We start from the raw sequence: 72,089 nt of genomic DNA on the forward strand, positions 1-72,089 counted from the left end.
TTTACGTGAAAAAGTTTGAGAACCACTGCTCTTAATGTACATGCAGTCCATGTGTACAGTAACAAGGAAGCTTTGTCACCCCATAAAAATGATCCCTTTTCTAGGAGAATTTGCGCTTTCTGAGGCATTTGGCTCTGGGCCGTCTCTCTCTCTGTGGCCTTATCCCACTCTTCCCTGGGTGGCCTCAGTGTAGTTCAACATGGTTCCTCACTCACTGTGGGCACTTTGTTCCCCCCTCTGAGATGCAAATAGAAATATGCATTTCACCAGCGAGGTTAGTTTTGCAAATGGAGCAATACACCCAAACAAGCATGGACACATCGGCTGTTATGTGGATCTGGTGACAGTCTCGGGTGGTCTCCAACCACACACCGCTACTCTGCCCCACCATGCAGCTATGCAAATACTGTCAGTATGCAGGCTAGTCAGCTTGGAACTAGCACTCTTTCTATCTCTCACTCACTCGTCACACACAAACACTAATGCTCTTTGAGGCAACATTTTGGGCTTTAATAGTATACATGTAGTAAAGCTGTTTACTGACCTGATAGTCTGTATCTGGGAATATGAAATGTATAGCTATCACAGATTTAACTAGATCTTACCTACTACTACAAGTTTAACTAGATCTTACCTATCATAGATTTAACTAGATCTTACCTAGTACTACAAGTTTAACTAGATCTTACCTATCATAGATTTAAAGGAGAATTTCCTGGCATTAATTATGATTTGACCACTCACCCAGCGATGTCCGCGGCGTTTCTGGCCGTCCTAGCGTTGTTTTGAGATCAATAGCGTCCAAGTCAGTTGTAAAATGGAGCTGATTTGGGGCCAAGTGTGAGCCTGTCTTTCCTGCATCTAAATAGCTATTTTTATTCCCGTTTTCCCCAAATATCGTCATAATGTGATCCCTCAACATCCACCAGAGTTATATTTCGCCCCAGGCCATTTCCTGGAGTCGCACAGGGATCAAATTACCTCAAACGTGATCTCGGTCACCAAGTCTCGTGAAGTCCCGCGATACTTTCCTGCCGACTGGCCAACTAACAGGTAGGACGCTTTGCGGTGGTGGTTTTAGCGTAACCTATGTGGGGTTTGGCGTAACCTATGTGGGATTCGAAATAACGAAGGTTATGCCAAACCCCACATAGGTTACGCTAAAACCACCACCGCAAAGCGTCCTGCCAGCCCTGCCACTCGGCAGGAAAGTATCGCTGGACTTCACGAGACTTGGTGACCGAGATCACGTTTGAGGTAATTTGATCCCTGTGCGACTCCAGGAAATGGCCTGGGGCGAAATATAACTCTGGTGGATGTTGAGGGATCACATTATGACGATATTTGTGGAAAACGGGAATACAAATAGCTATTTAGATGCAGGAAAGACAGGCTCACACTTGGCCCCAAATCAGCTCCATTTTACAACTGACTTGGACGCTATTGATCTCAAAACAAAGCTAGGACGGCCAGAAACGCCGCGGACATCGCTGGGTGAGTGGTCAAATCATAATTAATGGTTAAAAAAATGGTTAAAAAAAAACGAAATTCTCCTTTAACTAGATCTTAGCTACTACTACAAGTTTAACTAGATCTTACCTATCACAGATTTAACTAGATCTTACCTACTACTACAAGTTTAACTAGATCTTACCTATCTCAGATTTAACTAGATCTTACCTACTACTACAAGTTTAACTAGATCTTACCTATCTCAGATTTAACTAGATCTTACCTACTACTACAAGTTTAACTAGATCTTACCTATCTCAGATTTCACTAGATCTTACCTACAGTACTACTACAAGTTTAACTAGATCTTACCTATCTCAGATTTAACTAGATCTTACCTACTACTACAAGTTTAACTAGATCTTACCTATCATAGATTGAACTAGATCTTACCTACTACTACAAGTTTAACTAGATCTTACCTATAACAGATTTAACTAGATCTTGCCTATCACAAATGTAACTACATGTAGATCGTACCTACACTGTATCACACATTTTCTTGGTTCATGACCAGGGACCTCACTGTTGTCATGCTGGGATGCAGCTGATTTATTTTTCAAATGGTGTTAGCAAAACAGGGGAAAAGTAACTTGAATGGATTAGAAGAGCATGCCACTGATTAATAGATATAATTTTTAAAACACAGATTGTTTGTTTGGTTCAGTAGATTCCTGCACACTGCCTTGCTGCTCAGGCTTGCTCATCCCATTTTTTAACAGTGATTTAAGACATTTAAATATAATAATAATAATAATAATAATAATTTTCATATTGCCAAACCATTTTATAAAAGCAATAGATCACTTCAGACCATGATATAGCTTATTATACCACAGCTAAGGGTGTTTTCAAAGCACAACCCTTGGGTGTGGTATAATAAGCATATACCACAGCCTGTCATGATCTATTGCTTAAATATACCACTTTGTCCAGTTCCTCCTACTGTACAGTGTACACGCCACGGTAGTGCAAAGATCACCTTTTACAAACACAGATTGTTTAAAATCGTCCTTCTGCCTGGGGTACCCGCAGACCCCATAGTTTTAGTCATATCTCACAGGTGCTTTATTCTATCATTCCAATGTTTCATGACTTTGTCAATCAATTTATTCCTAATGACTTCATGTCGTTGTTTTCTGTTTGTTTTAATTAGTGCTTCTTTAAAATACCAATATATTGGGGTCCTGGGGGACCCCAGTCAAAAGCACCCAATTCCACCTATGCAGTTTAATGTAATAGATTCAACTATTGATTGGGTTCATGTTTGCCATGGGTCCTAATTTAAAGTATATGGGTGGTCAGTCATTTTGAAGGAGACAGACACAAATGCAGCAGACAGAATACATTGTGTGCTCTGTTGACGACCCTTATTTACATCCTCAATCCTGGTCCTCGGGACCAAGAGTACCGGCTTTCTGTCCTCCCAGATACTTAAATGCATTCCCCTTGCATTCCAGATGTAATTCAGTCCCTGATGGCTAGAATGAAAGCCAGAAGAGCCGAGTTCTGACAACTGGTATTGACCACCGAGGATCTCTAGAGTTAGGTCAGAGTGCTGCTACGAACCCTATAGGTGTGATAACAGGGTCTATGAAGGCACATTATCCCATAGTCTTGCTTTGCACAAAATGAAGGAACCGTATTTTCAGCAGCATAAAAAACATCACTGGGACGCTTGCCATGTAACTCAAATATGAGCATGGGGTTTGTGCATTAAAATAGAGCTGTGGCTAAATTAATGTTGTACAGTAAAAGGAGTTGTGCAGTGAACATGCAATTACTCTGTTCACTTATTTATTTTATTCACAGAATACTAAACTGATTTAATTTCCAATTCCCCGCCTCTCTGTCACTGTCACTCATTCACACCCAGAACGGTTCAGCACAATCTGACACTTTGTATCCTTAAGAGCATAAGGAGACCACATCAAAACAGAGAGAGATAATCAGCAATCATATATACACCCTGCCTGCATCAGCCATCCTCTCAACAAGGTGATGTGCTTTCTCTCTCTTCCCTCCTTTACGAGAGCAGAAAATTGCACATCTAATGAAATCCAATTTTATATTTCATTCTGAGAACGACAATAAACACAAAACAAGCAGTAAATAAGCTTTTCAAAAAGCTGATTACCAAAGCAATTTATTGCCAAGTCCAGGACTGTGTTAAAGCTGAACAGCGCTAGGAAGTGGATGGGGGGATTTGGGGGGGGGGGGGGGGGGGGCACATTCCAAATCTTCTTTCCCTCAAGCTTTTTGCTTGCCATGCTATTAGCTGGGCTGCTTGGTGAGGAGCCAATCTGATCAACTTATTTGACTATATAATGCTGCATCTCCCAGTGAAACCGGTTGGAAAAAAGGATTGTGATCGAGGTCATCCTTTCATCCATTACTGTGGTAAATGCTGCTACATTACCAAGGCCTGTTTCATTCTTTTGGCCGGTTTGCCGCACAACAGAGGGCCACAACTCAACACACAGTCACACTAATGACTTTTTCCCATCAAAACAGAGCTGATGCACTTCTCTGAATTATATACTGTCGGCGCTCCAGTGTGCAACCATGAATAACACTCAGCTGTCCATGGGCCCAATTGGTCCTGGGTCCCACTGTTGTTCCCTGTGAGGCTTAATTTGGACAAAGTCTAAACAGGCTCTCAAACTGAATTTTATTATAACACTCTGAGAGATGTTAATTTTCACAAACGCTGATCACACAGGAAGAATGTGAGCGATGTTTTAGGGTCTCTGTAGCTGTCACTGCCATTGTACTAGATGTGTCAAAATGAGCTCCAAATGTAGGTAGGGATTGAAAGTAAGCAGTCTGCATACTATTTTTTTTAAATAAATTGAGTCACTGATGGCATGGCAGAAAATGCATATGTGGGGATTATTCACAGTTATATAATGTTTGGGGAGAAAACCAGGCGCTTCTCATTTTGGTCACTTATCCCTCATTGTAAAGGTCTGTATATTTCATTGCTGGTGCAGCAGCTTAGGGGATACATTTCAAAGCAGCAAATAAAAATTGGCTAAACTTCCAAAATTAGCACTTCAAAGTCAAACATGATTTGCGGCGAGGGAAGGGGTTGACGCAGTGTGACTGTGTGTGTGTGTTTGTCAAAGCTAATAGTGTGTGTGCGTGTGTGTGTGTGTGTGTGTGTGTGTGTGTGTCTGTGCGTGCCTGTGTGTGTGTGTGTGGTGGAGCTGATGTACAGAGCTCTCTGCATTAGGCCTTAGAACCAATTTCTAGGCAAATTGGTTTCATTTAAGAATGAGATCACAGAGTAAGCAAACCTCTTTCAGGGCAAGTTCCTGCATCTGTAGCCATTTATTTCACTTTTATATGCATTTCTTGGCACTGGCTGTTTGTAGGTAGAAATATGCATAATCTTAGCCATAGGCACCATACTATAGTTAACATGTTCACATTTACCTCTCATTACCATGGAGTTAAGTACCGTCGTTTCTTCCATTTTATTGCATTCTGTCAAAAGAGCTTCAATGGTTGCTGATGATAATTTACTATTTTGTTTTCTATATTCATTTTGGCACAGGTGGAATCAGTACAAATCAAAGCCACGTGTGACTAATTGCCCTCTCCAGTCCCTTTTCTATGGCACCAGCAGGCCCATTAGGTGTCAATGGAACATGTTGAGTTTGAGTTGGTGTGAAAATGAGTTTAGCATCAAGGGGAATGGTCACTGATGATGTCACTGTTGACATGATGATGTCACAGATGATGGCACTGTGTTGACATAATAATGTCACACATTATGTCACTGTTGACATTATGATGTCACTGGTGATGTCGCTGTTGTCAACATCACTGTCATAAAGGTGAGGCTCTATATAACTGGTGGTGGGAGTGTACAGAAGGAGGCGGTAATGCACCAAACAGGAGAAGAAGTGGTGGGAGTATAAGTAGGACTCCAATCCCATATAATGCAGGTAATAAGACGTGGTCTCCCCCAGAAGCCTGCTCCAAAGTCCAAACACCTCGGTCCCATCATCCCCTTTGTCTGCCACTGTACCTGGATCTTCAGCTTTACCAAGTTCAATAGAGCAGAGCCTTCTTTTGGCCGTGGCAGAGGTTTTCTGAAGTAGATCCCCATGATGGCACCCAACAATTTTCAAACCTCTCCAGTAAAAATGGTGCCTATCGCAAGCCTCAACCCCTTACCATTGCAAAGTGTTGACAGCCTCACACTGTGGGGAGAGGAGGCGGAGAAGTTCGATGGCTCTAATCTGCCTGTGGTCGCCATCAAAGGACCTCGCCTGTGTGATTTTGGGGGCACATGTCTGCTTTGTTCAGCTCAACAGTCATGACTGACCCAGACATACCTGACAGAGACAAAGTCAGCGGGGCAAAGGGGCAACTGGAGAAACACTGAGCGACGTTAAGGACGATGTCATAACCACTGATGATGTCATGTCATGCCCCCACAATCGTCAAGTGTCGTACCCACTGATGATGTGGATGATGTCGCATGAGTTGACATGAGTTTGGTCACAACCAAAAAATGCGCCCATGGCACATAATCTCCAGAGTCTCCACCATAGAGACACTGCGGAGCGCGTCATCATTCAGAAACCACGCCCAAAACGGGGGAAAACACAAACTCCCGTCCAATCCTGGCGTTCTCCTATGTCGCGTGCATGGTCGGGTGTGGCACAAAAAGATTATACGGAAGATGAACACTCCAACTTACTTCATTGACAGCAACATCCACATTTTTCTTCTCGCCAATTCTCAATGCCTTCCTTGTTTTCCTCGTGAGTACAAAAAAACTTTAACTGGTGATTTTTTACATTTGTTGTCTGTGCAGCCCACCACACAACAGCTTTTAGCTATGTTTAATTCACGGAAAATGATGCTGGTGTGTGGTAATGAACGGAGCTTTTCCCCCGTGATGGGCGTGGCCTATTTCATGCAGTGTCTCTATAGAGACAGTCCGCATGTCTGGGAACGCCCACAAAATGTTAAATGGCTGGCGCGCGAGTGGGGTAAAACCGCCGATATATCTCATGGGCTGACTCACCAAAAGACGGTGCTGCGGCTCTAAACTACAGGTTTGGGGGTTCTAGAGCAGAACACAAGACGTCTGCTCAGATGTGCGTTTACTGCGGTGGTTAAATCCCCGATCGTGTCTGCCTGGGCTGGGCTATCAGCTAAATTCTAACTTTGCTGAATGGATAGAACGCGGGTTTTTACCCCACCCTGACCACGCCCCCAGCCAGGCTGAGCCAGCTAACCCAGCGTCTATGACGAGACATCGCCTCAACCTATAGAAGATTTCTTGTCAAAGTAATTGAAACAAACAAAGAATAAGTGACCAGTGACCTTTATTTCAGGCATAGTTTTGGTCTACATCTTCAACACTGTTGCTAATCACAGCTAATTGAACATCTGTGAGTGATCATCTGGCCTTCCATCTTTGTGATGCCATTGAAAAGCACCATCCCAGAATGTTGTTTCTAACCCATTGATACCTGATGCAGCATTTGCGTGTATATCCCTCATTTGTGTGTGTAGCCCTTTAAGACGGCGAACCGCGTGACACGGTTCGCGGTCTTAAAGGGATACACACACAAATGCTGCATCAGGTATCAATGGGCTAATTGGGATCATATCTGGCTACTGAGAAGACCTTGGTGAACTGCTTACATCACTGTCATGTTTTTTGGAGCTCACTTGGTTTGTGCAGAAGGGACAATCTAAAAACTCCCATCACGAATGGGCATCATGGGACGAAGGTGATCATCTAGAATTGTCGAATTTGCCTAAACCACATAATAATGATAATAACCCACATAGCAATAATGATAATGACCCACATAATGAGGTCGATTCCTTCCCCCCCAAAAAAGGACACTCGCAGGCAGTGGCGGACTGCATAATCGGGCACATCGGGCAAATGCCCGGTGGCCTGGCCTGGCCTGCCAATTTTTTTTTTTTTTTTTTTTTTTTTTTGCAGGCCAGGCCAGGCCACTCACTGAACAGCAGGCCAGGCGCCGCCTACTGGTTTACTAGTGGTTTTATTACTTTATTCAGGTTTAAAGTGGGTGCATCTCATTGTAAAATTGGACTTGGCCCAAATTGGGCTTCAAACGGCCCAAATTGGGCTTCAAACAGCCCAAATCTGGCTTTAAACGACCCAAATCTGTCTTCAAACGGCCCAAATTGAGCTTCAAACGGCCCAAATTGAGCTTCAAACGCCCCAAATTTTTGCGCGCGCCGGCCCGTATCGACCTGGCCTGCTTGGTATCTAATGCCCGGCCTGAATTATGATCCCAGTCCGCCCCTGCTCGCAGGACTTGACGTTGCACATTACCGACTGCCGAAATCAAAATACATTTCCTGCTATAAGTTTCATTTCCCAAATGATTCTCAGCCGTCAAATCAAGTTCTGTATAATTAGAAATGTTGCCGTGTCGATAGATGCGAAATGAAAAACACAATCGCTCGTTTCACTTGGAATTCACTTGGAATGTTGGCAGTCTTTCCCACTCATCTGTCTTCCTTGTGGTTTTTTCATTCTATGTGCGCCCTTTGTAAGAATGCTTTGCTGACAGCTGTCCCTGTGTCAATAGGAATGTCTGTCAGGAGAGATTATACATCACATGAATCCAGGCAGATAATGAGCAAGAGGGAAGGGCACTTTTTAACACCCCCTCGTGTGCAACATATGACACGAGCCAAGCTAATTAAGCAGATGCCATAATGCAGTAATCAGGAACACAGCGGAGGCTGGAGAATTCACAAACTTCAGTCATAACCGCGCAGCATTTGCTGCTTAAGAACTTCTCCAGCAACACAGGCAGATGGTCATGCCAAGCTGTGCGTGAGCGTGTGTGTGAGTTGGTCTTGACTTATAAGTGTGCGTGACTGTGTGAGTGAGTGTGTGTGTGTGTGTGTGTGTGTGTCTACAGTATCTGTGTGTGTTCCTTGGAAATACATGTGGCAGTGTTATAAATGTGTTTGTGGGCATGTAGTTGTGTGTTTCTTGCATGTAATGTAACAGCACACAATGTGTGTGTGTGTGTGTATGTGTGTGTATGTGCGTGTGTGTGTGTGTGTACGGGTTTGCAGCTGGGGACACCGTGTTGCCTGGTGAGGTGGTTTCCTCATTATTTTTCCAGAAAATGAGCAATCAGCCATATTGCATGGATCCTGATTGTCTCCCTCGTCTTTAAATCAATCCAGGAATTGCAATTAAAATGTACTCTTATGTGGTATAATTGATGTCTACCTAATCCTTTATTTGCACACCTGCCGGGGAGTCTGCATTTTTAATGAATTTCTAATGAATGCTCTTTGCACACTTGATTTATTTGTTAGCAAATTATATCGCTGCTCTGCCTCCTGCTGGTAGAAGTTCTTACAGAATGCCACAGCTTATTGGTTCAAATCTCAAGTTTGCCTGTTTTGGCCAAAAAGGAAGTTGAATAAGAATAAATAATAAGAAATGGTTAGAGATGCACAATCCACATTTTTTTCAGTTCCGATCTGATTCCGATACCTGAATTTGGATATCCACCGATACTGATTCCGATACCCGAGCTCTTGGCAACTCTCCCAAGGAGCTGCAGCCTCCATAGTAGCTGGCTCCTACTGTGACATCAGTCTTTGGTTTGGTAATCAATTATCTCATAGCATTAGTTACCTGGCTCATAATATTCCACAATATCCAATTAAACAATAAAGGTCATTAGATATTTACAAAACAATTGATCCACTCAAAATTATTAAGATAACATTTCAACAAATACAAATAAGCGACAATGAAACACCCCTGCGACTAAAATATCTCCAAAACGAAGAAGGACATGTTGTTGAGTTAGCTAACCACTACTGTTACTACCTCACTTCTACTACTACTTACTAGCACTGTTTCATGTTATGTTATACTGGTTAATCGTCCAGTGCAGGCTATGAATGGAGTCTGGATCGGAATGTGGATCAGCGACATTAGTCCGATATCCGATATGTGAATTACTTCACCCGATACCGATATCCCGATACCGGTATCCAATCCCTAAAAATGTTACGGCTTTAGTGGAAGTTTATTTTCGGGTTGTTTTGTTGTTGTTGTAGGCCTTTCCCCTGACAGGCACAGTAATGCATACCTCAGCTGGACTACATGCAGCAGGGCTGGAGCACCTGTGTAAACTGTGACACACTCCCCCCCCTCATACCTTGCCTCTTTTATGATGATTGCTCTGGCTCATTTGGGGTTCTTGCACCAGGCAGAGCTCCATAAGCCAGCTTTATAGAGGTTTTTAGTATGTGGGCAAGACATGCAACTCCTTATTGTGTTTGTTTTTTAGCTTAGGTTTGGTCTAAACTTTTAAGGGTTGAGCTGATCTGAGAAGTTCTATACAGTGTGTGTGTATTGGCAATGGAAGGATATAAAATGTTCTAGACAACATTTTGGTCTTACGTCATTCATTGGTCACTCATGACTAGGGGTGTCACAATATATCGTCCCACGAAATTTCGCGATAGTAAAACGTCACGATATGTATCGTTGAGATGAAATCTCATATCGCAAAAAAAAAAAAAATTTTTTTTTTTTTTTTTTTTTTCAAAAAATAGAATAAGAAACGTCTTTGTTTGTTGAAGTTCAATGTGTGGAAAGTAGTTCAGTTGAACAAGTCTCTGAAGAGACACATGAGAAGTTATACAGGAGAGAAACCATTCAATTGAGTTTCTGGCAAAACTGTTTACTTGACAGGAAAAACTGAAGATGCATAAAAAATAGATTAAGAAAAGTCTTGTTGTTTGAGTTTGAAGAAAAACTGAAGATGCATAATGAGAATTTATACTGCTGAGAAACCTTTTAGTTCAAAGTAAATCTAAGTGACGGTGTAACTCATTCTATTTCAAGATAAGCCTTATCTCCAATCTCATGTTTTTTCTAGTTGTTATTGTAATAACAATTTCCCACAACAGCATGTTTTGTAGGGCTGTGCCGATTCACTTATCTCCCGATTCGATACTATCACGATACTTGGGTGCCGATTCGATATATATTGCGATTCTTAAGTATTGCGATTCTACGATTATTGCGATTCGATATTACGATTTATTGCGATTTTTGTTTCTTTTTTTCTTTTCTTTTTTCAGTTTGTTTGCTTTTTACACTAGATTAGAACATGGGAAAAGTTGAATCATACACTAGAGACTGTATATTATATATCATGAGTAGGGCTGGGCGATATAGTTAAAAACAGGGGCGGACTGGGATCATAATTCAGGCCGGGCATTAGATACCAAGCAGGCCAGGCCGATATGGGCCGACGTTTGAAGCCCAAAGATGCACCCACTTTAACCCTGAAGTGTAATTATTACTTCAGACTAACTAATAAAGTAATAAAACCACTAGTAAACCAGTAGGCGGCGCCTGGCCTGCTGTTCAGTGAGTGGCCTGACTGCGGGCACAAAAAAAAAAAAAAAAAAAAAAAAAAATTTTTTTTTTTTTTTGCTTTTGCGATTATCGATTCTGGAATAAAAGATCGATTAAAAAAATCGTGACATTAAAAATCGCGATACTTAGGTGAATCGATTTTTTCTCCCACCCCTAATGTTTTGTATTTGTGCATTTCAAATAAAATACTACTTTTCCAGTCATATATTGTCATTATTCAAGTTTTAAAAAATATTGTTAAAATCGTATCGTATCGTATCGTTATCGTGAACCCAGTATCGTGATACGTATCGTATCGTGAACTGAGTGTATCGTGACACCCCTACTCATGACCAGTGAGGTAAGATCTGAGGTCTGACATGTTTTGTTTTTCTGGGGTCTGATAACATGATATGCAATAGAGAGCCAAAGTGAACGTCACTTCCTGCCTTTCTCTGGGCACCAGCGTCTGAAGGAATATGAATGGTGGTTAACGGCGAGAGACGATGCTTTTTTGATCCTGTTTGAATTGTGCCACCGGGTACACACGTTATATTTTGTCAATTTAAAAGATAACATGTGGATGTCAAGAAAGTCGCAGTTGGTCCTGAAACTGAAAGGTAAGGTTTAGTTTTGTCAATGGACTACATCTCGTGTCGCACATAACACGTCACACCATCAACAACAATGGACTGGCGGGAGAGACGTCACTTACGCGACTGGTTGTGCGTATAGTCTTCCTGATTTATAACTTATAGTGCCACAGTTTTACCACAAACTGCGACATTCTCGACTTGCAGTTATTTTTTACATTGACAAACATGACGTGTGTTACTCCCATGGCACAATTCACACGGGATCAAAAAGGTGGCGTATTGCTCCGTTTTTTCGGACGCTGGTGCCCAGAGAAAGGCGTCGAAGCAACGTTCACTTTGGCTCTCTATAGGTCATGGCAACATGCGATGTCATCATAGCAGAGTGAACTGAAAGGCTAGTGACCTCTCAGGGTTAATGTATCGTTTTAGAGCTAGGACCATTTTCCATGTTGAAAACGTTTAGCCGTGTTGTTGAGCTACGCCCAAAACATTGCCTAATGTTCCATAAGGCTGAATGGCCGTGCCACTGCGTCGTCGTGGGCTTCGAGGTAGAACATTTGCGAAATGTGCACTTGCTTCTAAAGCTTTGATGAAGCATTCTGTCCATCTATTGATCTAAAAGACTGATGTTTGTTCTCTGTCATTACTGTGTAGTTTCAACCTGTAAATACATGGTTATACTGTCAAAGCTTTCTTGATAACATGATGACAGCAAATATACCAGTGTTTCCCATTAATTACCTAGAGTCTAGGTCTAGGACCTAGACTGGTGGCCTAGGCCCACCATAGTCAAGTGTCAAGTGTCAAAATCAAGAAGTGTCAAAATTAAGACAAAGAATGCGACGGAAGAACCGTCACATTCTTTCACTCATGAACCCGTACAGTGTAGTTGCATTTTCTATGTCTGTATGTATGAAAAGCCAATAAGATATGTGGCAATTTGCCAATTCATTACAACATTTTATTTTTTAATTAAAGTTAAGAGTAGTTGATGAAATATTTAAATAATATATTAGGTCGTGGTAATCTGCATAGTCAGTCACATAAATTGTCACTTAACTGATCTGTTGAACATTTGACAGCTCGACCTGGCGCGGTAATATTGTTGTTGCCATTTGCTTCTCAGTCTGTGTATCAGATGTAACCTCGTCAGATAAATGTGTCACACGGCTCCATTAGCAACCCTCATCTGGGGTAAAGGGAGTTTTTAATAGAGCTCCACACCTCTGTTGCATTTGAATGAGCTCAAACTCAATGAGCATTTATTCTCTCTAATTTATTTGGTGTTGCGTTTAATTTCCAGGCCAATCCACCCTCATAATCTGATTGCAATTATTGAAGCATGAATCACATAGCTCTTACTCACACTACCTTCCACGACATCTGCACGTTCACAACAACACAGTTTGGAGAAGCATTCTTTTTATTTTATTCCAAATAAAATCTGACTTAGTTCATTTTAAACAGCATTTCTAATTCCGTCAGAACTCTGTAAAATGTCATAAAACTTGTTTTTGTTCCATCATGTTTTTAAAAAGGACTTCAAATATATTTTTTCCCCTTTGCAAGGCTTTTTTACAGCATTGCGGTTTTGGAGACATGATTACATATCAACACGTGGGCCAACCTCCTCCAACAACTTTGGTTTTGGTACAAGAGGGGAAGAAAAAAAACTCACTATGAACATTTAAGAATCTTTAATTCACACTAGTAATAAAATTGCATTACATTTCATAAAATAAATGTTCCAGTTTATATATACAGAGAAAACAGACTGTACATACCCTCCGAGGAACCATTTCCAAAAGGAAAATCAAAATAAAACAAACCTGAAACAAATGTCACAAAACATACAAGCAATACAGTGCTCAGCTAAGCAGGCACAACTGTACATCAAAACTTGTAACTTGCTCAGTGTTGGGGTGCGGGAGGGGCGAAAAGTAGTACATTTACAATAGAGTCCTTAGGGACTGATAAAGGGGTCTTAAAAAGTATTGCAGGCAAGCAGACAGACGCTTGTCTCTTTCCAAGTGCAGCAGAACATCCATCCTGTGTGTACGCGTGGAGCCGATTGTTGCTGCCAACCAGGCCCGACTATTGAACCTGTGTCTCAAAGCTGCCATTCAGCTGGCCCTCCTCATAGTCCATTTGACACAAAATCATGTTGTTTTTTAGGAAAAACTTGTCCCCCACGCAAAACCTGTTGGCAGAGAGAGAGAGAGAGAGACAAACAAACAAAGACAGAAAAGCTTGTTAAAAAGACAAAAGGAGATTACCGCTGGCGTCATGACAAAGTGATCTGTGGCGTCTGGCTGATAATGACCACTCTGCTCCGGCGGTGGACATGCTGCATGTTAAGATCAGCAGGTCATTCTGCTTTTGCTCGATTGCACAAATTTGGCGCGGAATTTCTTTTATAACCTGATGTACAATCATGACATCGTACCTCGCTGGTGAGTCAAAGCCTGTGTTGATGGCCATCATAAAAGGTGTGGCTTCAAATCAAAGATTCAAGCCCTATCATTTCAAAGCGTGCAGACAAGAGCAGTGGCACCCAGAGAGAAAGGCAGGTCAACTCTCCTCCTAGGCCTGGCAAAAGGCAATGCCACCACAAGAGTTTCCAAGGAAACTCAGCCACAGGGTGAGTGAGAGCTTTTCACACACCACTTCAGTGCCTTTTCCCTCTAAAGCCTCTGAGTCAACTGAAGAGGGGAAATAACACAGCAGACTGGTCTACTGATGTTCCTCTCTGTATGTATGTGACTGAAGGGACAGTGGAGACAGCCCTGTCATGTGACTGAAGGGACAGTGGAGACAGCCCCGTCATGTGACTGAAGGGACAGTGGAGACAGCCCCATCATGTGACTGAAGGGACAGTGGAGACAGCCCCATCATGTGACTGAAGGGACAGAGCCCCATCATGTGACTGAAGGGACAGTGGAGACAGCCCCACCATGTGACTGAAGGGACAGTGGAGACAGCCCCATCATGTGACTGAAGGGACAGTGGAGACAGCCCCATCATGTGACTGAAGGGACAGTGGAGACAGCCCCATCATGTGACTGAAGGGACAGTGGAGACAGCCCCATCATGTGACTGAAGGGACAGTGGAGACAGCCCCATCATGTGACTGAAGGGACAGAGCCCCATCATGTGACTGAAGGGACAGAGCCCCATCATGTGACTGAAGGGACAGTGGAGACAGCCCCACCATGTGACTGAAGGGACAGTGGAGACAGCCCCATCATGTGACTGAAGGGACAGTGGAGACAGCCCCATCATGTGACTGAAGGGACAGTGGAGACAGCCCCATCATGTGACTGAAGGGACAGTGGAGACAGCCCCGTCATGTGACTGAAGGGACAGTGGAGACAGCCCCATCATGTGACTGAAGGGACAGTGGAGACAGCCCCGTCATGTGACTGAAGGGACAGTGGAGACAGCCCCATCATGTGACTGAAGGGACAGTGGAGACAGCCCCATCATGTGACTGAAGGTACAGTGGAGACAGCCCCTCATGTGACTGAAGGGACAGTGGAGACAGCCCCGTCATGTGACTGAAGGGACAGTGGAGGGACAGCCCCTTCGTGTGACTGAAGGGACAGTGGAGACAGCCCCATCATGTGACTGAAGGGACAGTGGAGATGGCCCCATCATGTGACTGAAGGGACATTGGAGACGGCCCCATCATGTGACTGAAGGGACATTGGAGACGGCCCCATCATGTGACTGAAGGGACAGTGGAGACAGTCCCACCATGTGACTGAAGGTACAGTGGAGACAGCCCCTCATGTGACTGAAGGTACAGTGGAGACAGCCCGTCATGTGACTGAAGGTACAGTGGAGACAGCCCCATCGTGTGACTGAAGGGACAGTGGAGACAGCCCGTCGTGTGACTGAAGGGACAGTGGAGACATGTGACTGAAGGGACAGTGGAGACAGCCCCATCGTGTGACTGAAGGGACAGTGGAGACAGCCCGTCGTGTGACTGAAGGGACAGTGGAGACATGTGACTGAAGGGACAGTGGAGACAGCCCCATCATGTGACTGAAGGGACAGTGGAGACAGCCCCATCGTGTGACTGAAGGGACAGTGGAGACATGTGACTGAAGGGACAGTGGAGACAGCCCCATCATGTGACTGAAGGGACAGTGGAGACAGCCCCATCGTGTGACTGAAGGGACAGTGGAGACAGCCCCATCGTGTGACTGAAGGGATAGCTTGGGTTTAGTAATGTGCCAGGCTGGCCATGGTAACACACTGTGCCAGGCTGGCCATGGTAACACACTGTGCCAGGCGAGCCCTGGCGTCATGTCTGCCAGCTGAGGCTGCAGTCATCATTCCCTTACAGCAGGTGTTCACTATGGTAACTGCATCTGGCCTGCACAACTTTAATGGGCTTGTGCTGTGTGGAGGAACAGGGCCACAGCACTCTGACAAGCATGCAAAACAAGTTCTGCTCTCTGTGTCGCGCCATTATAGACGGTTTATTAATGGGCGAAAGGCAATATTTGGCTATGTCATATTCTATGTATGTGCTCACTCACACTTCAGTTATAATTAGTATCTCTAAGGAAACAGTATTTTTACAGCAGTGTGAGTCCACGCTCCTTTATGCAGCTGCCCACCTCTGTGGAGAGCCTACCTGTACTCTCTGTTAGCTCCTATTACCTCCTCCTCCACCAAATAAAGCATTGAGAGTGTGAACAGGCTAGTAGGCTCTAAGTCTAAGAGCTGTGTCACTTGTGATACATGGGCTAATGTTGTACCCCTCTAGCTTATAATCACAGTTCTAGTCACAAACAAGGACAAACTGCTGGCAGGCTGTCAGAATAGAAGATAATTAGTCGAGCATTACTGATGCAATACTACTGTTTGTGCTTGCAAAATGTGAAGGCGAGCCAAAATGTAGTTTTTTTTTTTATATTTCTCTTTTTTCTTTCCAGATTTGTCACCACCAGACTAAGCAAATGCGTCGCACCTCAAGAGGGAGATTATTCATCAGCTTCTAATATTGAAGCTAATGGCCATTTTAACACTCCATTCAAACACGTTGGAAGGTGGGGGGGTTGGGGGGGGGGGGAGGGAGGGAGGGAGAGGCAATCTCGTTGTGCAGTTATGATCTTTATTCTTACCTCTGGTTACAAAGCTGACAGGCAAAACAGTCCAAATGGTAAACATTATCTCTGGCTCTCATCACCATTTCAAAGGCTGGGATCAGTTTACTGCAGGCTGCACAGTTCCCCGTTGTCCCAAAGAGCCTGAAAGACAGAGAACACAGACAGACGCAGATGAACCTGCCGTTCCTGCTGCCTTGATGCAACAACAGAAGAGCAAACAAAAAAAGGTAATGACAGCGAAGAGCGATAGCGAGAGCACTGAAACAGGAAGGGGCGGAAAACGCAGCAACAACTGAATACATTGAATGTAACACACACATCTTTCTTGGCGCACACTTGGCATTTTTGTTAATGAGAGCTACAAACATAGATCTTAATTCGCGGCTAATGATCTAATTAAAATGATCACATGGTTTTAATCTCCTTCTTCAAAGATTTTCCTCGAGCACATAGCAAAAGCAATGAAAACAGGTCTGAGGCAAACCAATTGAACTGTTGAAATGTTGCTTTCTTTTAAAACTGAAGCACCTAATGAGACTAGCTACAACCAAAGCCAGCTGGATTTGACACAAGAGGCTACATTCTATAATGTAGTCATGATGAGTTCAAAAGATTTCGGTTACAAGGACGCAGGCTCGATCCCCTTCACTCGCTCACTCCTTCCTCTCTCATTCAGAGACGAGCCCGGGAGAATGACGGGCGCTGTGACCTTGAAGCGCTAACTCAATGTTTGAACAGAACAGATGCACCACTCCAGAACACAGAACAGATCGCAGAACAGAACAGATCAGATCACATTGGGGCGACTGTGGCTCAGGAGGTAGAGCAGGTCGTCCACTAATCAGAAGGTTGGTGGTTCGATCCTCGGCTCCTCCAGTCCCCATGTCGAAGTGTCATTGGGCAAGACCCTGAACCCCAAATTGCTCCCGATGGCTGTGCCAGCACCCTGCGTGGCAGCTGGCCGCCTTCAGTGTGTGAATGGGTGAATGTAGGCACATTGTAAAGCGCTTTGGATAAAAGGGCTATATAAATGCAGTCCATTTACCATCACAGAACAGACGCACCAACTCTCAACTTTGCTGCTACTCGTTTGAGCGTATTAGATCGGAGCCAAAATGAGTCAGGTCACAACCAGAGCAAAGGGGGGCACTGGCGTAGATCTCTCTGCTCCTCAAAGCAGAGGGAACTCAAAATTCTTTCCCCAGTCAGATTTACATTTTCATTTTCCAAGCGCCTGCCCCTATGTTTAATTTGGAGATTCTGAAAGGCAGATAGATTTATATTCTGCACGGGGGAAAGGACCGTTTCACGGCTTTGCCAGGAGGGATAAGGCACCAGCAGATTGCCATTTCCAACAGTATGTTAAACACTTTTTCCTCAGACAGAAGAGTCACAGTGCTGCTGACATTCTACCTCGTCCATGTTGGTCCCAGTCAGTCGCTTGTTACCTTGTTATAGAAAACATCTATCCAGCGGCCCTGCTTCTAATTAGGGGCCAGTGCCCCCAGAGGAGCGAGAGAGAGAGGCAGACACACAGGGAGAGAGGCTGTTCTGTTCCATGAGACAGAGAGAGATTCACAGGCTGTTAAACAGCCACGGTGTTACAACTTGTTACGCTTTCAGTTAAAATATCTTCTTGTACAGTTGGCATGTGCCACCCACACAGGGCCCTGTGTAACACAAAGAAGTGGTTTCTTCTTCCACAGAGATCCATTTATTACAACTGATTTTCCTTTCCCTTAAAAAGAAAAAAAGTTTCTCACACATTCTGTATAGAGAGCCAAAGTGGAACGTCACTTCCTGCTTCAGCACTGTACCAGAGATTTTCATCCGCCATTTATTTTACCATTGACATTTCGTAAAATGCTTATAAAAATAGTTTTACTGGTTCAAACCAAACGGTACAGATATATTATAGAAACAGGAGAGATCACATAACATTTCACTTGGACCGAAATGTAAAAAGAAATGCGCGTTTGAAGAAAATATATATATATTTTTTTGGTCCGAGTGAAATTTTCTATGGTCTCTCCCGATTATAGCGTTGGCTGAACCGTTTGGTTTGAACCAGTAAAACTCTTTTTATAAGCATTTTATGAAATGTCTATGGGAAAATAAATGGCGGATGAAAATCTCTGGTACAGTGCTGAAGCAGGAAGTGACGTTCACTTTGCCTCTCTTGATAAAAAAAGAGAGATGCCCAAATAGCAAATATAATTTTCATTGTAAAACTTCAGCAAAGCTGCAGAAACTGACCCGGTCTCTGTATACTGAATATAATATATATCATGTTTTTTAATGGCTTAAATTATGTTTGTTATAGTGTATGCCGATATCATAGATGCCAATTTTAACAACTGAGGTTCTTTTTTAGCTTTGGCTTCTCTAAAGGAGGAAAAAAGTGTCAAAACTTGACGTAGCTGGCTGTCTCCCAGCATCTGAACCTCTGAACCTGAGGAACCTATGTAATCACGACAGTCAAGTGGCTGGAAGTGCTCCAGGTTGCTCCAAACTTCAGCTCTGTTTGGGTGAGGGGTCAAATAGCGATGTCTTGTTCTCTCCCTCGGGTGAACCAAGGCTATGAAAGAGACCAGAGAGCCAGAGCCACTTCCAGAGGCTGATGTGAAGAGAACCTAACTGCAGAGATCCTTAACAGGGCTTATTCTAACCCCATCTCAAGGATTGCCCTCTTGGCTGTGGGCACAACTCTGCATCAGAATTACATGCAGGTTGCAATAAAAAATATATATGTATTGCTACCTACACTATGTATTGCTGCTCCACCCCGAGTCAAAGGGGTGGAGCAGCAATACATATGTATGTATATATATATATATATATATATATATGTATTGCTGCCTACACTATGTATTACTGCTCCACCCCGAGTCAAAGGGGTGTGCAGCACCTCTGTCAGCTTTCGTCCTTTGAGCGGTCTAAGCCAAGTCTATATCCTCTGCAAAACCAATGAGCCAAACATGGTTTGGCTAGAGCCTGACCTTTGACCTGCATTATGAGCTCTTTTCATACAGTACGCATAAAAGCACAACTAGGTAACGGCACATTCAAAGTTTCGTTACCCGCCAGCAGCAAGGGAAGGAGTGTGAGACAATGTAGGCAAGGTGATAAGACACCTAAAGTATCCTGGCGCTCTTATATTTAGAGTAGGTTTTGGTAGTAGCTAGCTACCTTTGCATAGTTTTCCCAAACAGTAGACACAAAGCACTCGTCTACCACCGCGGAGACCCGGGTTCAATTCCCGTCAGCATCGCGGTCCTTCCGTCTTAGTCAGACCTTCGTACAGACACAATTGGCCGTGTCTGCGGGTGGGAATGAGTCCTGGTGGCTGCACTAGTCGGTCGGGGCGCCTGCTCGAGGGGACGGGAACCGGAGAGAATAGCGTGATCTTCCCACGCGCTATGTCCTGCTGGTGATACTCCCCGCTGTCAGGTGAAAAGAAGCGGCTGGCGACTGCGCATGTATCGGAGGAAGCATGTGCTAGTCTAGGGCTCTCCCCCGATCGGCAGAGGGGGTGGAGCAACGACGAAGTACAATTGGGGAGAAAATGGGAGGAAAAAAAACTTGCTCAAAAAAAGAGGACATCTATTCTTAACAGAGGCCGGTCGCTCTGAATCAAGCAGTAGGTCAAGCAGTAGGTGGATCTTCACATCATGAAGCATCTGAATCAAGCAGAGAGTAGGTGGATCTTCACATCATGATTCCATATCTTTGCACTACAATCAGACTGAGACACCACTCTGATGCCACAGGTTGCCTCTTGTCGGCAGAGCTGCTCCGTGCTTCACTGTCATGGGCAGAAGCTCGGCGCTCGCTGAGAGAGAGGACTTTTCAGCTCCTCCGTCACAACACCATGCCCTGCTCCATGTGCAATGTGAGGCCATTTACACCTGGCATTAACATGCGTTTTCTGCCATCAGATTGCAATCGCATTGTGCTTGACCACTTGAAATGCCAGGTGTAAACGCCCCCAAGACACATTGGAGAAGGATTGCAATCTGATCGGCCAAACCACCTCCGGAGGTGGTCGGGGACGCATTGTGTGTACACATTGCACACAAGTGTAAATGCAATGTGTCCTCTCAATCTGGATACAGCAACTGTATGCGGATTGAGAGGACACCCATTTTGGGTGTTAATAAGTTATCTGGATCTGAGCTTGTTTGTCTTGTTTGTTTATTGTTCTGTAAAAATGTGAAAATAATATATTGGAAAAAAAAGTTATCTGGATAAGGAAAAACGCATGTTAACGCCAGGTGTAAATGAAATCATCAGGCTAATGTGGTCAAGCACAATCTGATTGCAATCTGATGGCAAAAAACACATGTTAATGCCAGGTATAAATGGCCTCTGTGAGAAAGTGCTCTCTGATTGGATATCAAACCTGTCACTCTCACTGTGGGCTGGTCCCATTCGCCGTGCGGCATTCGCACACAGCGCGGCCCTTCAGGCGGGGATTGATATGTCTGCATAACAACACAGCATCAGCATGCTGCCTAATTGGGCTCCTTGTGCTAAGAGGAGATTACAGGCTGAGAGGACTGTTCAAACACATTACGCTGACGCTCTCCTGTTCCTGTTCCTGTTCCTGTGAAGGTGAAAGCAATCAAGAGTTGAACCGCCTCTGCAGAGGTCTCATGTGTAACAGTGCAAGAGGAACTATAGTTAGTAACTCATGTTAGTTATTTGGGAACTTCTGTTTCACACCACAACCAATCTGGGAAACCAGAGTCTATTTGTATTTGAAAAATAGACTCTGGGACAGCCCTACCTGTTTTCCCGGCTTCCTGTACAGCGCGCCTCTCCTGCCACCGTCACTTCCTTTTCCGCGTCCGTGCTCCGCTGTTTACAGTCTAAATAGCAACTTGCACCGCGACTTTCCAGTAATTTTCCACTCTTGTTGTGAGACGAGTTGACGTCTTCTATGCAGTGTGTTTATGCGCTAACGTTATTAGCTAATAGCCGAAACGGACGCGGAAAAGGAAGTGACCGGGGCTTTTCCGTCACTTCCGCTTTCCTTTTCCGCGTCCATTTCGGCTATTCACTAACAACGTTAGCGCATAAACACACTGCATAGAAGACGTCAACTCGTCTTACAACACCAGTAGAAAATTACTCTAAAGTCAGTAAACAGTGGAGCACGGACGCGGAAAAGGAAGTGACGGTGGCAGGAGAGGCGCGCTGTACAGGAAGCCGGGAAAACAGGTAGGGCTGTCCCAGAGTCTATTTTTCAAATACAAATAGACTCTGGGTTCCCAGATTGCACCACAACTTGCTGAACAGGCAAAGATAATGGTCATGGTGGGGTTTGATAGAGAGAGAGAGAGAGAGAGAGAGAGAGAGAGAGAGAGAGAGAGAGAGAGACCAAAGTCAAGACCTAAATGAGGGACACAAAGTGAACATAAAGTAGATGGGGACAATTTTCTGGCACACCTCACTAGGTCCAACCCTTTGAAGGACGGATAGATACATTACATTACATCACGTCATTTAGCAGACACTTTTATCCAAAGCAACTTACAATGGCACATTTTGTCAACAGTTATGTAATCAGCTGTGCAACACAGTCGACGTCAGCTAAGGGTTTTTAAAAGGAATAAAGTGGCATTTGTTGAAAGTTGTTTTAAGACGGACTAAGTAGGGATAAGTAGCAGATGCCATTACAAAGTCAGAGCAAGTGCTGAAGTGTTTTATCTAATGAGGGCAGACCTCATTGTAACCCTGATGAAGACCTTGTCGGTCGAAACCGGTCGGTTTTTTAATTGTTAATTGTTCTACATGTAAAACCATGCTATAATAAAGGCTTCTTAACTTTAAATTAACTAGTTTTCCTTGCTCCACGTACGAGTGCCTGAAGCCTGCCTTTTGCTCCAAAACTGAAGGAATCCTATTCTCATAAAACGGTTTGCATAATTGCACGACGCCATGACACGTCGTCTTCTGTTATTGTTTTAACTTTGAGACCCCTAGCGGCAGAAAATTACATACTGCACGTTTAAGTAGCCTAGGAGCCGGAGGAGGGAAATATATTTCAGTGTGATTTCAGTGTGACACATGTAGTTGCCTCTAGAGGATTTCAAGGGATGGAGAAATTGATTCCATGAGCAGGGATTCCATAAGAAACCATAGATATAGAATGGAATTCACTGGAATTCTGTTGCTATGGGAACAGTTTGGACCCTAGTTGATTTCCTGTCAGCTCTTGTATTAGCAAACACTAATAACAGGAACAGGAAATAAGATAGGATCCATTTAGAATTTATGTTGTCAAGATGAAATGGTCTATATATACAGTATAACTGTATACAGTACATTGTACAGTACAATGTAACACACACACACACCCACACACACAAACCTATTTTGCTACAGCGGCTCGCCGGCTACAGTGTTTCAGTTTTACATGATATACTTCACCGCACTCAAATGGAGCCTTCAAAGAACACAGCGATGTGGATTATGTTAAACAAAAACATCTATTCTTTTCATTTAGAATAGAATATTTTCATGAGAATAGACTATTTTCTGCTGAATTTCCATGTATTGTTATGGCACATGTCTTATATTGTAAGAGTGCAGTGGCTCATGCAGTTCAATTTCCCTAGTCATTTGGATTAAATAAATCAATACTCTCAGGGAAGGTGGGAAAAAAAGGATTTCAACATCAACAGTTTTTCCCAGCATTTCCGTTTTAAATGGAGTGTGAACTGTGAACGCTAAGTTTCTGGAAATTGTGAAGGTATTTCACACTGGTTCTCATCATGCACCGAGCCCATTGTGTTTTGTTGACCAGTCGTGAGTTTCATCAGAGGGTTTGAAGCATATAAAGTCCTATCCTAAAATAGAGCCTTCGGCGGTTAATTTGAGTGGATGAAAGGGTTAGCAGTATAATGTGAGATAAAGTTAAACCAGGCATGTGCATTTATTGTGCGACTTTCTAGTGATTGTTTTGAAGAACTTTCAGATTTCATAATCAGCGTTGCGATGATATGACCACTTGTAAAGTATGTTTTAATTAGCATTTACAGGTTTATTAGCGCTAGAACTAACCTTAAAATAGTCTAGAAATAATTGTTTTTGTTAACCTCCAGACTGATAAAGTCACTTACTTTATATTTACAAAAGATACTATTATTCTCATCACTCTTGTATTATAGGCTTTAGGAATATTAAGATCAATAGTCATTATCCTGGTTTATTGTTTTGTTTTGAGAATAATTTGTATTGGATTTACAACTGAAACTTAGGGATAGCTTTAATCAAGTTCTTTCCAACAAATCAATTTATTTAGCTAGCCAAGCAAAATTATGGAAATAAAGTCTTCTCAATCACTGTATTTTACGTGCTCTGCCATATTTGAAAATGCATTATAACATTATGGATTAAATTATAAACAACTCAACCCTGCCTCATCCCTTTCAGTGGTCTTCAAAATAGCAGAACAATCCACTCAGAGCTGTTATTCAGAAATCAAAATTCGTGAAATCAAAATGTTGCGTGACTGTGCAGGACACCTCTCTTCTTCCACTGATGTAGGGCACAAAGGCAGATATGCTCAGTTCTCCTGTTCTCCTTCCTCTATTGTGTTATTACAGTGGATCTGTCCCTCTTTAGTTCTTTCAACTTGCTGCATTGCTAACTTCGAACCCTTAACGCTCCTACAATACATCATCTCCCTGTCTTTATTGCTTCCTTCAGATTGGGGCGCTGGCTCTTTAAGTTGTCTACCTGTTCCCTGAGCTCTTTGAGGCTTCCCTGTCTGCACCCAGTTTGGCAGATCTCATAAAGACGAGAGCTGTTAAAGCACGTGTAGGTACCGGATCTTCTCGCCCTACCACATGGGCTCACCCTACCTACCGGATGTGCTCGGCTCTGTGTCCACGACTAACAGATGAGGTTAAACTCTCACAACATTTATTTAAAAAAGTAAGGCTCATGTTTATGAGAAATGGTCCTGTACCACTTGAATCACGATCATTAAATGTTTGTATGATTCATATTTTTATGTTCCCAAATGTCTGATAACATCAGTAGCTTAAACTAAAGTGTCGGACATTTTCCCCACGTTAATCCCACGTGCCCGACGTACAGCCAATCACAATGCGTGCCCGACGTACAGCCAATCACAATGCGTGCCCGACGTACAGCCAATCACAATGCGTGCCCGAGCCGATCTGGTAGGCGAGAAAAATGTTCCCTGTTATGAGAGGAGAGCTGTTTAGAACTGTTTTACTTCAGTCGTAAGGAGAGGACAGATTTGGAAAACTGTCACATCCAAATCATATCATCTTATTCCTGCTATTTCACCGCTTCGTGAATAACTTATGATGTTCGTTATCTTAAAAGTGTCTTCCTCTCCCAGTTAATTACCCCATTTTGATAAGTGGGATGACTATTATGTGCTCTCTAATATAGGAAATAGAAGATTAAATGATTTGGTTTGAGGTCCTGGCGATCAAAACCGCGACTAGCTTGTCAACCCTCTGTGGTGAAGTCATCTGTTCCTGGGCCCCAGACAGAAATGAAACGCCTAATTAATCTATTATTCCCATTTAGAATGAAAGCGCGTGGCCAAGTTGCTAATAAACCACAGTGTTTCCCAACAGAGGGAAGTGAATGTCAAAGAGATTAAAAAAACTCTCCCCCCCTCTTGTTCTAGGAGACATTTAGTAGGTAAGGCAAGGGGGGGAGGGGTGGTGTGTGTGTGTGTGTGTGTGTGTGTGTGTGTGTGTGTGTGTGTGTGTGTGTGTGTGTGTGTGTGTGTGTGTGTGTGTGTGTGTGTGTGTGCGTGTGCGTGCGTGCGCGCGCGCGCATGCGTGCGTGCGTGTGTGTGCGTGGAGGTGGAAGCTCCAGGAAGGCGTAAGTGTACTCAAGAAGTTGCTGGTGCCATTGAAGGACAAACACAGATGGAGCTCCTAAAAGAGTGTGAGCCAAAAGCAGGGAAATAACATACTGTGTGTTTGATCCACCCGCTAGTCGCTAATGAAGTGCAGGAGGCTAATTCAGTGCACAGATTTAACTTCATTACTGCAGGTGAGCGGTCTCACTGCACACAACAAGGAACAGAGAGAGGGAACCAGAGCCGGGTGGAGACTGCATCATACATTAAAGAGCACGGTGCAGGTTAGACACCACTTTGCATTCATATGTGGGACTTTTATTTAGCAATTAGGATTCTCTTTTGTTTTTTGTTCCCCCCCCCCACACATAGCTGCATCTACACTAGTTTTTGTGAAGCATCTGCCACGTGCACATAAAAACCCTCAAATCTAGCAATAACACCTGTGATGATTTTAATACACAATAATAATCAATAAATGTTCCCTCGGAACATTAACTCCCGTACGCCGACTGTCTGTCCGCCCGTCGAGAGGCCGCTCACTACAGTTACATCACCTCCACTCTGCAGCTAAAACTCCTCCACTCTGCAGCTAAAACTCCTCCCCTCTGTAGCTAAAACTGCTCTCCTCTTGAGCTCCAGCGAGTGCCACTTGTGTCTGTGTCCGACGATAAAGTTATCCGCCTCAGACCATTCTGCAGCCGGGTTACACGAGCTGAGATGGTCGGTCCCAAATGTATCTTTGCAAATAGGCGTTATTTTGAAAAACCGATTGCATATTGGGGTCAACTAGTTTTTACTACTAGTTACGTTTGACTACTGAAATTATAACGTGCCATATTAACCATAGATAGAGCCCAAACTAAACAGAAAGTAAATAGTTGCCTTTGGGGGGGAAATGGAGCAGAGTTTTATTTTCCTCCCGTCAATGCCGAAATGCATTCTGGGCAGTGTCAAACTATCGTACCAGACAGAGGGTGAAAATGCTATTGGTTTGGTGGTAAATTATCGTATAAATACGATAATTATCGTACATCTGGTGTTTTGGAAAGTTTTCTGCTGTACACATTGACTGTATATTATTATTATTACAGTAAGTACAGTAGCCCAAGTGTCGTCACAGGTGTTATCTGCACAGATGGCATTTTAACATGTGCATTATAATGCCACCTTTTTTCTTCATATTTCTGCCCTGGGGGCATGTTTTAATTTAGTTTTTGTTTTTTGGGGGTATTTTCATAAGACTCTTGAGTCCTAACTGTAAATATGTATATATATATATATATATATATTATTATTTTTTTACCTGCACCACGCTCTTCAAACGGCCTCTTCTCTGTAGCAAGGCAACGTTTTTAATTTGTTCCATCATAGAATTCATCTCAAGCATCTCTAGCCATGAAGTGTCATGCATTTGTCTCAGACGAGTGGGATGGATTCCATTAAGCAATCGGTGGCAACAGAGAAAGACAGGAAGCTCTCTGTTCCTCTCCGTTATTCATTCTTACTTTAGCATTTTCCACCCTTGATTTCATATCTCATAGAAAGGCAAAGTGACCGCCTACTTCCTGCTTCAGCACTGCACCAGAGATTTTCATCCACCATTTATTTTCCTATAGACATTTTGTAAAATGCGTATAAAAATAGTTTTGCTTGTTCAACCCAAACGGTTCAGCTATATTTAAAAAGAGGAGAGACCACATAACATTTCACTCGGACCAAAATGTAAAAGAATTGCGGCTTTAAAGAAAATATTTTTTCGATGTATTTTTTTACGTTTTGGTCCAAGTGAAATGTTCTATGGTCTCTCCCGATTCTAAATATCGGTGAACCGTTTGGCTTGAAGAAGTAAAACTATTCTTATAAGCATTTTACGAAATGTCTATGGGAAAATAAATGGCGCATGAAAATCTCTGGTACAGTGCTGAAGCAGGAAGTAGGCGGTCACTTTGCCTCTCCCCCCCTTCTCATCTCTGTCATGATGTCACTCTCTGCATAGCTGTCTAGCCGGTTAGGCACTTATGACGGGGGGGGGGGGGGGGGGGGGGGGGGTTTGCAGTCCTTTCAACAGATTGTATTTTGCCAAGTCACAAGTGCAATCCTGAGCTTTATCATTCTCCTTCATTCTCTTGTCATTTGACCATTTATTATGACCTCATCTGCACCATCTGCTCCTTCTGGGGGCAACCCTGGCTCTCAGTGGACCTCTCCCACTGCATCTTAAAAGCATTAACTGTGGGTGGGAACTGATGGATGGTAATGGCCTATCTCAACGCCAAGTCACGACGCCCCTCTCGGGTGGGCTGCAGGCCCCTGCCAGGACAAGGGACGGAGTTGAGAGGCAAGTGAGATCCGCGGGCGAGGAGGGAAGGCGCAGGGAGTTGGGTTGGGTTCTCTTCAGCTTTAAATTAATTTTAAAAGTAATTTGAAATGATAACCGCTCTACTTTTTAAATAGTCCCTATTAAATGAGTATTAAGATGACCTGATTGCACTGACCCAAACCTAGTGGGCAGCAGTAAGCTGGAGTATCAGAGAGGGAGCAGAGACACAAGTGGGTAGAAGAAGAACGGGGCAAGAGGGAAGACAGCGCGGGACAGGGAGTTTCAGGACGGGGGTGAGGGGCAATCCCTAAGTCGGCCCCAGGGGGGGGGGGGGGGGGGGGGGGGGGGCTCCCTCTCGGATAAATGGTGGGATCTCATTGGGAATGTGACTTAACGCCCAGGAAATGATCATGTTTAATTTAACAAGCAGATGGCAGGGGGAACCGAGGGGGGGGGGGGGGGGATTAAGCCAGACACTAGTGCAGCAACCAGCAAGCCTGCCTGGACGTTTCCCACAGCTGCACTACAGCCAGCTGTAGTGCATGTAATGCTTGTGTAACGTTTGCTGCCACACAATCGCTGAATTGTTTATGTTTAAATTTCTGTTGACATTCAGATTTTAAAGCACTTTCTAAGTAAAAAAGGGAGTTGATATTTATCTGACTGCTTGTATTAATTGATGAAAAAGTAGCCATGTGCAATAATAATACAGACAATTGAGGATTTGATACTTGGAGCTGCAATACTCTGAGCTGTAACGAGATGCATATATATATATATATATATATATATATATATATATATATATATAGATGTGTGTGTGTGTGTGTGTGTGTGTGTGTGTGTGTGATAATTATGCGGCGGCGAGGGGGGGCAGCAAACTTTACACAAGCATTACATGTAATGTCTCAGGCTTGAGATCAATGCCTGAGGAGAGGCAGCACACTAAATTAATGGGTTCCTGGCATAATTGACAAATTTCTAGTCAGTGTAAATATCCTGTAAAGGAAAACAAACAGGTGCTTGATGTGCTGCAGCAGCTTCTAAACAGGTGCTTGATGTCCCGCAGCAGCTTCTAAAGCTGTAGAAATGTTGCATTATCAAAAACAAAAAGCTATCAGTGCATGTAGCGCACAGAGAGCTACAAGAAGAGCAAGCGTTTATGGTGCTGCTGTAGCAGTGAGGCTGATAAGAGACTTTTTAAAGCATAGTACCATTGTTATTGAATTCCTGTGGCTAGAAATGACTTTCTATCTGCTAACTGATGACTTAAGTTTCAACCAATGCCACTGAATGGATCATACAGACATTTGTAATTGAACTTGACCCACCTACATACAATACACAGTATTATTGCGTATTTTTGTAGTATTTTTGACCACTACAGATGGTTTTATGATTTTTATGAGTTGTGTATGTTATTTTAATGTGTCTGTGTCCTCATGTACTGTGCTGTACAACAAATTGCCTCCTTGGAGGACATTAAAGTTTTCTACTACTACTACTGTAATAGCTCTCAGTGCCTCTAAAATGTGGCTAAAACTGGCGTAGTTTTTCACCCTTTTCACGTATCTGTCATTGTGACAGCCAAGTTGTACCATACAGTACCATAAACTTCAGAGTCCTGGCATTTATTTGTTTCTACAATCAAAACGACCAGCCATTCATCAGAGTTAAGTTAGAGAGGCATTTACTTAAATAAGGAAATAAGGTTTCCTATTAAATAAAGAATTATGCTATGAATCAACCATTTAAACCACATATCTGTCCATCTCCTCTGTATTTGTTCTGCTGGTCTATTTTCATTCAAACATTAAACTAGAAGTTCCTCGTTTTCTTATGTGCATTATATTGGGTCTAATAGTTAGATTACTACTTTAATGTTTATTGTAAATACCAAACTTTATCGTGCTTTTATTTTGAAGGAAAAAACAATCAACCGGAAGTGAAATTGTGAAAATTTGATGTTAAATTCACTGATTAACGTTACACTTTAAACGTTAAATTTTAAGGCAGTATGGATTACGGGACACATAGCCTATTGCAACGATCTGGTAAGCCTTTGCTTGTTCCACAACACACTGAACTGTTGTCTGCTCCAAGAAAGACTAATGGTAACCTATAAGTTGAGCAGAAGGTTTTCTAGCTTGCAGGCTAACACTGCAGCTAACGCAGTCAGACCCTGGAGTGAGACTGTGAATGGGCGAGCGATGCGGTGCAGGCTGTCGCCCTATCAGCTGATTACTGAGCTGATAGCTTTTTATTTCTCCTCACAAAGCGCTCCAGGTAGAGATGCAAACAAACAGGCTATTATATTGAAGCTTCTGTGCATGTAACAACAGCTGTGTGAGCCTGACGCTGGCTTGCTACTTTGAGGTCTTAATGTCACGTCGCATGCCGTAGGTGTAAAGTGGTATCGTGTCAGACAGTATCGGGCGAGTATGAGTAAAGCAAAATATCGGCTCGGGTATCGGTATCGGGACATCCCTACTTTAAATTCAAATCAAATCTAGGAATACAAAAACAAAATGCACATCCCCCATGCTGTGAACTCACAGTATTAGGTTTTGCCACAGAAACTAAGGACTCTTGACGGTGATTTTGATGGATTTGATGTGTTTCTGTCGGTGGGTAAAGCACAAACTTGATACTAAGACACTGACACTCCGGGGGCTAATGGCGACCAGTCGGCGAAAATACCTTCAGTCTCCTTTCCTGTCACACAGCCCTCGCTGTGGTGGCGCGGCCTGTCTGTTTGCTGTGAGAGAGGGGAGAGAGAGAGAGAGAGAGGGGACTTGTGTGTGTGTCGTCCTTACCTCAGGTAGTCCCTGCGACAGAGGATGAGGTTGGCTTTCGTGTAGAGGGTGGAGCCCACCTCCCCCAGGCGGCAGTCGCAGCAGGCACATTTGAGACAGTCCTCATGCCAGTATTTGTCCAGGGCCTTGAGCAGGTAGCGGTCTTTAATCTTGCGATTGCAGCCGGCGCAGCCCTTCTGTTTCCCTTTGGGCTGGACGGAGAGCATGGGCACACCTGTAGCGATAAGGAGACAAACAGCCACAGCCAGGTGATTTACGGCCCGGGAACAACCACTGACTTTTCATGTTGGCTTTCTTGATAAGCGGCGCTTGCTTCTCCGGGCGTCTGAGAGGCTGGCCTCGCACACTGCACACGGCACGCTGCCCTGCTCCTGCTTCATATCATATGCATGAGAGAAAACACTCTTCCATGTAGATAGGCACACGGGTCACATTGGACTACAAAGCCCTGACTTACTTGTTCCACAAGAACACGGAGCAAAAGTTACACGATCGCTCGCAGGCAGCAGCGGGCGTCGGGGGGCGAATAAGAAGATGCAGCAGCAGCAGCAGCAGCAGCAGCAGCAGCAGCAGCGCGGGTCTATTTTTGAGGATTTAAAAGGCACGGCGTTTATTTAGCGCACCGCCGTGTGGTATTTACGGCGCGCCCCGTATAGTATGTTAGTCACCTACCATTTCATCAACGCTCATTTCACTCAACTGTCCACAGCTGTAAAAGCTTCTCATGGGCTTTGTTTGGTATAGATTAACATTAACCTTTTAAAAAGCTTCTGACCACAGAAACGCTGCTACCAGACCCCAGTGAGATATGTTATGGCCTAAGTGCCTTTCAGGCGTGCACTCACCTCTCCTTCACACACGCACACACACACGCGTACGCACACGCGCACACGCGCACGCACACACACACACACACACACACACACACACACACACACACACACACACACAGAGTTTCCTACTCACAGCATTACAGCCTTCCCCCCTTTTACACTTATCTGTACTCATGTGTCGGCAACGAGCGGGCCTAAGTAACCAAACTCGCAAATTGCCCCGCTGTCACGCAGGTCCCCTTTAAGTGCGCCTTTTAGCCTCCTAAAGGACAAATAAAGTCCATTTAATAACTGCACTAAACACTAATAGTCTATGTGCGGTTGACATTTTGTGTTTGGACTAAAAGCCCCCCTCAGGCCACTGCTGGTACAGAGGCAGGGGTGCGTCGGCTCCCCTCTGTAGCACTAACAGGTCTGCCACAGCTGAGAGCACAAGACAACAGCTCTTAAGACACTCTCTCACACACTGAGCTATTGATCCGTCTCAAAGAACACACAGTGGACGCCACTCGCCACTCCGCTTCCAGAACACATTTCTGCCTCTCTCTTTGTTACGGGGCCCCCCCCCCCCCCCGGAGGAAAGTGACTTGTCCTCCTGGTAACGATTTACTGTGACGTGCTTAAATGCGCATGTCGCGATTATTCATTTCGAGCTCTCTCATTTTCTTTTTTCGTGCGCACAAGATATAATTCGTTACCTCGATCTGGTTAAAATAAGCCCTCCTTTTGGTTTATTCGTACGCATGAGATACAATTTGTTCCCTCGATTTCCTCTTTATGTGGCCACAAATTGCCAAAACGTGGGCCTTAAATGGTGATATCATGCTCTCGATATATAGCCATAGATATTATATTACTATAGATGGGTCACTGCCAATTCTAACAAATGGTAGCAGCAAGTCTCCTAAATGGGCGTGGTCAACCATTGACTCAGACCTGCCGAAAGTCTCCTAAAGTGGGCGTGTCCGTGGAAAACCATGGGCAAAAGCCACGTGACAAAATGACAGGAAGTGAGTTGAAGTTGGGCCGTCTTGCTTGAATCCCGTCGTCTTTGATATAGCCTAATACATGCGCTCTTCACAAGCTCATCAAGAGTCAATCTGAGAACCCGGAGTCTATCACTCTGCCGACTAATATAGACGGACTATATTTCGGGGTTTCCAGTGTCGAGTGGATGTTTGCGCTTCCGTGTTGTAGCCACCTGATTGTTTTGACATTTGTGTGTTTTGTGTGACAGACTCCATGTCGTTCTCACAGTGGTTTTGTCGCATTTCGGCCACAGGAGGCATTAGTGTATAACATGCAGCAAAACTTTGACGGACCTCTCGGCCGCCTCGTTTGAACGACACAATTGAAAATGGCTGAACACATTTCTGTGAGACTCATAATGGGCCGTCTGTGTGGATTTTCCGCCATCTTGGACAATCTTCTCCTCCTGAAGCGTAAGTCCAAATGACACCAAATTTGGTCGATGGACATGCCCAATGTCCAAACAAAGCTATCATTTGATTTAATGATTGGTTAAAAAGTGGTGGAGTTATTAGCCAATCAAATTTTGACAAAATTCAGAAGTGGACTTCACAGTGGCCTATGACCTTGAACCTCGGTGGGCACATTAGTGACAACACCACCCTTAGAGACCGATTGAGACCACGATTGGTTTTGATAGCCCAATGAATGATGATGCACTACCAATTTCTACTTACAGTATCTAGCCTACTCATAAACCGTGACTCGCATTCACTCCCGACCACTTGGGGGCGCCTCTCACACCGCTCCCTCCCGAGTGACTTATTTCAGAGGCGGCCGCTGTGCTGGGTGGTCGTGCTGCTGTGAATACCTGGCAAAAATATCTCGATTTTCATTGCTGTAAGAGAAGAAGTGCACAGATGTGCAGTATATCCTTGTAAGTTGTCACAATGCATGCTGTCGTCGTGTGACGCATGTGGTTGTCCATGTACAGTACAGTAAGTAGTAGTGTGAATAGGGTCATTGTGCAGGTCTGCGAGTTTTCCCCGTAACCTCTGTGGCGGAGTCTCTGCACTCTTTTTCTCCTCTAAGCCCGTCAAGTTCTTTTCTCCTTCACAAAAACCTTATAGCACTTCTTTGGAATAGCAAAGCACTCTCTCTCTCTCTCTCTCTCTCTCTCTCTCTCTCTCTCTCTCTCTCTCTCTCTCTCTCTCTCTCTCTCCCTGTGTCTCTGTCTCTCTCCTTTTCACTTACACACACATATCTGCACACAGATGGGCTCACAAAGTACCTTATTGGATCCAGATTTGCTGTGCAGGTTTTGGCCACGGACACATGAGTAATGCTATGAATCTAAAATAATTAGCGTTTCCCCCTTTTAAAAAAGGGGCGAAAGAAAGACGAGAGCTTGTTAGTCAAATTCATGGCGTTGGTTGATATGTGAGTAAGTGCTCCGGCCGTGTTCAGCCCTCCTGTTTCTTTATCACAAGTGGAAAGGAGAGGCTAATTGGTTCGGTGCTGGTGATGGGAGCCATCAATTAGTGTTGTGCCTGCCCTCCAGCTCGCTCACACACACCCCCTCCCCAAAACAGGCCCCTTGAAGCTGGCACATTACGATCACAAAACCTGCTATTAATACCAATGTTCAGTTTAAAGGAAGCTGCTATAAATACCAATGTTCCGTTTAAAGGAAGCTGCTATAAATACCAATGTTCAGTGTAAATGAAGCTGCTATAAATACCAATGTTCAGTGTCAATGAACCTGCTATAAATACCAATGTTCAGTGTCAATGAACCTGCTATGAATACCAATGTTCAGTGTCAATGAACCTGCTATGAATACCAATGTTCAGTGTAAATGAACCTGCTGTAAATATCAATGTTCAGTGTCAATGAACCTGCTATAAATACCAATATTCAGTGTAAATGAACCTGCTATAAATATCAATGTTCAGTGTAAATGAACCTGCTACCAATGTTCAGTGTAAATGAACCTGCTATAAATATCAATGTTCAGTGTAAATGAACCTGCTATAAATATCAATGTTCAGTGTAAATGAACCTGCTACCATTGTTCAGTGTAAATGAGCCTGCTATAAATATCAATGTTCAGTGTAAATGAACCTGCTATAAATACCAATGTTCAGTGTAAATGAACCTGCTATAAATACCAATGTTCAGTGTAAATGAACCTGCTATAAATACCAATGTTCAGTGTAAATGAACCTGCTATAAATACCAATGTTCAGTGTAAATTAAGCTGCTATAAATACCAATGTCCAGTGTCAATGAACCTGCTATAAATACCAATGTTCAGTGTAAATGAAGCTGCTATAAATACCAATGTTCAGTGTAAATGAACCTGCTATAAATACCAATGTTCAGTGTCAATGAACCTGCTATAAATACCAATGTTCAGTGTCAATGAACCTGCTATAAATACCAATGTTCAGTGTCAATGAACCGGCTATAAATACCAATGTTCAGTGTCAATGAACCTGCTATAAATACCAATGTTCAGTGTCAATGAACCTGCTATAAATACCAATGTTCAGTGTCAATGAACCTGCTATGAATACCAATGTTCAGTGTAAATGAACCTGCTATAAATACCAATGTTCAGTGTAAATGAAGCTAAAAAAGCTTCAAATTCCAGCCACACTGGCTAAGGGCGCTCTCTCTCTCTTCCACCTGCATTTCATGGCTTGTTAGGGGAGTTCTCTGCAGGTATGCCAACAGTGCTCGCCTGACAGCCTTCTACAGAACTAAAAACAGTCTTAATGAGGAGAGAGAAAATGCCTGTGTGCGTGCATGTGTGTGTGCATGTGTGTGTGGGTGTGTGTGTGTGTGTGTGTGTGTGTGTGTGTGTGTACTGTGTGTGTATGTGTGTGTGGGAGCATGGGCAAAGCAAAAGGAAAACGGGTTGCGGCAATTCCCGCGGGGATCGCACAAAAATCTTTAATTTGCCTTTTATGACAGCTAATTAGTTATTCTACTCAAAATCTTTGCTTTAAATAAGAGAACTAATTATACAAAAAGGTCGTTCCCCCACCTCCAGAGAACTACTCCTAATTGGTTTAGACCACCAACCCGCCACACACTCCTTAAAACAGATCACGTGTGTGTTTTACATCGCGCTCGCAAAGGCCAGAGCTTAACCCATTCTGGATTCTCTGATTGCTGTTAAGTCTGACACTCATTCCTTGGTGCACACAGCCTAGTCCTCTGGGCCTGACGGAGACAGAGAGAGAGATGTCTCAACAGAGCACCGCCTGATGTGTCTAGCAGGCGAACTAGCATGCGCCACTGATGCCTCTGACTTGGAGCCATTGCAGGGAACAAACGGGCTTGATGTCTTCTAGCAAAGCAGCCCCCCGGAAAATGGCATTTAATAGTCCTGTAACGAGCTAACCAGGCTAGTAACGAGCAGTCGTAGCTCAAACTCGCTAAACAAAGAGCAGTGACAGAAGAAATGACTGCGTACAGTTAAACGTCTTTTAAATTCCCTTAATGCCACCAGAAGTTTTCTTGCACCTGTCACCGCTCTCGGCGCCGTGTGAAACACGCCCGCCGAGTCGAACAGAACCGCCCAGGCTCGCCCGCCCGCCTCCCACAATGCAACGCTGCGTTATAAAAGAAAGCCGCAGACTAAAAGGCAGCCTCTGCTCAATCCAATCCATTTAACAGATACAGTACAAGTGCCACTGACCTTCCTGTGTCATGTGATGTCACCAAAAGCAAAGCATACCTCTCCTCCACATCGAGACTCGTTCTCCAACACGGGATGCGTTTTATCCCTCAAAGTGGAGAGAGAAGGCACTTGCCCTGCCAAACATCCTTCCTTAGAAAGAATTTAATTTGCCATTAGTACCGTGTGTAAGGGCCTGTCATCTCTCTCTTTTTCCATCCATCTGCCATCTTAAATACCTCATCTTTCAAGAATATGTAGGCTACAGTTCGTCCCCCAACCCCCCCCCCCCCCCCCCCCCCCCCAGGAATCTGTCAGACGATGTACTTTCCATTATAGAGATAGCATCCGATTTCTATGTTACCCCATTTAGACTTCCATCTTTTGCAGCTATCGAAAAATCACATCAATGTGCTGCTAACCTTTCTGATATATTTAAGGTTTTAAAGGAAAATAAGCTGTTTGGAAGCACTCAAGGAAACATCTGAAAGCACTGAAATGCAATTATCACGTATGAATGGCGAGACCTGCATTTCCTCAGACTTGACAAGAGTATGTGGGAAAGAAAGATGATTTGGCCTCCAATCGCTTTTTTCTTCTTCATGGCGTACATCTCGTTGCTCACTAAAATGTTTGGCTGCTATCTGTACAATGAGTGAGCAGGGCCATAGAAATCTGCTGCATACAGTAATGGCTCATATCTCATATTTCATCATGCTATATAATGTGTATAGGTTTCAGTTATGAATTCCCAAGCCGTCAACCATGTCACGTCATGTAATATCACAATCATAATTCTACCACATCTAACTTCTTGTTTTGTCACTTCCTCTTCCTCGTCAGACTTCACGGTTGAGTTCTCTCATAGTTTGGTGGACCTCATTCAACAAAACATCTATGATGACAGGTGTCCCCATGATGATCCCAGTAACACACACCCGCTCACACACACGCAGGTTTTTAGATTGACGCACACCCTAAATAGCACAAGGGGGCCGTGACATATCCGATTGTGTGTTTGTTAAATGTCTTTAGATCAATTAGATGGATTGACACCATGGTGTGATGCAGCATCTTGATGAGAAGCCCTCGGCCCTCTTGACACATGGGGAGGGGAGGCAGGAGGGCAGGCATTTAAGGAGGTCAAAGCTGGCCCTGGGTGGGCCTCATCTGCGGGGCCCCTGTAATTACTGCTCCCAGCTGCAGTAAATAAGAGAGTGGTACGCACCACCGTGGCAAATATACAGACTAGGATGCTCAGGGAAATGACATAGTACATTACCAATGACTGCATTCAACTGAAACAAGTGCAATCATCGTCATCATCGCCCTCTCTTGGCTCAATGCACTCCTGCACAAGACATCAGGCAGACGTTAATGGGTCAGGATGAATCTATAGACTGTTTCAATTCAACAACAGAAACATTCTAAATGGAACCCCAGCTCACTTCCTGATGCAGTGTTTGCTAGGACCATAGGACAGGACTGAACATCTCTGAAAACCAGAGCAATCTAGTAAGAGAGTGGTGTCAGCGGAGGTCCAAAATGCGTGACTCCGTAGCCAATGAATAGCCAGGAAGGAGGCTTGCGCTACTTTTGAATGCTAAAATAAAGCTGATAATGTACAATTTGATTCTTTAAACGTCGGACCCCTTCAAAGTACAACACAAACTGTCCATTTTGCTGCAACTCGACAGTGCTGATTAATCCAGGACCTTACTTCCTGGAACTCTTGAGAGTAAAATACTGGTCCATTGGAGTGAACGGAGATGTCGCGACTCTTCTATATACATGGCTCTGCTGAAAACGTCACAGCAGACAGGACTGACAATTCCGTGAAAACGTCTATAAACTGTTGCTTTAACAATAGCAAACATTCTATTCTATTCTCATTTATGGTCATGTTCACGTCATGATAAGAGAGGGGGAATCTCTTCTGAGTTATCAACGGTACGAGACAGAAAGAGGCACATGGTGTGTGTGTGTGTGTGTGTGTGTGTGTGTGTGTGTGTGTGTGTGTGTGTGTGTGTGTGTGTGTGTGTGTGTGTAACGGTGGAACATCTCAAAGTGTGGTGGTGGTGCTGTTGTTCCACAGACTCTGTGAGTCTGCAGTTTAGAAGCTACGGGGACTTGATTCAAACCACTCTTTTATGTTCCAGCCACCACTGCAAATGCTGTGGCCATGGCAATCGCTAAATAGAATTTGTCCCAGGGCCGAGGTGCCTGCCCACTAAGGTTAACGGGGATCTCAGGCAGATGTCTTGCCATTGTGCGCATGAATCAGCCCCTTTCATTCAGCATACAGTCATTACTGTAATTGAGCCCGTGGACACATTTCTCTATTGCCAAGACCAAATACAAGACATCTGGTAATAATATCAGCTGGAATACGCAGCACGCCAGTTTGAAAGCAGACCCAACGTGTGTATTCAGAACGATAAGCACAATCAAGACGGCTGATTCACTCTGATCCTGATTCATAGTCCCATCTTTTAGTCGGAGCATATTGCAAGGGAGAGAAAGAAAATATATGCACGTCTGCACACAGATGCGTGCACACGCGCGCACAAACTTGGTCCCACAGGGACGGAGTCAATATTACATTTCATATTAACTGTGTTTTTCCTTATAGTTCTCTGTAAAGCCCCTTCTATGTTACTGTAAGGCTGGGCTACATTTCCAGATGGTTGTATATGAATGCTGGGGTCTGTGAGAGAGGTGATTTCTGGGACTGTTTGCGTGCTATGATTATGACATAATTAACACCCGCAGTAAGTGGGCGAGAGAGAGAGGGAGAGAGCAGACAGGATGAGGAGGGGACTGTTCATTAACAGGATGCACTCTCTCAAACTTTGCAGCCTCGCCGCCGCGGCGGCTAATAAGCCCTCGGTGAAACGGAGCCCCGGCCGTCCCTTGCACTGACCCTGGCACTGACCCTGGGCACTGCCCGGGATAAGGGAGGGTTTTGTCTCCTGGAATAATTGCTCTTTTCACATGTTACAAGTGTCCTGACCCCCGCGGTCGGCAGCCACTTTCCCCCCCCCCACCATAATTACTGCTGATCCGCTCCAAATGAGTCAGACGCATTAGGGCTGCAATAACACTGGCCGGGCTTCAAGCGCGGCGCAGGGAGTCTCCGCAGAGCAGAGCAGAGCCGAGCCCGAGCGAGCGGCCTGGAACAGGGCTGCCTTCTCTCCTCGGCCCACGGTCATTTCCATCACGTCAGAGGTGCATTTCTTACACTTGAAGTCAGCACCAAGCGGCCCTGGGCCCTTTTCTGAGGAGGCACAGAGGCTTTTACAGAAGGCATTGTTAGCTCCTGGTGCTGACGGCTCACTGCGGTTTGGCTGCAGACGCCATCCCCAATTAACGGAGAACTTCATTAGGGGCGTTTTTTTCCCCCCACCACACTTTTCAGGCCCTATTATTTTTAATTTATTCACATGGGGTTAATTAAAAGAACTATCACAGCGAAATGCAACAGCTTTCTAATTAAATTCATTACTGTTTTTTTTTGTTTTTTTTCCGAGACGTGGAACTGGCAGAGTTTCCAAATGATTACAGAAGGCGACTTGTTCCAACACTCGGCTGCTCACTAGTATAGTGAGATTACACCTCTGGAAGGTGTCAACAACATCGTGGAGAGAGGGAGAGATGAGGCGAGACAATTAAAATGATTGGAGGAATATGATGGTTGAGTGGGAGGAGAAAAGACACAAAAATATTCATGGTTTCATCAGACAGGATTTCTCCATCCAAAACCAATGAGAACTCTTAGGGATGAAGGAATGGTCAGAGTATTGACACAAAGACGATTTGGCGTTGCATCCAGCCAATCAACTGTGAGCCTACTGCTGGGGCTTGTCTGCTGAGGGTCTGGGGCAGGGGCGGGCAACTGGCGGCCCCCGACCTCACTCAGTGTGGCCCCTGGGTCCCCCCCATTTTTTTTTATATATATATATTTTTTACAAGGCGGACATTTTTGGTTTTGTTAGGTTAGACCACGAAAAATCTGTTTATTTTACTGTACAACCCAGAACATGGCGCTAATGGCGTTAGCATTGTCCATCCACATACTGTTTAATGTTAGCATTTGAGCTCACACTATTGTAACAAAGTATATCCAGGATGCACATTGCACATGCAAGTTGCAACATTACTAATCTGATTAGTATGACATATTTGGGTGATGTACCCCATCAAATTAAGGTAGCGGGCTGTTTTAAAACTAGAGCAAAGTTTCTGGTGTCATCTGAATGGAAGAATTACTAAATTTGAATATGAAAAATATAAATGTTGGTATAATAAACTTTGATTACGAGTCCTTTTCATCAAATTAGTAGCTATAATTGGGAGTGATGGTGTTACAGTAGGCTACTGGTGGAAGTGCACGGTCACAATCTGGCCCTCTGGTAGCGAGGAAGTTTTTTTGGTGTGGCCCTCTCTATCATCAAAGTTGCCCATCCCTGTTCTGGGGTGTCTGTTGGGTCAAGTCCCCACTTCAAACCTGCCACTTCACCACACTTTCATCTAAGTGACTGCAAGCTGTCAATAACTGAGAAGATGAATGCATCTTCATAGGTATGCGTTCAATTGACTTTTCCCTATAGATGGAATTAGCATTTCAATAAAGGGATAAATCCATCTATTCTCAAACTATATCTTTTCAAACGTTGATAGAAGGGGCAATCTTATCTGCCACTCCATGATTCCTGACAAAATAAAAAATAAATAAAAAATAATAATAATCTAACCATTAGCCCTTTCACAGCCACTTTCCGCCATCTGGCACAGAATAATGCACCGACACTTTTTAGTCTACATTAAAAATGCATTTGGAGGAGAATAAGTGTAGCCCTCTAAAGTTTGTGTCACTCAAAAGGTCAGGAAGCGATGTACAAAATCCACTCTCCTCAGCAATTATGGCACACTTATTATTACAGAGGATTATTATTATTATTATTATTACGCAGGATATGCCAGGAGACAGGTGTGCTATTCAGATGCTCAGTGGAAAATGGAGGAGAAGAAGGAACAGCATACTGCGGTGCACTGTGTGAGTCGGTTTCATCTTGAATAATGCAAATTCCCCACAGGGGGGCAGTTATTTGGCAGCGTAGGCCTCTAATGCCATTCAATCATCTACTCCCACAGCCTCTCTTCTTATGGGGTCAATAACCAGGCTGTTTGGATACACAGTTAGAAAAGTCTTCCTGGATGTAATGCTGTATGTGGTGCTAAGCTAAGCTGGCCTAGCATCGGCTAGTCTCATGTGTAGTAGGCCCATTCAAGAGAGAAGGAATCGAGTCAAAGTGTTAACGATATTGTAGGTGGCCTTGGCCGATGGCTGATAATGAAGATGGCTTGGTTTGAATGAATTCCTTTATTGTCTTGTATTATAAGGAGTGAGCCTTGTTATGCCGTTTCTGGATAGTGTAAAAGAGAAAGCGGTGTGTTGGGGTATCCAGTGTTTCCCTGAAAGAAAAACTTTCAGGCCTGGAGGGATTTCAAAACGTCCCCTGACCACAACGGTGGGGGCCCTCGCTGGCGACGCTAAACTTTTAGCTAACCTGTTTGCATCTATGTTCGCAATGGCATCCAAAGTATCATCATACTATTATGGGATGCGATGCATATACCGGTAGTTGTATTATGGGATGTGCGTTTCCCCGTGCAACAACACAGGTTGACACGTTTTGGAACAGCGCTGCACGCTGGCATGATGCTCCTAACAGCAAAATGCTTATTGTTTTGAATGATTCGGCATCTTCTATTACTGTCAACACAGTCAACACCAATATTTTGTTTTTGCACAAATTAATTCTGGCCTGGCGGGGGCGTCTTTGGCCTGGCGGGCCCGCCAGGCCTGTAGAATGGTAGTGGGAACACTGGGGTCTGGATATGGGGGGATGGGGGGATATTAAAGGTCTTTACTTGAAAACAATTTCCAATTAAAGCTGAGTACAATGGGAATTGTGTGTGTAGATTGAAGCAGCCACTTGCCTCTCAATGTATAGTTGTGTTGGCGAAGCTCATGGTTAGCATTAGCATTGATTAAATCAACAACTTCAATATCCACCACCTAATCTACGAGCGTTCAGAGGGAAAGAAATAGCCCCCTAATCACAGACTTTAATTAGCTATTCAAGATTTGATTTATTGAAGGTCATCCAATAAGAGATTAGTTCTCAGCAAGTTGGCTCTTACTTAAGAGACGGCACCCCAGGCGTTTCTATTTACCAACAAGATAGCTGTAATATCTTCTGAAAGTCATTCCCTGCATTGGTGTAATCAGAGAGCAGCTCATAAGGAGGCTTTTAATTATGCAGTGTTTGACCTAAATAAATTCATGTGACATTGTTTTTGGCAACAATAGCCAATTAAAGGTCTTCCTGAGAAGGATTAGAACTACAGAGAGACTACAGCATATGGGAAAGTGCTTGAATGCAGAACTGAAAGTGATAATAAGCCTATATACAAAATATGAATTGTGAAGTTGCACCGCAACAACACACTCATATTGGTGAACTGCTGCCAAGTGCACACATCGAATGACACTGGATGGCATCTTCATCAGCTGACCAGGAAGTAACCAAGATGAATCGCTCAATATTGTGAACGGAAACTCATAATATATCTTTGTCTAATAGCCTAGATACACTAGACAACTTTGAAATCTTAACTGATTATGAAAAAACGGTTGCAATGGTATACTTTTATTTTGGAAATTGTAACGGGAAGTTTCGGTTTTATTCTTTCTGACTTAACCGTGAGCTTAGCGTGTTTGCTTCCCTGTATTATTGTGTGCCATTGGTACCAGAAATACTGTATGAAGACTAGCTATTTGACTGCTTTTGCCTCATTGCCTCCTAGTTTTTCATTGGATATTGACGGGATTCCACATGCACGTGTGAGTTGTGATGAGTCAGGTCGTTGCACCAGTTTACACTATGCGACAACGCGAGAAATTCAAACATGTTTGATATAATGGTTGTGGCTCTGACTAACGTCGGGAGGCAGTTTACACTTGACGATTAGAAATCTGTACCCATAATACACTAACAGATTTTGCTGCCGACTGACACAGCAACTGCCCACAACAACTGCAGACTAGAGTCAACAAAGACAGACTGCGCCCAACTGGAAATCCTGTGTAAAATCGGAGGGAAAGTCTTGTAATGTATTTTAGATGCAACAAGGTGGTGTAAGCTGGTTGCAGGTGGAGCTTGTGTGTGACACTCCCCTGCACTCCTAATCAGTGTTGGGTGTAACTCATTACAAAAGTAACATATTACATGTAATGTATTACTTTTAGCAGTAACTCAGTAATATATCATTACTTATAGGATTTCAGTAATATTATACCAGTTACTTTTTCAAGTAACTCAAGTTACAAATTGAGTTCAAAATGTTTTAATCAAAGCACATATTTAAATCATTTCCTACTCAGACTGTGTGTTTTTATGCAAATAACCACTATAGATGACAATAACAAAGGAAAAGAATAACATTTAAAATTTTGGATTGTTTACACTGACTTCAAGGCGGTTGAAATGATTTTTCGGGATGGTTCCGGGGTGGCAATGTCATTCCGCTGCTGCTGTTGTTTTGGTGAAAGTAATGCAAAAGTAGTGTAATAAGTAACGAGTTACTCTACACAGACAGTAATATTGTAAAGTAACTTATTACTTTCAAATGGAAGTAACTAGTAATATATAGTATATATTATATTTTGAAAGTAACTTGCCCAACACTGCACCTAAATAGAGCCCAGGGAAGACACTGGAGTGGCGCGCTCTGCGAGAGACATTTACCATGAAGAAAAGAGTTAGTGAGAACAGCAGCGCTGCTGAGTGGAGGTAAGCAGGGAAGGTGAATGGATAATGAGTCATGGAGGGAAGGATCAGGCATGTCCCCTCTGGCAAATGGGAGATATGGCACGGGGCAAAAAATCCTCTGGCACTCTTATTGTGTGCACTATAGTCAGAATGTAGCGGGTCAGCCGCTAACTGAGCTCGCCTCCCAGAACTACACTAATACTCCAGCTCCCGGGGCGGCTGAGTCCATTTGCCTGAGCTCGGCATAGCATAGCCCCATGCTAATCATACAAATCCACGCCAGCTTTTTTCATTGGGCAAGTTATGAGCACATGGGTGTATGTCAAAAACTGTCACATTTCTGCGCCGAGATGTGCAAAAACAAAAACGACAAACGGCAAAGAATAATTTCCCTCATGTTTGCCTCAATGAGAAAGTCCATCAGGAGCTGATCAGGAGCCCATAAAAATGTCTGAATTTGTAGAACACATTTTCACCCCGGTCGTTACCCCCAAACCCACATGCACATACCGGTTTCTAATCCCAACCAGAACAAGATCCTGCTGGAGGAGAACTGTTGAATGGGAGACTTCCATTGGCCTAAATACAAACACACACACACACACACACACACACACACACACACACACACACACACACACACACACACACACACACACACACACACACAAACAGATACACTCCTGTCTTTCATATGAGCAAATTATAAGCATCAGGGGACTATTTCAGGAGGGATTAAACAAGATATCCTGCTTAATGCTGTAGGAATAATAATACTAGATCTGTTTGCTTCAAGACAGAAGATTCCATTATAGACACAAGCGCAAATATGTGTGTGAGATTCAATTGACACATAAATAATGCATTACAGTAATCATCACTGACACAAACGTTTACATTTCTTTTGTGTCTAAATACATTTTGAAATATGTCATTCTTGCCGTCTTCACTGTGACAGCGTGAGAGTGTAGCGTACTAGCGTAGCATGTCTGACTGAATTTGCCAGGCAGTTTCTTTGCAATTTTGTTGCATGCACACACATTACAGTAATATGCATAGATGTACATATGTAGCATAGAGTATGGCTAACTATAACAATGTTAGGGTTTCGATTCCCACTGGGACTTTTTTAGCAGGGTGCCTTGGATGAAGGCCACCAAATGACAATCTTATGTTGTTATTTTACATTCCTCCTCGTAGTTTTGGGTGCCCTGGGTGCCCCCGTGGCTCACCTGGTAGAAGCTAACAGGCAATGTACACCAGATGCGTTACGGCTGCGTTGGCTCTCGGCCATCTTAATTGATGGGCGATACATGCGCTACGGAAAAATTACGCACCTGTTCTATTTTTGCCGGATCCCGCATCCGTCTGACAGATGATATCATGACTGTGTGGGTCTGTTCGCAGCCGTACCGGAGCCGTACCGCATCTGTTCTGGAGGCGGTGTACATTAGCCCGGGTTCCAATGTGGCCTGTGGCCCTTTGCTGCACATCCTCCCCTCTCTCTATCTCCTTTCCTGTCTTTACACTGTCCTATCTAATGAAGGCGACAACATGTAAAAATAATAATAATAATAATAAAAAATACACATTTTCCTAATGGCCAAAAAGGCAGACTTGGTGACATTGTGGTTTTGAAACCTGCTCACCTCGTGACCGTTGCTGCATGCTGTTCCTCTTTCCTGTCTCTCTTTACTGTTTACCTACAAACAACTACAGAATCAAAGAGGACATGTTAAGAGAAATCATCTTTGCCAGAGAGCAAAAGGGCGGCTCTGCAGAGCGCTTCACGATGCCAAACAAGTGAGGACAGAGAAGGTGCAATAGGTAAACAGGTGTATAAACAACCTTATGTGAAAAAGACTAATGAGATAGAGTAGGCTCTGTTTGTTTGTGTGTGTGTGTGTGTGTGTGTGTGTGTGTTGCTGTGAACAGCAACTTGAGAGACTCAGCCTTGCAGAAACAAGAGGCAGTGAGACCTGCTTTCAACAGTATAATCAAACCAAGCAATAACATTTGTTTTCCAGGCCAAAAGGTAAGTTAACTGTAACATCATTGATATTTAGCCTACATATATTTATATAAATATATATCATCACTGAGAGCCATCACATCCATGAGCAAAGATCAGCAATGACGCCTAATGCTGGACTACAAATAACATAAGCACCTGGTAACACATAACCTTTAAGCACCTGGTAACGCATAACCTTTAAGCACCTGGTAACGCATAACCTTTAAGCACCTTGTAACGCATAACCTTTAAGCAACTGGTAACGCATAACCTTTAAGCACCTGGTAACGCATAACCTTTAAGCACCTTGTAACGCATAACCTTTAAGCACCTGGTAACGCATAACCTTTAAGCACCTTGTAACGCATAACCTTTGCGATGCAGCTGGATTTGCACAACATCCCGATATCACGATCACATGACAAATCCATCTTGCCACGCTCCAATCCATTGGTTAGAATCCAAACCATCATTGGTTAGAATCCAAACCATCAGTGGTTCACACCAATCAGCATCCAGAGGCAGCTACGTGCTGTCATCATGCTGTGCTGATGATGGTCTGACGACCAGAATGTTCACTTTTTTGTTATCACTTTTTTGTTCATTATGTAAATTAATTTTCATTTTTCGTTTTTATACATTCAGGCAGTGTCTCATCATAGACGTGTGGTCAATGGCTCTGCATGGATGAAATCCTCCCGTTCTCCCCATTCTGCATAGTTAGCATTTAGCTGCTAGCCCAGCCCAGGCAGGATCTGGGATTCAACCCCCGCAGTAAACGCACATCTGAATAGACGTCTATGTACCTGCTCTTGAATCCCCAATCCTGTAGTGTGTACAGCCGCAGCGGCAGCACCTTCCGCTGGTGAGTCAGCCCATTGAGATACAGTATATATTCCCCCCACCATCTTACCATTCGTCCCACTGGCACAAAGATACCGGACGTAACGTTTTGCGGGCGTTCCCCCACAGACCGACTATCTATTGGCCTTTCATGCTTGCCTCGATAAGCCTCGAGTTAAGAGCGCAAACTTTCCTTCTATCATCCAATCACCTGCCAGGTTTTTTTTTTAAGTGCCTGCCCCTTTTAAACGGTTTCCTGAGGGACTTCCCAGATGGTAATGTGAAACAAACCATCTGGCAGCATCAGGTTAAGTAACGCACACATTGCCAAAGAAGAGGGGATCTTGAAACGCTCACTGTAATGCAAGTGTTGCAGAATAATCGCAGCACTCTGGATGATTCAGAGGTCATTAGAGTTCAGTGTTTGGAGTCAAGAAGGGTTTGTACAACAGCTACATTACCTCTGTGCGTGTCTGCATTTGTCTCAGTATTTGAGGTGAGAGATTAGGTTTCTCCAAGGTGCTTTAAAAGGTGGTCTAAAGTAACCATCTCACCACGTCAGCACATCTGTGGATTTGTAAAAGGTTTTCTGTGCAACATTTGGAATGATGAGTATATGCCCTTGCAGCTTAGAATTTCTTATTTGCTCATATAATTTTGAATGTGACACCCCTACCTCCCCAACCCCCAATAGAGAGCTCCAGGGATGATGTATTTCTGTAGGCTGAATGCGGAAGTCCCGAACTTCCTGATTCTTCACTGTTTCTGTCTATGGGATTTTTGAATGGGTTTTTGGCACGATGCTTCAAATAATGTCTGTGGGCAACGCAAGTTTAATCAAACGCGAACCAAGCTTCAGCGGGATAATCTTCACACATGAGGACCACTTTCATGAGTTTTGAAGCGTAACTGCGAGCCCTAGAGGTAAAAAGCTTGTGCTAAGCTAATCCAGAACTACACACAGTGTCGCATAGGCGTCCACGCATTGATTGCGAGAGAAAGAATTTCCGCGTTCACTCGTGATGACGTATAATATCCGCGTCGACATTGTAGTCTCATTTAGCCGTTTGCTAGCTAGCCACCCTTTTAACGGCACATAAAAGCTTCAAAACTCATAAAAGTGGTCTTCATGTGTGAAGATGATGTTACTAAACACTGGTTCGTGTTCGATTAAGCCAGCGTTGCCCAGAGAGATTATTAGAAGCATCGCGCCAAAAACCCATTCAAAACTCCCATAGGTGAAAACTGTGAAGAACCAGAGCTGTTAGCATCGATGATTTCCGGACTCGTTCCTGGAGCTCTCTATACATAATACATACATAACATGTATGTATACATATATACATACATACATACAGTACATACATACACATACATACAGTACATACGTACAGTACATACACATATATACATACTGTACACAGCATCGGCCGTCTAAAGATATGAACAGAGTCAGCGTGACATCACCCATTGGTTTTTCTGAAGTCTAGTGTGGCAGTCGCCATCTTGGGGTTCCTCCGCAGCTCACGCAAGATGGCACAAAACCAGGAGTTTCCCAGAGCCACAGCTACGCCTGCTATTGGTCGGTGATCATCAAGCTGCGCGATCACTGGACAGGCAACCTGTCGCCTATTTTACTCTAAACAGGTGAATTCTATAAAAATGCACCCCCCCCTTACAGTTGTTACGAAAGGTCAAATTAGCTATTTAGAGCAAACCATGTTTTGAACCAGGCTGTTAAACATGCTTAATCCTGTTTTAAAGGGCATTTTAACATGGCCTCAAGTGGCCATTCAAGGAACTACAGCTTTCAGTATCACTTCCTCTGTAAAATCCCGAGCTTTGTCTGATACACACAAGACGGACAGACGGACAGACGGACGGACACACACACACACACACACACACACACACACACACACACACACACACACACACACACACACACACACACACACTTCTTGAAATTGGAGAAATTGTTTTCACTGAATAAAAACAGAGGGGGAGACTTTGGAATACAATCTAATAAGAGATATTGTCCATTCCTTGTGATGCATGTAGTAAGCGGATCTTGTTGTGAGAATTCACAGGGTAACATGGCGAGCATGTGGCCCCTGGATATATATATATATATATATATATATATAACATCAAAAGGGATGCTCTCACAACTCAAGAGCACATCATTGAGTTTGTGTGCCATGCTGATGAATGCAGCCATTTACATGGAAGGCAGGTGGGTGCGCTGGCTAACACGTGTGTCTCAAGTCTCCCTCCAGTCCCTTTCAATCCCACTAAGATTATGGAAAATGATATCATCTCCCACACTCACAGATGTGAAACCATCAGGACCGATAGGGATCTAGGGGTTTAGTGGTGGGAGACAAAATTGGGTCTAGTGAGAACTCTGCGTTAGAGAGTACCAGATCAGCTTAAATCAGTACCAAAGCAGTCTGAATTAAACAGGCGCTGCTCAAAATGCCAAAAATAGTTTAGCGGTTTAAATCAAATGCATATGTGTGTTTTTTGTTTTTTATTTTCTGCGTGTAGCTAAAATGAATAATGACAACGGCTTTTGTATCAAATGTATGGCGAAAACATTGATGGCACATGACAGTAGTTGTCAACACAGAATAGATAATATTATTATGATTATCTGCATACCAGGGAAGATGTATGCTTTGACACTATTTGTGATGAATGTTTGTTATGTGAATGCAAATGAAGAAATGAATTCCCCCTCCATACAGTGTCTCCTTTGACCATCTCTGTTCAAATGGGAACAGTACTGCGAAGACGATGCAGGTCCCCGAAATGAAGCTTCATAATAACGAGATGTGACTTACGAAATATCAAACGGAGCAATACGTTTGTAATATTGTTTAGGGCCCAGGGCACAGTCAGGGACAGACATAATTTCAATATTTGAAATGGGCAAGTTTAATTTTGAAAGTAAGAGAAAACCAATAAGCCGAGGAAACAGCAAATACAAGAGAGCAAATTGCATTCCTTCGGAAAAGTGAAAAGACTTAAGCAACATATAAAAGTAATCTCCAGCTGGAAATTAGAAAACCCTCACAAACCAAATAACAGAAAAGAAATATTACTGTCCACTTTCTAACTCAATACAACGTCGCTACAAGACAGTATTACCATGGTAACACGGCTAAAGAATGAAGCATTTCTTATTATTTCAAAATAAGAATCGGAGCCTGAAGCCCCAAGTTTTATTGCAGCAGCCGACAGATCACCAGTCTGTATTCATCTGAACCATTGCTTTTCAATCACATGCTTTATGAATGTACAAATTTCATTGGACAGGGTGCTTACGGGGTCGTAAATTAAAACGCAAAGGTATAACCAGCGATTTTTCATATGCTGAAGGATTTTCCCTCTGCCCACCATGAGTACAGTGGTGTATACATGATGATCCAAAGACGTGCTTACAGTCTCTAGACCCAATTTTGCAGTTGTGGCACTTTGAAGGAGAGAAAATGGCTGAAGAATAGCTTTTTTCCTCTTGAATTAGAGGCACATTGGAACCTTACAGTACCATAAGGTAACATAAAAATGTTGGCCTGGAATATTTGGGACATGTGTTGCTACTGATCACCAAATACAACATGAGGTCATTTCACAATGCAGAGACTGTTTTACCTTCACAAGCCACTTTCATACTGTGTCGACCCCTCTGGCTTCTCCAGACACAGGACGTCATAACCATAAGCTACTGTAAATAACTCCTCCATTTGGGAAGATGCTGATTAGTTTACCATGCGCATGATTTACGGCAAGACAATCTATGATATTGGTCAAACCTAATGCCCTATACATAATCTCATGTTACACAGCATTGTACGTTTTACATTCAACTCACACGAGAAAAAATATATATTTTGTGTTTCATCCCACTAAATTCATAACAACAGCTACAAGCCGAGGTGAGGAATGTAGCTGCTTTGTTGATGTTTTTTTCTATGTATTAGCTTAGAAAAGGACATTTCTGGTTACTTTTATTCTCCAGATCGTTGAACTTTTCCTCACAAAGTTCAGAGTTCAATATAACAGTCAGTGCCAAACAGCCGGCGTTACTGTGTTGCCACTTACTGTGTAGGACCGCAGTCTTCAAGCACATAGGACCACTGACTGGTGACCTTATTCATACAGTGAGCAATATAAGAATTCTAATAGTAGTAGATAGTTATTAGATAGATCATAGCAGTAGACACATGCACACACACACATACACACACACACACATACACACACACACACACACACACACACACACACACACACACACACACACACACACACACACACACACACACACATTATGCATTAAAAGACAATAAACATACTCATACCAAAACATTGAAAAACACCACAATCACCCATGTGACCTGCACGCACACACACACACACACACACACACACACACACACACACACACACACACACACACACACACACACACACACACACACACACACACACACACACACACACACACACACACACACATTGATTTAGGCAATAAGTGGCTACATTAGACAAGAAAGTTGAATTGACAAGCCTATAACTTTAGAGCCAATAAACGCTAAGAGGCAGAGCAATGAAAGAGCCCACGTCCCAGCAGCTCTTTGGACAACCCGGCCAAACTGCGGGGAGCTGTCGGCTCGGGTCGGGCCCAGCAAGTAAAGGGTGAAGCTTTTAAGCAATGAGCAGCAGGTGATCTCAGCTTTTCTGCAAGTCCTAATGCTCCTAAAAGCCACTCTCCCTGGTTCTGTAATTGGGGCATCAGTAGTTAATGTAGTATTGACTGCATTACATGCTCCTGTGCATCCTTTCTCACTAATGCCATTTGCATCACCTTGTACATTTACCATATTGCTTAGCCAATAAGTGTTAAAAGCAATCTAAATCATGAATCATACCGGGTACTTTTAGCAAGACAGACATCTAAAAGGAGACAATTTACAGTTGAGTTAATTTGGGTACATTAGCAGCACAACATGGATTCTGCCAGACAGACCAATTTATGCTTCTGCGGCAAGCCCTTTATTGGTTTTTAGATGTGTAAGTGAAAGGATGCTCTGCTAAGAGATGTGAAATATCCATTTTCAAACATAAATAATGGGTTGCAAATGCATCCATTACTTTTGTCATCTTTGAAATGGGCTATGACAGAAAAAGTCTATTAGGGTTAGTGGAGGTTGGCAGATTGGATGTTACCAGGAGGCATATTATCGGCAAAAAAGCCCTCATCATACACTTAGAAAAGTGTCAGAACAATGGAAAACACCAGAGAATAGTCTTTCAGAAAATGTAAGCCTAATCTCCATTTGAACAGTTATCATTATGTTTCATTAGGTAATATATGTAGCTACATGACTGAGTGCCATTTAGACCTGTATGTGATGAATGCCCTGCACATCTCCTCAACATCGGTTCCATCATCCAAAATGGGACGTCATTAGAGGCGAGTTTGATTTAAATTAAAATTAATTAGATCGCCTCACCCATTAACCTAAATAGGCCACATTGAAATAGATAAGTAGCCTAATGCAAGTAGGCCTATTTGGATGGAAACTGAGTGAACGTCGCATGGCGCTATCCATAATTTGCAATCAAGTTAAAAGCACTCGGCTGTCATCTCCCATCCCGTGGTGATGTCAAAGGCTGCCTGCTAACTTCAGAGACGCAAAAAGCACTTAGAGGGGAAGGAGAGAGGAGCCACATGCACTGCAGCGTCTGTAGACGATCCTCCAACTCCGGGCTACACAGTCATAACGCTAAACACAAAACTACCACTATAAATAAACAAGCAACTCTCCAAAACTACAATGATAAATAGGCTTGGCAATGGCAGACTATCTGTGTACCTCGAAAAGTTCATTGTTAAAATAGTCAGGTTTTCTTCTCGAAAACGCGGATCCAATCGTGAAATATAGGATAGGGATGGAAAAGGGCAATAGGCTACTAATAGCGAAGGCTGCGGGATGCGTAACGTTTGGGTCCGGGGTGGTGGGACACACTTGCCGTGCAAAATGCAATGCCCATATAGTTTTTAATGTTCCGATCCAGGTTTAGGTAGCCTGTGGTCGGGGATGTTACTCACCCTCTTCCTTCTCCAGCACCATCGTCCTGAGGAACGAGGAGTCCTTCCCCGGGCGATCCGTCCTCGGCTCCAGCAGGCTGCCTGCGCCGCTCGGGGCTTCTCCTAGAAATGGCTTTGAAACGCGCGGCTGACTAGACCGAGTACGGCTCGATAAACCAAAACCCTGGAAAGATGAATTACCGTCTGCACGTTTTTCCCCTCCTATCAATAATAATTCATCTGCGGAATACGGAGATATACGCGGCGAAATCCCCCTATCCGGACTAAACTGCAACGCAAATAAATACTGGTAAAACAACGTTGGTCGGTCTTGATAAATTCCATGCGAATATGAAAGAAAAACAATGAAAAGCGATGTAAATCTACTGTCGCCTATCTGTAACTGTGCACACACGGACGGATCAGAAGCTCGGACTGAACGGCTGAGCTGTCCTCGCTGTTAATATTCGCTCTCTCCTCGTTCTCATTTGCTCCCAAACAGCAACTATATTCAAACAAATCCAATTGCAAATCTGACAACTGCTAAAAGCATACTCACGCCGCCTCTCCACCCAATTTATGTGCCGCGCTGCCTCTGCTGCTACTGAATAAATGCGCGCAGTTCCCAGAGACCCTCGGATTCCCCTGTTAATTAAATCAATTCATTATGCTCAGATCTGATTAGCAGCCCTTCCCCCCTCTTTGAATCAATTATTCAATACACAAACATAATTGCTTGTGCCAGAGGTGTCTAAGTATTAGCTTATTTAACTCCAAGCAGGGATAGCGGAACGCATCTGAACTTGGGGGGGCCGGGGGGCGTGTCGGGGGGACGCGCCCCCCCCGAATCTCGGCAGCGCCGAAGAAAATTTTATGTTTTTTGGACTTTTATCCATATTTAGAAGAATATTTAATTTTAAATTAACATTAGGATTATACTGTTGTGATGTCATTATTCAGTATCTTCTCCTTTTCTATTATTAGTATTAGTATTAATATTAAATACTGAGTATCTCATGAAAAACTATTAATATTGCATCTTTTGTGTTTAGCTCCGTCTCACAGCAGGCCCGGCTCCAGAACCAAATTACAGAGGGGGCCTGCCCCTAGCTTGGGGGGGCCAAGGGGGGTCCGGGGGGATTCTCCCCCGGAAGAAGATTTTGTACATTTTAAAGTAAAATTCGTCAAACTGGTGCATTTGAGAGCAAAAGGAAGAGGCTAAATCTATGAGGAACTACACACATCTCTAATGTGTTGTGACTTTACAAATAGGCCTAAACAATTAATATTAAATGTATTTACACATTGTGCACAAATTGCATTCATTGTGACAAATTTACAATAGTTAATTAATATCCAGCCAGAATCATTGCAAATGGAGGTTCAAAGTAACAGTTAGCAATAGCATTCAGTTAATCAATGCCTAATGACAGCCAGATTCCGTTTTAAACTTTAAAACAGAAAAACGGAAAAACGTTTTTAGCACACACACAAAAAAAAAAAAAATTGAATGGGGGGGCCAGTTTAGGGAATGGGGGGCCCGGCCCGGTCAGGCCCCCCTCCAACGCCGGGCCTGTCTCACAGCATTGTAACATTGTAGTGCAGCCAGAAAGGAAAACTACTGTAAACATTTGAACCACATTTCTTGTTTAGAACCTATAGCTAGCAACATCGCCATCTCCTGAAAAACATTAATATTGCACCTTTCTTGTGGCTACATCACAGCATCTACTGAAAAACATTTATAGTGGATCTGACTTGTTTAGTTCACTTTAGATTCACATCACATCTGAAAAACAACCAGTCGAGTGTAATAAGTAAATGAGGTTTAATTGTAAAAAAAAAAAAAAAAAAAAAAAAAAATCTAAAAAAAAAAATTTTTTTTTTTTTTTTTTTTGGGAACTGAAAAGTACCCGGGCCGCGGCCCGGGTGGCCCGGGCGGTTCCGCGATCCCTGACTCCAAGGACACTAATTACCCCTAGGGCAAGGGAACTTTTCTCATTAATTCTGACAAAACACAAAAGCACAGCTAAGGGAAAGTGTGTGTGCGTGTGCGTGTGTGTGTGTGTGTGTGTGTGTGTGTGTGTGTGTGTGTGTGTGTGCGTGCGTGCGTGTGTGCGCGCGCGTGTGTGTGTGACTGGTCTGCCAGTCTGAATGCTGAATGTGCGTGATAGAGAGAGAACGAGAGAGCGCGCGTCTGCACACGTATGGGTTGTATCGATGCACGTGCACACGCACGCACATTGGTGCGTGTGTCAGAGAGAGAGAGAGAGGGAGGGAGGGAGAGATGCTACTACCTGGTGCTCGGTACAGTTAGGAGGATAGCCTACATAAACGCGCTTATTGTGTTTTTCCCTTTACTTCTTTGCAGAATTTAATAGAAATGGCATCTAATTGCAGTGTATTTATCAGGAAGCCTCAGAATAGAACTCTGCTCTAATTAGTGTGTCCAGACACACTTAGTTATCACTATACTGTAGATAAACAGTCGTTTTAAAAGAGACAGCACAACAGATGGGCCGCGTTTTTGATTAGTGGGTAGATAGAGGGTTCAGTTTCAAATCTGGTAATATAATTGTTGCCTGTTATTGCCAAGATGAAAGTGTTGCTGTTTCATGGTGGAGCCTTAAATAGCACCACTTCCACTTGCCCTGCGGAGACTGTTAACCAATTAAGGGTGAGATCCAACGAAGATTAGCCATTTAGGAGAGAGGAGTGGATGCTACAATAATGCTGGTTCGTCAGCAGCCAGCAGGCTGTCTGTGGTGTGAGCGCGCTCAGTCTGTCCTTGCCTTCTGTTACATTTTTGCCCTAGATTGTTATTACAACCCTATTCCAAGCACATGATGCTACTCAATAATGAAACGATAACACGAGTCAACTCATAGGAAACTGTCATTTGCAATATTAGCTCAGCCTGTAACCTGCACCTGCCAAAATTAGATTGGAAACAGCAGTGTAACAGATCTCATGATTTGAGTAATAACACATTATAGACTGTTAGTCTACACGCGCCTGTTAGATCATGTTCCTGGCTATATGTAGCACTGTACATAGCATACATGTATGTATGTAAGCTATATGTAGCACTGTACATAGCATACATGTATATGTATGTAAGCTATATGTAGCACTGTACATAGCATACATGTATATGTATGTAAGCTATATGTAGCACTGTACATAGCATACATGTATGTATGTAAGCTATATGTAGCACTGTACATAGCATACATGTATAATGTATGTAAGCTATATGTAGCACTGTACATAGCATACATGTAGGCTATATGTATGTAAGCTATATGTAGCACTGTACATAGCATACATGTATATGTATGTAAGCTATATGTAGCACTGTACATAGCATACATGTATCATGTATGTAAGCTATATGTAGCACTGTACATAGCATACATGTAGGCTATATGTATGTAAGCTATATGTAGCACTGTACATAGCATACATGTATGTATGTAAGCTATATGTAGCACTGTACATAGCATACATGTATATGTATGTAAGCTATATGTAGCACTGTACATAGCATACATGTAGGCTATATGTATGTAAGCTATATGTAGCACTGTACATAGCATACATGTAGGCTATATGTATGTAAGCTTAGCTATATGTAGCACTGTACATAGCATACATGTATATGTATGTAAGCTATATGTAGCACTGTACATAGCATACATGTAACATAGCATACATGTAGGCTATATGTATGTAAGCTATATGTAGCACTGTACATAGCATACATGTATATGTATGTAAGCTATATGTAGCACTATACATAGCATACATGTAGGCTATATGTATGTAAGCTATATGTAGCACTGTACATAGCTATACGAGGGATCAGCCGAGCAGCATTTTGGTAAACAAACCACGTCACTGGGTGGCAACGGCAATGTAACCCTATGGAGTGTGAGCTTTGGGAGGCTTGAGTGTCTGACTCTAGCCGGCTGACTCTGTTTACATTTTAAAAACTGTGACAGTTCACACAACCTTAACAGGACATGCATATATTATACATCAAACTCTTGAGCTACTTCTGCTCTCAATCAGAATGTCAAAATATACTGCCGCGGGGTTCCGCATTTCCGGGTGGCAGTGACGTCATGCTGATTCGTTATATATATATATATATATATATAGCTATATGTAGCACTGTAGTAATGTAAGCTATATGTACACTGTACCTAGTAGTGTAAGCTATATGTAGCACTGTACATAGCAAGCTATAAGCTATATGTAGCACTGTATATATATATATTATATATATGTATATATATATAGCACTACATAGCAAGCTATAAGCTATATGTAGCACTGTACATAGCAAGCTATAAGCTATATGTAGCACTGTACATAGCAAGCTATAAGCTATGTATCACTGTACATAGCAAGCTACAGTATAAGCTATAAGCTATATGTAGCACTGTACATAGCAAGCTATAAGCTATGTATCACTGTACATAGCAAGCTATATGTAGCACTGTACATAGCAAGCTATAAGCTATATGTAGCACTGTACATAGCAAGCTATGTATAAGCTATATGTAGCACTGTACATAGCAAGCTATAAGCTATATGTAGCACTGTACATAGCAAGCTATAAGCTATATGTAGCACTGTACATAGCAAGCTATGTATAAGCTATATGTAGCACTGTACATAGCAAGCTATAAGCTATATGTAGCACTGTACATAGCAAGCTATAAGCTATGTAGCACTGTACATAGCAAGCTATAAGCTATATGTAGCACTGTACATAGCAAGCTATAAGCTATATGTAGCACTGTACATAGCAAGCTATGTATAAGCTATATGTAGCACTGTACATAGCAAGCTATAAGCTATAAGCTATATGTAGCACTGTACATAGCAAGCTATAAGCTATGTAGCACTGTACATAACAAACTATAAGCTATATGTAGCACCGTACATAGCAAGCTATGTATAAGCTATATGTAGCACTGTACATAGCCCTTGGTGGTAATTTCAGTCCTCATGGGCAGCAGGCCGTGCTGAGATTGGGTCGGCCCTGAAATCAATGGGCTGATCCCTCTCTGACCGGCTTCCTGGCTGACATGCTTGACTTTTCATCTCCACAGTCACATAGATTGATGACTTATGACCGAGAATGTATGTGTGCTGACCTCTAGCCAAGTGAATGACACATAATTAATCCAATCACACGCAGGAAACGGGAAAGCAAAGGCGAAAACATGGCTGCACTATCATCAGCGCTTGACTTCAAATAGCCATTTGACATTTGAATGTGGAAACATCACTATGAAAGGGCCGTTCAGGGGGGAAGGAGAGGAAAGGAAAGTGTGCATGCGTGCGTCTGTGTGTGTGTGTGCGTGTGCGTGCGCGTGCGCGTGCGTGCGTGCATGGAGGGGAGGGGGAGTAATTGAGGTTATAGGTGATAATTTACCAAAGAGTTAGGGTTATTTCACCATGATGCTAGAGCAAACATGTTATCAGAGACTGTAAATAACCAATATACAGGTAGGTGCCTAAGGGGTAGGGTTATTTCACCATCATCATCAGAGACTGTAAATATTAAATAACCATGTAGGCAAACGCGTTCAACTAAAACATTATTTGTGCATTATTAGCTGCGGAGATCTGTATCTCAGTCAGTGCTGTATCTCAGTCCATCTCTTCTGGCAATGATCATAATAATAACATGGAGGACGGGACTGCACACTGACTCTCAATCAAGGCGGCGCTCATCAACACAAATGGCGCACAGTACGTATAGGTGTAATGACACGCGGTATCCACTGTGTCTATGATACTGCTCACCTAGGCCATGGTGCACCCTGCCTACCCCTCGGTTGCAGACCCTTCCCCACTCCACAATCCAACAGCAGGGTCAGCGGATGCTAGAAACAAGCCCCAGAGTCGTTAATTAAAATTAATTTCTGAGCGTGCATTAGCCGTGCCCATCTATTTATGGGCGGCTCTCACATGCAGCCACTACAAAACAGTGCTCTGTAATTAACCCCACCTAATCAGATAGCGCACTAGTGTTGTGTGTGCTATTCGTCCTCCGGCACACAGCCATTGGATAGGGGGGTTTCAGAGACAGGGATGAGCCCATTCTATAGTTCAGAATGGCTAAGCAGATTAAAAGCTCATATCAAACATGATATTTACAGGCGAGGCTCAGTGGAGAGTGCTCTTTTTATGTGTGATGGGGAGAGGCTTCAGGGGTGGGCTTTTAAAGCCATGTCCCTTAATTGTATTCTAGCTAAGTGGGATGAATGGTGCTTTTTAATCAGAATACTGTCAGGGTGTGTTATACAAGTCGAGATGGTCCCCGGTAGTTAAGATGCTGAGTGATATGCTTTTAGGTCAGGTTTCCCAGCTTCTAGCAATATTCAAATACATCCTTAGCATTTAAGCTGGCATTTGTAAACACCAGTTTGGCCCCAGCAATAGTATAAATGAAACCATAAAACATGTTATCATGCTATACTAGTAGTCGTGTGTTACTCTAGTGCAGCATGTGCACTAGATCAAGGAGTTTGGAACTGTCACTCAAGCAGACACTCAATTACAGTTTGTGAATATGCTTTGCGTGATATAGCCTATATTGTGTTCAGAGAGAGAGAGAGCCATAGGCAACTATTTGAATTACGGTAAGTGTCATTGCTGCTCAGTGCATAACCTACTTTACTTTGCTGCTCTTGCAGATTTTAAGGTCCTGCTCCTCCTAGTGGCTGCTCTTTGTTATGTTCTCACCTCAGACTTGTACACAAATGGGTTTGACAGTGGGGGGGGGGGGGGGGGGGGGGGGAGACACACACCACATAGTAAATTGTAACCACTTTTAAGCCTCTTTTTCATTCTCTCTGGGCAGCAGTGGAAAAATGAGAATTATAGGAATGTTTTAGATGTAACCTGACAGTCTCACCATGTAGGCAGTAATATGTACTGTGTAAGCCCTGCTGTTCACCTTAGTCAATTTGAATTTCAGGACCAATCAAATGTAGACAAGGTGTCATTTGGTGGAGAGGGGAGAGGGGAGAGTGAATCCCTTTCCCAAACAGTTAATCCAACTTTAATCCTAGTCATTAGGAATTAGACATGCCGAGCTGTCCGGCCGTGCCTCTAAATTACAATCAAACGCTTACCAATTACACAAATTATTGACGGTAGAGTCTCTTTTCAACTGCAAATTAAGGCTATTAAGGAAGGCTCCTTTTTAATGCAAAAGTGACTAATTAACCAGCGGATGGGAAATCTGCTGCCCAGATATCAAAAAAGTTCTCGGCGCACATTGCAGAAACACAAGGGAACCAATTAGTTTAATTATCAAAACAGCTAATTAAAATTGCACAGTTCCTAATTAGTTCTTTGCTTTAGCCTCTAATTGACAGCAGGGAGATAAATGGGCTGCCGATGAAAATGGGGAGAGGAGAAAAACAGGAGAAACTTGGGCAGAATATTTATGCTGACTTTATCTGCGTCTGTGTGGCAGCCCTTGAAAGTGGAAAATTAATGACCTTAATTCCCAAACTGTTTTTCCCTCTAACGGTGCTCCCCTCTGCGCTCCCGGTGCTCCTGGTTGCTGCTCCTTTGTATGGGCCTGCCACCCTGCCAACTGCTGGAATGGGAAAAAAGGGCTACTTGGGGGTGGGAAGGAGCCACGATTCTCCTCCTAATGTGACAGCTCCCGCCTAACAATAGAGGGAGATGAAAGAATGGAGCAGATGTAACCACTGGGAGCGTTGCATCATGGGACTGCGACGCCGTTGCACTTTTTTTTAAAGAGCTTCTATCATCTTCAGGGGCACTAATTTGTCCCATCAAACAGAGGGAACTCTGCTGGGACAGAGATAAAAGACATTTGATGAACTAGAAATACTTTTAATATGTGTACCCCCCCCCCCCCCTACCCTGAATTCTAGATTGATTGCTGAAATGCCTGGCAAGTGAATTGCTCTCCAAACTTTTGCACAATCATAGATATTTAGACGTTGCCAAGTGGTCTAAGGCCTGCAAACACAATTGAGAACCTATTTGAACTTGACAACAATAGCAAACCGTCACAACCCATCTGAATATCCGGTTTACTTCCTGTATACATAGCTGAGCGCAGGCTGATATTCGGCTCATATTAAATGTTAACGTTAGGCCGTGTCTCCGACAGAGACAGTAACAACGTAGCCTATTTCGGTCTTTATGTCTTGTAGTAGTTAGTAGTTGTTGTTGTTGTTGATGATAGTTGCCATAACAACCACCACTGTCGGAAAGACATGCACACGCTGGGTAGTAGGAAGTGTTGTTGTCTGGTCCGGAGCTAGCCTGAGAGGCTAATGAAAGCTACATGTTACAGAGTAAGCTGACTATCAGTACGTTACTGTACGCATCGGCCTATCTTTACATTTAAACGTATAGCAAAAATATAAATAGAAGTATGTCAGTGTTTTCCGCTGAACAGCTGAGAAAGTGGACACTGTAAAATAGTTAGTACTGTGAAGCTGATACAATTCAGTTGGCGGTAATGCAACATTTAAGGATGCCAACCGCCATAAAACACAGAAGAAGAAGAATCTGAGAAAAAGGAAGTGCTGTGGGGTTGCAGCTGGTGAAAACCGTCTATAGCCTTTAGATTTATTGTTACGCTTCTCCCTCCTTATTGGTATGATCTGTTTAAAGGTCCTTGAGAGTAAAGAAGAAAGATGGATCCTGTTAGACAGAAATGCTACACTAGCAAACCTGAACGACAGCCATTTACCTCCGAAGATGCTGTGTTAAAGGGACAGCTCACCCTAAAATCCAAAAGTACATGTTTCTCCTCTTACATGTAGTGCTATTTATCCATCTACATCGTTTTGGTGTGAGTTGCTGAGTTTTGGAGATATCAGGCGTAGAGATTTCTGCCTTCTCTCCAATACAATGGAACTGGATGGCACTCGGCTTGTGGTGCTCAAAACGGCAAAAACCACAAGCCGAGTGCCATCCAGTACCATTGTATTGGAGAGAAGGCAGAAATCTCTAGGGCTGATATCTCAAAAACTCAGGCAACTATCCCAAAACGATGTAGATGGATAAATAGCACTACAGGTGAGAGGAAAAATATGTCTTTTGGATTTTAGGGTGAGCTGTCCCTTTAAACTCGTGCGTGCGTCTGTGGTAGCTCTGTGGCGTCTATCCTATGGCAGGCGTCATCTCTTTGTCTGCTGTTCCTGCAAGGCCAACCTTGTCGTGTGTAATCCTGTCCCTCTGCCTGCATGCAAGTGACATGTGGGTCCTCTTGGCACATTAGCAGATAACTATCAACTAATCAGTTTACTTTTGGGACTGTGTTAAAATGTAAATTACATTAATGCTCAAATTATGCATCAAACTAGGCAGATAGGGCCAGGCCAGAGGCCGCATAATGCTAGGATCATTCAGTTAGTGCCTTCGACATGCAGTGTTAATGCACTCTGATTCGCCCTGCTCTGGTTCAAATCGCGTGCGAGATGTCCGTCAGTTGGACGTCGGTTGGTGTGTCTGGGAAACTGGAGGAGCTCTGTTATGAAGTGGAAGGCTTCCTGCAAAGCTCCATTAGAAGGTAGTGAGATGATTGCCTGTTGGTGGTTTTGCTTTGTTTAATTCAGTGGAAAGGACTTTCTGCTCCGTGCGCATTACAGCGTTTTGCTCCCCTCTCTCTCTCTCTCTCTCTCTGGGTTCAAATTGCATAGGTATTAATTGACTCGTAATCCGTGTGAGTAGGAATGGATTTGCCCTGAAGAGCTGCTCAGTAACATTCAGTCAGAACGTGATTTATCTGAACTCATCCTGCCCCATTTTACAGAATGACACCCTGAAGAGGCAGAGCCTTTTGGCCTGGAGGAACCGGCTGCCCGTGACTAACAAACACACGTCCAGCGCTAATTGATTGTCTTGTGTTTTATTTATGGTGGGCTAGTAATTAGCGGACAGCATAATGTAAGCCATTCATTAGCACCTGGCTAGCACTATGGATTCCACTGCTTTGTCTCAGATGCACACATCATTAGGGAGAAACAAAGAGCAGAATTTATTAGTGTGCCCGTCTTATAAATATTCTTAAAAGTCGCTGTGCCTTTAAGGAGGAACAACACAGGCCTGTAAAACTTTTGTCAGCATTTGCTCACTGATTCCATTTGCTGCGGAATATGTTAAGGGAAGAGCAGTATAAATTTAATTTTAATTGTTTTGTACACACGCCAGTGAAAAGGAACTGATTGGATACAGTTCAGAGACAGTATATTAATACGTTATTTTCATATGTTAATTGCTTTGCATAATCTCTCTCTTTTGCTTGGTTGTGGAAGTACCTGGCATTGAGACGGGGACTGAAGAGAATAGAAGACTTCCAATTTACATAAAAAAAACAGCTCCTCTGAACATTAAATAATAATGCATCCGCGAGCTGAAGGTGTGTTCAGTTAGCAGAAAGCACATTTTTATAATTTATACTCCAGCTGTTTCAGTGCCTTTCGAGTCCATTTTCCTCCCCTGCCTGCTTTTTAATGAAATCTTGTTACCGGAGAATTGACTGCGAGTGAATTGAGATTTTAATCCCGTCGACGTTCTTCTAGCACGGAAATGCACACTGGTGGGAACTTTTAATGGAGGGCCCTGTAATCAGAAGACACTTGTATTCAGGCTCCCCAACAATAATGAATCTCATCAAATGTTAAAGCCTGCGCCGCGTGCGACGGGCTCGAATTTCAAGCTTTTTGACCATCCCCATTTGAGAAATTCCTCCGGGAGTGTGTGATTACTCAAGTTTAGCAGTTTATTGCCTCATCTTTCAATAGCCACTGAAGCACAAAATTCTCATCTAGGTTGCTCTTTTCCCCCCCCTCCTCCTCTCCACTTGAAGAACAGGCCAATATAGACTGCAGAACAGCTGCTCAGATCCCCAGGAACTGCTGTTGGCACCGCACTGTTATTAGCTGCCACCATCATTGTCCACTCACTGTGTCATTCACACACTTAAAGAATAAAAAACTAAATCGCACGGCAAAACCATCGGCGTGATTATAATTGCCAACATTATGTTGTGTTTTATATACGGCCGTGTTTCTTGCCTTTTCGACCGCAGTGTATAGAGTTTTTATTTCGTCATATAGGAAATGATCAAACACAGAAAGGACTGTCGGAACGGCGTCGAGATCAAATAAATATGGATAACATTTTGTGCAGGTGAGAAAAAAGCACGGAGACTCATTACACCTCAAAAGAAAGCAATTAAATCGTCAATGGTGAAATAAGAAAAGAGGAGGCAGTTGAAAGTGTAGTTGCAAGGTCTTATCTGTGACTTACGACCTCTCACCCCGAACCTGCTTAACCCCTGACATGAGAGCATTGTTCCAGCCCGGGCTTACAGAGGTGCCACAAAGACTCTGTACAACTCATGGCCTATGCAATTATGTCCAGTCATTATGAGGCTGTGCAAAGACAAGGTGTCATCCAGCTTCTCTCATAGCTGTGTGTGATGGTTGGATCAATTTAATATCAGTAAGGTCATGATCACCATGATTTTTCCCCCCGGCCTAAACGGCTCCATAGCGCAAAAGGATGGACTGCAGTTGGTCCAGGACATGACGGTGCGTTACACTAAGCTTACGATTGCTCGTACCGTACGCCAGCTGTACAGTAGCTCCGCTCCAGTGACTTCCGTTCCCCAAAAACCCTCGGCCATGAAGAAGAAGAAGCCCCTCCGGCTGGGTCACGTGACGTGCGCGGGCGGGCGGGAGTGATGATGTAATGCTGTTTTATATTTGAATGACTAAATGTGACCTTTGAGATTAGATGAGGAGCTGCTTCTCAGGGGGCTGAAGAGAGTCCCCGCTGCCATGAAGCTCATGTCCCTTTGATCCCGCTGTAATGAGACTAACACCAGGCGTCGTGGTCACTGAACACATTGACACGCCACCGGAGAGCCCACAGCTCCACCGCCTGCACTGGAAGAGCGTGTGCGCGCGCGCGCGTGTGTGTGTGTGTGTGTGTGTGTGTGTGTGTGTGTGTGTGTGTGTGTGTGTGCGGGCGTGCGTACGCTAGCATACAATAGCGCTGGAGACATAACGCATCCATCAGGATTTACTATTTGGGTATGATATAAGGTAAGCTGGCGTTAAGATGCTATATGAATGCTGTATACAAATACACAAGGTTCATCATGCCAATTAATGTGCATCATTATTCAATCATTAGACAATACCAGTCAGTCATGATCAATAACACGGAAACTACGGTGGCCGAGAGAGGTCAACAACGCACTGCAACTTAAAAGGACAGTTCACCCCCCAAATAAATGTTTTACCCTCTTCCATGTAGTGCTATTTATCCATCTCGATCTTTTTGGTGTGTGAGTTGCTGAGTTTTGGAGGTATCGGCCGTAGAGATGTCTGCCTTCTCTTGAATACAATGGAAGTGGATGACACTCGGCTTGTGGTGCTTTGATCACCACAAGCCGAGTGCCATCCAGTTCCATATTCGAGAGAAGGCAGACATCTCTAGGGGCCGAGATCCACTCACACCAAAATGTATATTTGGTTGTTTGCAGGGATGAGGTTAGGCGCGCTTCCACCCAAGACAGCCCAGCAGGCTGGTCCGGTGCTCCCAGAGAATGGGCAAGTATAAACTTGAAAAAAAAAAAACTTTCGTTCAAAAACCAAAGTAGGCCACTGGAGCACACGGATCCATTTATAAAACTTTGTTATTCAAAAACTAACATTTCGACGCCATGCGTCTTCATCAGAGTTAGGATATGAGTTATATCCTAACTCTGATGAAGACGCATGGCGTCGAAACGTTAGTTTTTGAATAAAAAATGTATATTTGGTTGTGTTGTGAACTTGTGAGTGTTTGTATATCTTGTTGTGCTGTGTGTATTTGCAGCACGTGTTGTCAAATTGATATTTTATTTTTATTTTTTCTTGTGTGTTGTCTATTTGCATGTGTTTTCTCTCTCTCCGCCACCATACAAATATCTCATATTCAGTGAATTTGCGAATAAAAGCGTTAAAGTCCCAGTTAAATGAACCAATTACTGTACTTTTAGTTCCTGGAAAACACAGTATCTTTCATGGTGACCTCATGCTGTACTAGCAGGTGTAAATATAAATCTCTAACCAACCATCAGATCTTTTTAAACACTCCCGCCCATCCGCACCCCTCACATCAAATCAAATTGCATTTCTCTCCCTGACTCATATTCCATTGGTTTAGACTTTTGAGTGCTCCCTCACTGCATTATGCCCCCCCCCCCCAACATCCTGTTTCAACAGGAAATGCATCAAATCCAGGAAGTAAAAAGATGCCATCACACATTTAAATCCGCAAAATGGATGTCCTGGGCCCTTCCTCAATACCAAGAATGCACATTCTTGTTCTTGTGTTCTTGAGGAGAACGTTCTTGCTAGTTGTTCTTGGAAGAATGGACTCGCTAGGTCACAAGCACACATAACGCTGTTGGCAGTTTGAGACGATGCGTTCTTGAGGGTATTGCACAATACCAGCACAGAGGCCACCTGCAGTAGTACACAAATAAAAAGCTCAGCTGATTTTGTTGCTCCATTTTTTGCCATAAATGTTTCTTAAAGTGGCAAGTATTGAAACCTACGACCCTGCTTGTAGGCATCAAAAGTCATCAGAAATTAATTTAGTGATGAAATAAAACTTTAAATTGAAAGAAAACAACTTCCTGGAGCTTATGGCGTTTTCTCTGCTGCGTTCTGCCTCCGCTTATGCCGAATGAATGCTGGGATACGTGCCTTGCCAAGTTGACACAAGTCACCAACCAGAGCATCCTCGGTAAAGTGGGCGTGTCGAGAACACATCCGGGAATTTTAAGCGTTCTTGGCGAACCGTGAACTTTGCATTGGAACACTACTTGGGCTGCGACTGATGACGTTTCACAGGGACACAAGAACACACAAGAACCCTTATTGAGAAACGGCTCTGGAGTTCAACGCACCTCCATGCTGAGCTGAACCGAATGATCCATTTAAAGTGATGCCACACAGTCGAGGCTGACACCACCACACTCTTTGGCCTCAACAGGCAACTATGGTGAGAGCCAGTTCTGCAGGACATCTTCAGAGGTCCACTGGAGATCAATCATGACTGGGGCCATCCCCACGAGACCCTCAGTAACATCTACTGATTGCTTTCTGCTGTGCGGCCCTGTTAAGTGGAGTCTGGCAATGGGCTCCTGGACAACACTTAACAATCAATCAGAGGGCACAGCCACTTCACATTGCATGCGGGTTCCCCCCCTGCATTACACACACACTATAATTCAGGTGGACACAAGTGGCCCTTAAGAATCACAGGCAGAGGATGCCCTATATGATTTAGCTGGAGAGGGACATTCTGGACAGTTGTAGACAGAGTCTGGGATTGAGGGATTTACATACAGCCCATGATTGAGGCCTCTGGTGAGTTTCCGCCCGTTATCATTCTGAAACATAAGGATATTCCATAATGCATTTCACGCATGTCTTCTTTTTCTCCTTCCTTTCTCTTGGCTGTCAAAGATTAGCCATTCTTTCACATTGCCTCATTCAATGGCAGCCTGTAACAGCTGCCTAGTGTCACAGCACCAAGCTTATGAAACGGACGCTAAATATGAAATATGTTTGTAAAAAAAACTAATCTCTGAGACACTATTTCACTTTTTTATGCAGCACTTCCTTCTGAAGTGTCCTGTTACAAATTGTTTGGAGGGTTTTGTCAGACTTATATATATATATATACCAAGGACAAAAGACACAAAAGTCATTCATGTAAATATGGTATGTCCAGAGCCATGTATATAGAAGAGTTGCGACATCTCCATTCACTCCACTTTTTTACTCTCAAGAGTTCCAGGAAGTAAGGTCCTGGATTAAGCAGCACTGTCGAGTTGCAGCAAAAAATTGTACACTATCAGCTTTATTTTAGCATTCAAAAGTAGCGCAAGCCTCCTTCCTGGCTGTTCATTGGCGAATGAGTCACGTATTTTGGACCTCCGCTGACGCCTCTCTTACTAGATTGCTCTGGGTATGGCAAAGGCTGAGCTTGGCCTCTCACCAAGGGGAGTTGATGTGTAGGAGAACTTCCACCATATCTGAAAGGGCCAGACTTGAAGTTTGCCTATTGATTAAGGATTCCATTGACTTAATGAACCTTCAACCCTCCATCAGATGACGAGCCAATACATGTTCTAATCTCTGAAACGGATGTCTGGCCGGGGCTGCTTTTAAATGAATTGATCTACTCAGCTCTGCTCTCCCCAAATGGGGAAATGGGCGAGTATTGATATGATTCTGGGCTCACTGATGGATGTGTGTGATGGTCAAACATGAGCTACACGGGCCAGCATGCTGTGTAGGCTGTAGACTAGAGGGTAAGCAGAAACTCAGAGAACAGCTTTACTGGAGCTCTTCAGAGACAAAGCAATATCATTTGTGTCACTGCCAATTCTCTGCCCACCTGTTTGTTTCTTTTCCTGATGAAAATAAAGCTCTAACATTCAGAGTAAAAAAAAAAATCCCACTCACACTCTTTAGGACTTTTGCTGTAATGCAGGGGTGGGCAACTGGCCCAACTGTGTGGCCCGTGCTAGAATTGCACGGGCCACACAGTGCACCTGAACGCAACATGCAAGATGCCCGCTGAATGAAGTGTCCAAATGTTCGTGTCATTCTGGCCAATACTCCACTTCTGTTATAACATTGCAGTCTGGAATATGGAATATCTTTCAATAATCTTTATGACGAAAAGGCTAAAAGTAATCTCATGTGTAAGAAATTACTGTTCTACATTGAAGTAAAAATTTAAATAATTAACGTGTTGGTTTTGGATTTATTTAGCTTCAAAAGTGCATTTTTGTTCTTGTGTGACCCTCAACACAGGCTTTGAGAATCCCGGGCCACTTACTGATACTTATGCTTAAATTAACCCACTCATATTCTGGTTTATTTCAAGAAAAACATTTCGGCTAGGGAAATTCCAATTGGCTGGTAACTTTAAAATCTAGCAGCCATATTGGCAGGTGGTCAAAAAAGTTAATTTCAAACCCTGCAGGGAGAGCAGGTGGTGACATAGGAGTGTGTGAGAAAAGGATCAAATAATGTGGTGGTTAAGACTGAATAATGACATCACAACTGTTAATTTAAAATGAGTTATTCCTCTAAACCTGGCTTCAAATGCCCAAAACTTTTCGCGTCGGCGCCGTTCACCCCCCCATCCCTCAGCAAAATCTGGCCCTCTGGTAGCCAGGACATTTTTTTGTGGCCCTCTCTATCATCAAAGTTGCCCATCCCTGCTGTAATGGAAATGTTTTCTTGTCGAGACAAAATGGTTCAAATTGAATCATATCTGCTTGTGAAATTATACACGACAATGTGGAATTTAATCATTTTTCAGTGAAAACGTGTGCACCATTCCACTTTCTGCTCCACATGACATCCAGTTGTCTACACACACCATAGACTTTTAGCTGAGGAAGGCCATTTGAAGTGAGAGCCAATTGGGGGCTAAAATCCATCTCTGCAGTGAAGAGAAGCAATCACAGCGAGGTTCACAAGGACGTCACAATGGTTGTGTGATGTTCATACTGCATGGCAAATATGTGTCTAAAGTCAGATTACACCCAAGGGGGCAGGAGATGTCTGCATCTCTCCGTCCCTCTGTTCTTGTCTCCGCGGAGAGAAAATGCGCCGGCCGATTGTTTTGGAAGAGGCTGGAACTTCTTACTGTTCGCTTTCCACCGCAAGAAAAATGGTTGAATCTCACTGAGATACGTGTAACTGTCATGAATATGTCTGTCAACTAGCTGTATTGTGATCTGTAACACGAGTAAGCCGTGGATGTCTGTCTTCCCTTCTGAAAGCTGTGCAGACAAGAATATCCAACACAGTCTCCAGAAACATGGTGAAATAGACACGTTTGTCCACAGCCAAAAACATTTCTATTTCACAATTTCAGCTCTAGAATTGTGAAATGGAAACTGGTGGCACTAATTGCAACTGTTTCACTCCATTTCCTATTTTGTAACATTATTTAATGCTTCAAAAGGTGGGTTATCATTCATTCATGGCATCATATGCTTCAGTTTTCTCTGGCAGTTTTCTCAGCAAAATGTTCTAGTCGGGAAACTAACTGGGTGGATTCAGAAATCAGGGAAAGGGGCCAAAAAAGTTTGAGAGCCACTGTTGTCCATAGGGTGTTTCAGATGTTTACCAGCACGGCGTGTTCAGAGGAGGGAACAATAGGACGGGTGAGAAGATCCATGCAGGACCATCGACATATAAAGATTCCCTGCCTACCAACACGAGGGCTGCAGGTTCGCACCCCCGTGTTACCTCCGGCTTGGTCGGGCGCCCATACAGGCACGATTGACTGGTGTCTGCGGGTGGGAAGACGGATTGGGGGTATGTGTCCTGGTCGCTGCACTAGCGCCTCCTCTGGTCGGTCGGGGCGCCTGGTCGGGGTGGAAGGGAACTGGTGGGAATAGCATGATCCTCCCACGTGCTACTGTACGTCCTGCCGGTGAAGCTCCCCCTGTCAGTCAGGTGAAAAGAAGCTGCTGGCAACTGCGCATGTGTCGGAGGAAGCATGGTGCTAGGCTCGGCTCTCCACTGATCGGCAGAGGGTGGAGCAGCAGGGGGAAAAATTTGCTAAGTACAGTTGGGGAGAAAAAGAGGGGGGGGGGAATAGTTTAGTCCATAGGACCGGAAGTGCTGGTTGCGTGGATAGAGCCTAGTATAAAAATGGTAGACATGTTCAAAAGTCCTGATAGGCACTCTTGAGTTTTGTCAGTGTAAAACCGATAAGACATTATGTTACGTTACCAGGGACCTGGTAACCAGGGACAGGTTGTGTACCACATTTCATAATTACAGAAACTACACATAGGAGTAACTGCATGTAGACTTCAAATTTGATAATTTATTGCTTTGCCCCCATTAGGCCAGTAATATATATTTTTTTTGTCCTGTGACACTGAGCATTATGGTTTGGTGAACATGCATGCACACAAAACACACTGCATCATAAATTCATGTCTCCCACAATCTCAAGTGGGGGCAAATGAGGGCGACGGATGAAACTATAACTTACAAAATTACATACTGCCATTTTTGCTCATATGACAATTATGCAATTCATATGTGTGGTGTGTAATACCTACATTGCCATGCTGAGATCATCTAATAAGCCTAAATGCCTCTTGTGTCTTAATACTTTAAATATAAATACTTGTAAGCTACAAAGCTTGTGCCCTACAGTGGAATACAAGGATGGTTCTATGACTGACTCAATGTCCAGCGCCAGAATCTGAAGCAGCCAGAACCCTTTAGCCGTGCCACCATCATGTATCAAATAGAGGGTCTCTTGAGCTGTGGGCTTCTGGCAAAGCTACTTTTTCCATACAAACCCAGCAAGAGCAAACCCACTGAACTGACATTATACAACCTTGAGCTATACTGGTGGAAGGCAATGGGTTTTGGTTGGCACACAAGCTCAGGATCTGGACAGCACACCTATTCAGCCACAGCATGTCGCGGTCCATCCCAAGCAGGATATTCTGTTAGCATATCATCGCTATTTATTTATACGAATCAAGTGTATTGGCGGAGAAATAGTGTAGCTGTAACCATATATTAATATGCATGTGTGGTTATTGCTTTATCTTGGCTTGGGTCCCCCTTGTGTGAGGGCTGCTCATGTCAGTCATATTATTTGAGTAGCATGAAAGTTGTCTTTGAAACAGTGACAACATGTAAACTTTATGAATGCATGTTAAGTTGATTATTTTTAGAAGCCAGCAGCGGTGGTGAGTATAATAAACAAATGGACCGTTGAATGTGAATATTTAAGAGTAATTAACTGTAATAGCATCATTATGTAAAAGTCAATATGAGAATCAAAACTGGACATACTGTACTTTAGCTTTTCATGGGTGGTGGAGAGTGTGCAAAGTTTAGACAGTTTAATTTTGCTGCCTTGTACACTCACAGCAAGGATGTCCCAAACAGCTCAGAAGGAATTGAGGTCCTGCTGCGTGTGTGTGTGTGTGTGTGTGTGTGTGTGTGTGTGTGTGTGTGTGTGTGTGTGTGTGTGTGTGTGTGGTGAGGGGTATAGGGCGGTACAAGCCCTGTTCACAGTGATGTCA

General features: G+C 43.5%; 1 protein-coding gene across 1 annotated transcript; it reads right to left on the reverse strand.

The window, feature by feature from the left end:
- Window positions 1-13,208: 13,208 nt before the first annotated feature.
- On the reverse strand, window positions 13,209-53,258 carry lmo1 (LIM domain only 1). Its single transcript, XM_083650944.1, has 4 exons — window positions 52,943-53,258; window positions 30,637-30,850; window positions 16,656-16,781; window positions 13,209-13,720 (listed from the first exon to the last, which is right to left on the reverse strand). The coding sequence occupies exons 1-4, from the start codon at window positions 52,962-52,964 to the stop codon at window positions 13,615-13,617; spliced, it is 468 nt and encodes a 155-aa protein (XP_083507070.1). The 5' UTR covers window positions 52,965-53,258; the 3' UTR covers window positions 13,209-13,614.
- Window positions 53,259-72,089: the final 18,831 nt, after the last annotated feature.

Source organism: Poromitra crassiceps (genome assembly GCF_964638095.1).
Source record: "Poromitra crassiceps genome assembly, chromosome: 14".
Lineage (NCBI taxonomy): Eukaryota > Metazoa > Chordata > Actinopteri > Beryciformes > Melamphaidae > Poromitra > Poromitra crassiceps.

Coding starts and splice junctions, on each gene's coding strand:
- lmo1 (XM_083650944.1), bottom strand. CDS start 52,964: ATGGTGCTGGAGAAGGAAGAGG. Junction 30,851..52,942: donor GGTGCTGGAGAAGGAAGAGG/GTGAGTAACATC, acceptor TTATCGCTACAG/GTGTGCCCATGCTCTCCGTC. Junction 16,782..30,636: donor TGTCGCAGGGACTACCTGAG/GTAAGGACGACA, acceptor TCTGTCTTTCAG/GCTCTTTGGGACAACGGGGA.